Source organism: Zingiber officinale, chromosome 3A, assembly GCF_018446385.1.
Source record: "Zingiber officinale cultivar Zhangliang chromosome 3A, Zo_v1.1, whole genome shotgun sequence".
Lineage (NCBI taxonomy): Eukaryota > Viridiplantae > Streptophyta > Magnoliopsida > Zingiberales > Zingiberaceae > Zingiber > Zingiber officinale.
The window spans coordinates 16022100-16094188 of NC_055990.1; the positions used below are offsets into that span (position 1 = coordinate 16022100).

General features: G+C 38.7%; 2 protein-coding genes and 1 long non-coding RNA gene across 4 annotated transcripts; 1 reads left to right on the forward strand and 2 right to left on the reverse strand.

Moving 5' to 3' along the window:
* Nucleotides 1–15550: 15550 nt before the first annotated feature.
* On the reverse strand, nucleotides 15551–15928 carry LOC122050206 (ice-structuring protein 4-like). Its single transcript, XM_042611135.1, has one exon. It carries the CDS (start codon nucleotides 15926–15928, stop codon nucleotides 15551–15553), a length of 378 nt encoding a protein of 125 aa, XP_042467069.1.
* Nucleotides 15929–19997: 4069 nt separating this feature from the next.
* LOC122050207 (antifreeze protein Maxi-like) lies at nucleotides 19998–20752 on the forward strand. Its single transcript, XM_042611136.1, has 2 exons — nucleotides 19998–20622; nucleotides 20742–20752. The coding sequence occupies exons 1-2, from the start codon at nucleotides 19998–20000 to the stop codon at nucleotides 20750–20752; spliced, it is 636 nt and encodes a 211-aa protein (XP_042467070.1).
* A 7837-nt stretch (nucleotides 20753–28589) lies between these two features.
* LOC122053571 lies at nucleotides 28590–31660 on the reverse strand. Of its 2 annotated transcripts, none has more exons than XR_006132247.1 (3): nucleotides 31307–31660; nucleotides 29177–29320; nucleotides 28590–28865 (listed from the first exon to the last, which is right to left on the reverse strand). It is a non-coding gene; the product is annotated as an uncharacterized LOC122053571 (long non-coding RNA). The 2 variants fall into 2 exon arrangements; XR_006132246.1 differs by lacking the exon at nucleotides 31307–31660 and adding an exon at nucleotides 30497–30822.
* Nucleotides 31661–72089: the final 40429 nt, after the last annotated feature.

A 72089-nucleotide genomic window follows, 5' to 3' on the forward strand; every position in this document is an offset into this window, starting at 1 on the left:
ATTCGAATCACTGAAAGTGTTACACCATTTTCAAAATAAATCTTATGTCAAACACAGTAATATTCTTGCCATTAAAATCTTGGAAACTGAACAAAGCTGAAGGAGAAAAGCAAGAGCATAGCGTACAACAAATTATGCACCTTTAGTAAGTAGTTTACATAGCACATAATAGATGATACAAAGTCGCGAAGTTCCTCATAGCAAGCAGCCACAGTTCAGCAACCACCACCTGTGACACCGGGGGTTGCCTCTTCAAAGGAATCAAGTTTCTTGGCCGTGCCCTTTTCCAGCAAGTAGTGTCTCTCGATTTCTGGCATTGCCAACATGATGGCACGCATCCGGATATTCATTTCATCAACCTTTTCAATCAAAGCATCATTGGTGAACATGCCACTCAAGACACATGTAATTGTCCTCCAGCTTTCCAGTATTGGCAAGACTATGATTAAGGCGGAGGCAATAGAACCCCAGGCGACGACAATGATTGCCCAAAATGTGAAGTAACCCAAGCTGAACTTTCCTACACAAGATAGAAATAATATTGAACAGACAATATACTTACATCAAATAGATTTTTAACACAAATGACAAGTACTTTGTGTTCATTGTAAAGGATCGTCAATAATATTAATGAAACTCAAAACACAAAACTGTATGACTTGAATCAAGGAACTAGCCATTACTAAACATCACCAAAAGGAATTGTATAATAAGAACTAATATTTTCAACAAAAAAAATCCAATTGAATTGAGAAATTTGTTTATATATGGAAGGAAACAATCTGTGCAGTTTAGCATATACCTACATAATACATGTAGCATTTCTAACTAAGGCAGTTAATTTGAGGTGTACCAAATTCCTGCTACATAAACAATCTTACACTGTAACAAAAGATCGAGAGGTACCTACAGAAGAAGAGGTACCATGTTTTTCCTATTTGTTCAAGATGTACCATGTTTTTCCTTTCGATGCTCGTGCTGTCCGCCTGTATTCAGAATATGCCCACATGTAAACATCATGTCACCTATAAACTTGATATGTGAATATTGGTAATAAAAAATGAGACTCACCGTGGTGTGGAGCTGATGTACCAGGATACTCAAAGAGTGGATATCCAGAAGGTGGATAACCAACTGGGGGATATCCGGAAGGTGGATAACCAACTGGAGGATATCCGAAAGGTGGATATCCAGATGCGGGATATCTTGACGGTGGATATCCAGTAGGTGGATGTCCTGGAGGAAAAAATCTGGCAGGCGGTATCCAACAGGTGGTATCCAGCGAGTGGTATCCAGTAAGTGGATATCTTCGCTGCATAAGGGGAAATATAACTATGTGAGAAGTAGAGAGTAGGCAAAGCAATAATAAGCAGATTAGGCAAGACAATAATACTCATGATGTATTGTAATAAACACATAATGTAAATGTCAAACTATCATAATAAAATATGATAGCAGGTGGTATTCATCTTACTTGTTCTTCGTTTAATCTGTTGTCCAAAGCTGAGATAGCAGTCTGAAATTTTGAAGTTGAGGAAGTCACCTGATAATAATCACTAACAAAGTTAGCCTGAGATAGTTGCCTGAATTTATTAATAAATATTTAATTTTGGAATGTTAAAAAATAAGTAAACCTGAGATAGTTGTGTTGGCAAAAGTGATGGAAATTGATCTTCTATATTGGGATCTTCTATACCCTATTAAAAAAATAAAATTATTTAATTCTATATGCTTTTTAAATGTAACATCAACAAAAAAAAATCTAATATTAGTAAGAATGAAACCTGAACAATTGTTGGAGTTTGGTTAGTTTTGCTTGCCCCTTTCTTTTTTCTAGAAATTTGTTCTATGCCTCTTTTCAACCTCTTGCCTGAAACTGTTTTCTTCTTAGGTTTAATTCCTTTGACTGTAAGATCGTTTCCTTCGCCAATTTGATACTCTGTTTCATTCAAATTTCTTGTTGTGTCATCTAGAGATTGAACCAACTGACTAGCTTCTTGGCTAAGATTTGATTGATGCACAATTGATTCATTAACTTGTAATTTTTCATCAACCATCTTACATAAGCTCAACATAGCATTTTTAACAACCATGTGGGTGTCATCCCTTTCTGCTGCTTTGGTAACCAATTGAACAGATAACCCACACAAATCTCTATATCGCATATTGTGAAGAATTTTTGGATCCAAACTATCTTTGTTCACAATTGTATCATTACCTTCAAAGTATCCACCTTTTGCATTTCTTGTCCATCTTTTCAAAATATACTCATTTGGGATCTTCATAATATTTTTCATAGAAAATATTCTCAAAATATGAGAACATAAAATCCCAGCAAATTCATATTTTCTACAGCTACAACTGCACTGAATTTTTTCAGAAGATGAATAGAGTGTAACTATATGATGGTGCTTCTTTTTGTGCGAAGTAACTTTGTATGTTGCATGTGATCCAACAATCTCACAAATTTCTACAATAGAATCATGAGATTTATACCATTCTTTTTCAAAACACTTGAATGCCTCAGGAGTATAAGTATAACTAGCATGTTTTAATATTTTAACCGGATACAATAAACATGGAACACTTGAATTGGATCTAAAATCTGCTTTTAACTCTTCATATCGACGATCCTGAAGCAATCTTTCGAAGTGATTGAAAAACTCTAAAAACTTATGCTGATAAGTGACATACCTTTTCAAAATGCTATTCATGCTCTCACTTCTTTGGGTTGTAGTCATATCCGCACAAAATATTTGTCTTCCATATACTAACGCCCATTTTTCCTTTATGCTAAACAAACGTCTCAACCAATCATTATCTTCAAGTGCATACTTAGTCAACATCAAGTTCCAAGTAGAAAGAAAGTCTTCCTCTTCATCAAAATCATATATACAAGAGGCAAAATCTTTAGCAAACTCTTTGAATTGAGAAAAAACTCCACTCAAATGTATTGCGGCATTTTGATAAATGTGCCAAATGCATAAACGATGATGTGTTTCAGGCCATCTGGAAGCTAAAGCCTTTGCCATTGCAGCATCTTGATCTGTAAGAATAGTTGTTGGTTTTTTCTCAGACATAGCTTTAGTGAAGGTATCAAACAACCATTCAAATGACAAAGTAGTTTCATCATATAATAAAGCTGCACCAAAAATTATGGATTGCTTATGATGATTAACACCCACGAACAATGCAATTGGACGACCTTCATTGTTCTTCTTATAGGTTGTGTCAAAACAAACAACATCTCCAAAATTATCATAATCAGCTCTCATCTTAGCATCAGACCAAAAAATGATCAAATCATCTTCATCAACTTGAATAGCATTAAAAAAATTTGGATCATCACATTGCATTTTCTGCAAATATTCTAGAACACCTCCTGTATCCCCCACTCTCATATTTCTTGTTCTTTTAGATCGCAAGTAGTTCTTATAGTCTTCAGGAATAAACCCTAAATTCTCCCTCCCACCTGCTTGTCTCATCATAAGATCATGAGATGCTTTTGGGGGGATTCCCACCTCACTTGCCATCTCAATTTGTATCGCTGCAGAAGAAGATATGTTCCTATGACATCTGTAGAGATGTGTTTTGTTTGGGCTTGAAAGATAATGATTATGCTCTTTAATGAAGTTCACCACACAAAACTTGTCATTATTTCGACAACTAATCCTCAGTTTAGCATCACAACCAAATCTTGTCTCAGCACGACTTTGCTTAACATAAATATCTCGTTTGTCCTTTCCCCTTTTTCCTTGTGCACTACAACAAAACGTCCTGTCAATTAATCTGCCCGAATTATCATTATGGGTTCTTGTCCTTCGTATGCCAAATCCAACTTGTTTAGCATATTTCAAATAAAAGTCATACGCTTCCTCTTCTGTTTGAAATTTCATACCAATTTTTGGCACCAATTCATCTGTGCTTAATGGGGGGAAAATCTCTGTATCATCTTCATTGCCTTTAAAATTAATCAATTAATGCAAACAAATCAATTAACAATGCACATAGATAATCAAATTATGTAAAAAACGAAGTATATAAAGTTCAATATAACGCACTATGAATCTTATTACCTTCATCAGCCCTTTCTTCTATATTAACTTCATAATCACCACAGCCTTGGTTTGCTTCATAATACTCTTCAATTGACTCATCAAAATTCAACCTACAACAACTCATAGATTCGCCCTGTTAGAGTGTATACTAAAAGCCTAGCTTTTGGTATAAATATTTATCTAGAAATAAGAATCACATTGGTCAAATGTCTACATTTATGATAAATGTAGTTGTTCAATTAATTTATATTGTAGATAACATGGTGTGTGGTGTCACACACAGAGGATCATGTTATCAGTACCTTATAAATTATAAACAGTAGCTCACGACCATAATGGAAAGAAACAAACCATTGGAAGGTCGTAGTGTAATTAGGTATTAGTTTATCTTAACTATATAATTACACTAGTACACTTAGAGTGTATTGAGTAGGACCATTAGAGGTCGTTTCTTTTATACTGACTTGATAAAGAAACAAAGACCTCAGTTATTATGGAAGTGTGTGCTCTTAATCCTAATATAATAACAAGCACATATATTTGATATTTATTTCTTTAATTTATCAATGGGTGAGATTTAGTTCGATGGATCAATAAGCCCGATAAGTTGGGAAATGATATCACTTATAGTGTGTGTTGTTGATTATAGAAGGAAACTGTGTCCTAGTGATCTAGGTTGAGAATGTCCCCAAGAGGAGCTCATAAGGATTGTCATGTTAAACCCTGCAGGTGGACTTAGTCCGACATGACGATGAAGTTGAGTGGTACTACTCTTGGAGCTAGATATTAATTAAGTGAGTTGTCAGTAACTTACTTAATTAGTGGACATTGCTATCTTAAACAGGGAGACTAACACACTCATAATAAGAAGGAGCCCAAAATGTAATTTGGGATTGGTGCGTAGTTCAATAATAGTTCTCTAGTGGAATGAATTATTGATAAAATTAAGTTGTGTGTTCGGGCGAACACGGATGCTTAATTTTATCGGGAGACCAAAACCAATTCCTCCTCTCGGTCCCTATCGTAGCCTCTAGTATATAGAGATTTATACCCACATTCTTACCCATCCAATGGGGCCGGCCAAGCTAGCTTGGAACCCAAGCTAGGGCCGGCCAAGACCAATTGGATGAGCCATGAAGGTGGCCGGCCAAAGCTTGGGTCCCAAGTTTAGGTGGCCGGCCACTAGAATATTAAAAAGGATTTTTATTAAAATTACTTCTTATGTGGATATCATGATTTTAAAAGAGAGTTTAAAAATTAAAATTCCTTTTATAACTTTCTACAAAGATTAAGAGAAGAGATTAATCTCTTTCCTTATTTGTAGTTTAAAAGGATGGTTTTAATTTTTGGTAAAAACTTTCCTTATTTGTAAATCATCTACATGATTAAAAGAGAGTTTAAAATTTGAAATCTTTCCTTATTTGTTGATTAAAGGAGGATTTTAAATTTTAAGAAAACTTTCCTTTTTAAACATGTTCATGATTTAAAAGAGAGTTTAAAAATTAAATATTCTCTTTTATAAGTTTCTACAAAAGATTAAGAAAAGATTTGATATCTTTCCTTATTTGTAGATTGAAAGAGATTTTAATTTTTAGAGATAACTTTCTTTTATCCACATGTTTAAAAGAAAGATTTTAATTTATTAAATTTCCTTTTTATAAACCAATCATGAAGGGATAAAATTATTGGAGAAATTTTTATAAATTTCCGGAAACAAATTAGGAAGTTTTAATTCTTGTTTAATTAAAACTCTCCTTGATTTGAGGAAATAAGTGGCCGGCCATGTATAAGTGAGAAGAAAAATTATTTTAATTAAAATAAAATTTCCCTTTTCATGGCAAAAGAATTAAGGAAGTTTTTATTAAAATTTCCTTATTTGCCAAGACCAAGGATTATAAAAGAGGAGGTAGAGGAGCCTTCATGGGTGAACAACCTCTATTATTTTCTCCCTCTTTTCTTCCTTGGTGTGGCCGGCCTCCTTCCTTTCTCTTCTCTCCATCTTGTGGCCGGACCTCTCTTCCTCCTTGAAGATCAAGTGGTGGCCAGATTTTAGCTTGGAGAAGAAGGAGAGAAAGCTTACATCCCTTGGAGCTTGATTGGTGGAAAAAGATCTTCATCTCTTGGAAGCATAGAGCTTGGCCGAAACTTGAAGAAAGGAGAAGAAGGTGCTTTGGTGGTTTCTCATCTCGGAAGATCGTTGCCCACACAACGTCCGAGGTTAGAAGAGGAATACGGTAGAAGATCAAGAGGTTTTTCTACAAGGTATAACTAGTAATTTTTCTTTCCGCATCATACTAGTTATTTATGGAAATAATACCAAATACAAGAGGCTTACGTTCTAGAATTTCGAATATGTTTTTCGATGTTGTGTTCTTTTGTTTTATTTTTCCTTGTGATTTGATTGTTCTTTTCGGTTAACCTAAAGTTATTTTAGGAAATTAAATATTAGCTTTCCATAAAAGGTTTTGTCTAGTCGGTGGTGGTTGCTCCCATATCCAAGAAGGTCATGTGCCTCGCCACGTCAGTACTGGGAACCAATTATGGAAATTAATATTTAATGGAATTAATAACTTAAGGAGACTTGGGTCGAACGTGTTAAGTTCCGCAGGAGATCCAAGTCAAAACCTAAAAGAACAAATAGATTAAGTTTTGGATCAAACGTGTTAAGTTCCGCAGGCGATCCAAAATTTAATTTAAAAGAACACATGGTAGCTAGGAAAAGGTTCAGACCTTTGTACAAAATTTTTGTACAGTGGAACCTATAGGTTTTCCGAGTAGCAACCAACAATTGGTATCAGAGCTAGGGTTTTGCCTGTGTGTATTTGGTATTTAGTTTAATTATGCACATGTCATACATAATTTAGGCAGGATAATAGTAGGATGTGCTAACTTTGTGGATGCAGGATCCAACTATTATGGCTTTTAGTTATTATGTGTGATTGGACCCTTGGACATGTCAAGGGCATTTATATGTGTGTGCATGATTGTATTAAAATACGGCAGTATTTAGTTTTATTAGGATTTTATTTTGATCTAGATACATGTACATTCCTTTTATGGAATATAGGATCAAAAATGTAAAATTCTATTTATGTCGCGGATCAAATCTTGCAAAGCATGGAACCTTCTAAGGACCAGAGGCGCAGCGGAACTAGGAGCAAGATGGATGCGACAGCTAGACCCGGTGGCGGTGGCCAAATATGGCAGCAGCTTGGGATGACAACACACGGAGGACAATTAGAGATAAAAGCCATAATAGTTGAAAATTAAATTTTCTATTTATTGCTTTTATATTGTGCTGTGTGTGCATGTTAGTTTACAAGTTTAGTAGGCTAGCATAGTTAAAATTCCTCATTTATAAATAACTAAGTGGGAGAGGGATTTTTAAATAAATCCCATGGTCTCCATTACTGGTTTGTAAGTGATGCAAACAATCTTGCGCGTTGGCTCTGAGTGCCTTCCTCCATAACGGATGAGCTTGTTTGTGGATCACTAGAACAGACTTCCATTTTTGGATGACTATAGGAAGTTAATTAAGAGCGTGTGATCTTCCCCAACGGAAGGGGCATAATCTTATTAATGGACTTAGTGTCAAGTAATGGTATACACTTAGATACATCTAATAGTATCCTCCCCATCGGAGTCACTGCTATTATTTGTGTGACCAAATGAAACCAACTATTAATTTGTCATAAAACTAGGTTGACAAGATAATAAAATTAAAGGGTTAAAACCCCTCTTACAAATGATTGATTTTGTATACGTCCACACTAACGTGGCATACAAAATTAACGGTGTTTGAGATAATTTTATTTGTCATAAGGTTACGTTGACAAGATAGTTAATGGGTAAAACCCTCCTCTTACAAATGTTGATTTTGTATACGTCCACACTAACGTGGCATGCAAAATTCACGGTGTTTTGAGGTGTTGGTAAATTTAAATAGTATTGTTAGAGGAATCAATATTATTTTAAATTTAGAGTCTTGACCAAATATTTGATTAAAGATAGACCAACTATTAATTTTATTCGTCATAAAGTAAAGTTGACGAGATAATAAAATTAATGAAATCTCCTCTTCAATTTTGTATACGCAAAATTTATGGAGATTTTAAGGAGTTGATCTTGACCAAATATTTTTGTGATTCTTAGGATGTTTGTCAATCCCTAGTAGTTATACTTTAGGATAGACTTAGTGGTCCAAATTATAATTGATTGTAAATAGGATTTGGACATTAAGGTAGACTGTCTTTTTAGAACTAAGAACAATAGAGGTGTATTTTATTCATTAGTTGATACATGTTTTGTAGAGTTATCTACCAGTACCTGGAGTGTAGATACAAGATGCCATTAATCATGTCTGCAATTCATTGCAGGGTTCCAGGAAACCCGACAACTAAATGAAAGGTAAATCACCGTCCACATGGGCACTACTGTAAAAGTGGTAGCTATTGCAGTGGGAGATGTTTATCCTTTGATAAGAATAAAATATGGATTTTAAGTAATTGTCTTTACGTACCAAGTTTAGAAAGAACCTGATTTCAGTTTCTAAACTATTATAGATATTGTGTCTATTTTGATAACAAAGTTGTTATCAAGAAAAATAGGGAAGTTATCTATTCTGGTATGATGGTTGACAATTTATAATCCAATAACTCCCACGATGCAACAAATGGAAATTAGTAACACTTCTTCTAATTTTAAGAGAAAGCAACCTTCGGAAATGAACCAATTATATCTTTGGCATCTAAAAGCTAGGTTATACTTGAGAAGGATTCATTGGTAACTAATGAACTTTTGGGTTCATTGGTAGTGGAAATATTTCCAACCTGCGAGTCTTACTTGGAAGGAAAATAACCAAGAAGCTTTTAAGTCCAAGGGGTATGGAGTCAAAGATATGTTGAAATCGGTTCATTCTGATTTGTGTGATCCTATGACTATCCAGACAAGAGGTAGTATTGAATATTTTGTCTATTTTATAGACAACTATTGAAGATACAAATAAATTTACTTAATGTACCGCAAGACTAAGTACTTTGATTAGTTCAAAGAGTACAAGGTTGATGCGGAGAAATGTTAAAGTAAAAAGTTACTATGGAAGATCGTAGTGGCAAATACCTCTTGGGAGAATTTAGGAGTCATTTATCAGAAGTAGGGATTCAACCAAACTAACTGCACCTGGTACGCCCCAACAGAATGGTGTAGTAGAAAGAAGGTAAAGGACTCTTATGAAATAATTAGATAGATGATGAGTTATTCAGAAAATTACCAAATTTGTTTTAAGGATAAACTCTGAAAACGAAAGTGAACATAGTACCTTCCAAGTTAGAACTCTCTACTCATATAGAATTGCTGAATAGGTGAAAACCTATTTTGAAGCATATTCGGATTCGGGTAATCCAGCACATATGTTAAAGAGAGACAATGATAAGTTGGATAGGAGTTCACTTGTTTGTAAGTTATCCTAGATAAACAAAAGTAGGTTTATAGTCTTAAAAATCAGAAGGTCATTGTTAGCATCAATGACTGATTTTTTAGAAAATGACTATATAATGAACCACGTGCTCATAAGTAAAGTTGTTCTTAAGGAAATAATAAAGGACATGTCTAACCTAGTACCAACTGTACAAGATGAGATACCACAAGAAAACTGCAACACGTATCACAAATTGATACACAATTACATAAAAGTGTCTTGTTATAGTGGGAGGGTTGTTATGCAACCTAGATAGGTTCATGTTTTGGGAGAGTTTTTGGACTCGATCCCTGGAGGACATAAACCTGATCTCCGGTCATATGATGAAGCACTTCAAGATAAAGATGCAGCATCTTGGCAAAGAGTAATGAATAAAAGAATTAGAATATATGTATTCTAATAAAATCTGGAAGCTTGTAGAATCACCAAATGGTGTAAAATCCGTTGGGTGTAAAAAGGTCTATAATAGGAAAAGAGGGATAGACAGGAAGGTAGTAACTTTTAAAGCAAGGCTTGATGAAAAAGGAAACTTTTTCACTGGTAGTCATGCTTAAGTCTATCCGGATTTTTTTTTTATTTGGCAAGTGGATGTCAAGACAGCATTCCTTAATGGAAGTCCTGATGAAAGCATCCATATAAAGCAACCAGAAGGGTTCATTGCAAAGGGCTAAGAGCATCTTGTGTGCAAGCTCAATCAGTCTATGGACTGAGGCAAAGCTTCAAGGTCTTGGAACATCCGGTTTATCAAAGTAATCCAGACCTATGGATTTATTGAGTAAACAGATAAGTCTTGTGTATACAAAAAGGTGTGATAGAAGCGTGGTGGTATTTCTTGTACTATACGTAGATAACATTTTTGGTAGTTGGAAACAATATCAAAATGTTGTCAGAAGTAAGGGTATGGTTGTCCAAATAATTCGATATAAAGGACTTGGGAGAATGTATATATTCTTGAGATCAAAGTAATAAGTGATCGCAAGAAAAGAATATTTTACTTATCCCAAGCTTCATATATCAGAAAAATCCTTACTCGTTTTAAGCATGCAAAACTCCAAGAAAGGTTTCTTAACTTTTCAGGATGGAGTAACTTTATCTAAAGATATGTCTCTGTAGACATTAAAGGAGATAAAAGAAATAAAGGCAGTTCTTTATGTTTCGACTGTCGGAAGCCTAATGTATGCTATGCACGAGATCAGAAATCTGTTTTGCCAAGGGCATAGTTAGCAGATATCAAAATAACCCTGGACAAGGACAGTGGATTGCAGTAAAGCATATATTGAAGTACCTTAGAGGCACTAGAGAATATATGCTAGCTTACAAGGCAGTTAGTTTGGTCCTTGTGGGTTGCATGGATTTTGATTTCCAATCGGATAGGGACAATAATAAGTCAACCTCGGGGTTTTGTGTTTACTTTAGGAGGTAAAGTCATAACTATAGAAGAGTGATAAGCATAGGTGTTTTTCTGGACTCCACCATAGAAGTTTAGTATATGGCAAGCCTCTGAGGTAGCCATAAAAGCTGAATGACTCAATAACCTCAAGATAGACTTAGATATGATTTCTGGTTTGTCCAAAGATTATTACAATTTATTGTAATAATATTGGTGCAGTAGCAAACTCGAAGAAATCATAAGTCTATAAAGGCAAACACAATAGAGCGCAAGTACCACCCAATACGAGAAATCGTATAAACGAGGAGAAGTTGTTGCTGCCTAGAATGCATTAGATGATGACCTATAGATCTTTTCACTAAGGTCCTTAAGGCGAGAGCTTTTGATGGACATGTTGAAGGGTTGGGAATCAGATGAATGGCAGCAGATATGGCAGCATAGTCTTTTAGTATAAGTGGGAGATTGTTAGAGTGTATATTAAAAGCCTAGCTTTTGGTATAAATATTTATCTAGAAATAAGAATCACATTGGTCAAATGTCTACATTTATGATAAATGTAGTTGTTCAATTAATTTATATTGTAGATAACATGGTGTGTGGTGTCACACACAGAGGATCATGTTATCAGTACCTTATAAATTATAAACAGTAGCTCACGACCATAATGGAAAGAAACAAACCATTGGAAGGTCGTAGTGTAATTAGGTATTAGTTTATCTTAACTATATAATTACACTAGTACACTTAGAGTGTATTGAGTAGGACCATTAGAGGTCGTTTCTTTTATACTGACTTGATAAAGAAACAAAGACCTCAGTTATTATGGAAGTGTGTGCTCTTAATCCTAATATAATAACAAGCACATATATTTGATATTTATTTCTTTAATTTATCAATGGGTGAGATTTAGTTCGATAAATCAATAAGCCTGATAAGTTGGGAAATGATATCACTTATAGTGTGTGTTGTTGATTATAGAAGGAAATTGTGTCCTAGTGATCTAGGTTGAGAATGTCCCCAAGAGGAGCTCATAAGGATTGTCATGTTAAACCCTGCAGGTGGACTTAGTCCGACATGACGATGAAGTTGAGTGGTACTACTCTTGGAGCTAGATATTAATTAAGTGAGTTGTCAATAACTTACTTAATTAGTGGACATTTGTTATCTTAAACACAGGGAGACTAACACACTCATAATAAGAAGGAGCCCAAAAATGTAATTTGGGATTGGTGCGGTAGTTCAATAATAGTTCTCTAGTGGAATGAATTATTATTGATAAAATTAAGTTGTGTGTTCGGGGCGAACACGGGATGCTTAATTTTATCGGGAGACCAAAACCAATTCCTCCTCTCGGTCCCTATCGTAGCCTCTAGTATATAGAGATTTATACCCACCGCATACCCACCTTCTTACCCATCCAATGGGGCCGGCCAAGCTAGCTTGGAACCCAAGCTAGGGCCGGCCAAGACCAAGTGGATGAGCCATGAAGGTGGCCAAAGCTTGGGTCCCAAGTTTAGGTGGCCGGCCACTAGAATATTAAAAAGGATTTTTTTAAAATTATTTCTTATGTGGATATCATGATTTTAAAAGAGAGTTTAAAAATTAAAAATTTCCTTTTATAACTTTCTACAAAAGATTAAGAGAAGAGATTAATCTCTTTCCTTATTTGTAGTTTAAAAGGATGGTTTTAATTTTTGGTAAAACTTTCCTTATTTGTAAATCATCTACATGATTAAAGAGAGTTTAAAATTTGAAATCTTTCCTTATTTATTGATTAAAGGAGGATTTTAAATTTTAAGAAAACTTTCCTTTTAAACATGTTCATGATTTAAAAGAGAGTTTAAAAATTAAATATTCTCTTTTATAAGTTTCTACAAAAGATTAAGAAAAGATTTGATATCTTTCCTTATTTGTAGATTGAAAGAGATTTTAATTTTTAGAGATAACTTTCTTTTTATCCACATGTTTAAAAGAAAGATTTTAATTTATTAAATTTCCTTTTTATAAACCAATCATGAAGGGATAAAATTATTGGAGAAATTTTTATAAATTTCCGGAAACAAATTAGGAAGTTTTAATTCTTGTTTAATTAAAACTCTCCTTGATTTGAGGAAATAAGTGGCCGGCCATGTATAAGTGAGAAGAAAAATTATTTTAATTAAAATAAAATTTCCCTTTTCATGGCAAAAGAATTAAGGAAGTTTTTATTAAAATTTCCTTATTTGCCAAGACCAAGGATTATAAAAGAGGAGGTAGAGGAGCCTTCATGGGTGAACAACCTCTATTATTTTCTCCCTCTTTTCTTCCTTGGTGTGGCCGGCCTCCTTCCTTTCTCTTCTCTCCATCTTGTGGCCGGACCTCTCTTCCTCCTTGAAGATCAAGTGGTGGTCGGATTTTAGCTTGGAGAAGAAGGAGAGAAAGCTTACATCCCTTGGAGCTTGATTGGTGGAAAAAGATCTTCATCTCTTGGAAGCATAGAGCTTGGCCGAAACTTGAAGAAAGGAGAAGAAGGTGCTTTGGTGGTTTCTCATCTCGGAAGATCGTTGCCCACACAACGTCCGAGGTTAGAAGAGGAATACGGTAGAAGATCAAGAGGTTTTTCTACAAGGTATAACTAGTAATTTTTCTTTCCGCATCATACTAGTTATTTATGGAAATAATACCAAATACAAGAGGCTTACGTTCTAGAATTTCGAATATGTTTTTCGATGTTGTGTTCTTTTGTTTTATTTTTCCTTGTGATTTGATTGTTCTTTTCGGTTAACCTAAAGTTATTTTAGGAAATTAAATATTAGCTTTTCATAAAAGGTTTTGTCTAGTCGGTGGTGGTTGCTCCCATATCCAAGAAGGCCATGTGCCTCGCCACGTCAGTACTGGGAACCAATTATGGAAATTAATATTTAATGGAATTAATAACTTAAGGAGACTTGGGTCGAACATGTTAAGTTCCGCAGGAGATCCAAGTCAAAACCTAAAAGAACAAATAGATTAAGTTTTGGATCAAACGTATTAAGTTCCGCAGGCGATCCAAAATTTAATTTAAAAGAACACATGGTAGCTAGGAAAAGGTTCAGACCTTTGTACAAAATTTTTGTACAGTGGAACCTATAGGTTTTCCGAGTAGCAACCAACACGCCCTCCATGACTTAACAAGAACACCTTTCAGAGGATACTTCTGATCTGTTCTACAATCAGTATTAAGTAATATCAGTTTTATTATTAACAAATAGCAATGAACAACTTTCTAGAAAACTTAACATGTGAAAAAATGTCACAGAAAAATCCTGAAAATGTGCAAGCACTTCAAGCTGATCCAGAACAATGGACCATATACTGTAAAGTGCTGTGCTTTCAGTAATCACAACAGGTTTCATTCACAGAGCGCGAGGCTGCGGCCAATTAGCAAAAAAATTCAAGATTTGAAGCAGTAATTTACCATTAGTTCAACTTAAAATTTTAGGTTCCAGTTTGCATGAGCAAGTAAGATAAACAGAGAAATAATGAGGTTTCCTACTCCAGCATAAGGATCAAGCATGTCCTTAGATACAAAACCAATATCTAGGATTTTAGTAACATGGTTGAGCACAGGATTTTTCTGTGACATTTACAAAATTAGAAATGATAAGGAAGTTATTGAAACATCAATGTAGCCACCCAAATATCAAGGCCAACTAAAATTCATAATTCGTTATGATGCAATCTTTGTTACCTCCGGGCGAAGAGGGCACACGGGGCAGCGGGCGCAGAGGGCGTAGAGGGAATCGGCGGAGAGCTAGGGTTCGCGAGGTCCTGCGGTCGTAGGGAGCTCCGTCTTCGGCTGGAGAAGCGAAGAGAGCTCCGTCGTCGGCTGGAGAAGCGAAGAGAGCTCCGTCGTCGGTCGTCGTCGGCTGGAGAAGAAGCGGAGAGGAGAAGCGGGCTTTTTCGGCGGGCTTTTTCAGCAGACTGATATTACAAAAATATAACATTAGTATTTACTAATTTTTATTAGGATTAATATGGATAATTATTATATGTATTAGAAAAGTTTTAATTTATTATTTTATTTTTTTAAGAAAAAAAGAAAAAAAAATTAAAAAATGTTAATAATTTGAATTCTGATCAGTCAGCATGACCGATCAGCATTCCTGCTGATCGGTCTTGCTGACCGATCAGCATTCTTGCTGATCGGTCAGCAGGAAGCGATATGTGAGAAACGCACGTGCTTAGCGCGTGGATTTTTTGTCGCGTAGGGACGGGCACAGAGGGCGCACGGGAGGCGGGTGCAGAGGATCTGGACTCCTAACAGACGGCACTTGCCTGCCAGCAACACACAGATGGTGCAGGGGATTGCTGACGTGGCGTTGAGGTCGTCAAAGCTGTCGAGCCAACTCAGCAGGCGTTTGCACGGCTGGGTGGTGAGCAAGAACCAACAGCACCCCACATACGAAGGTGAATGGTCGACAACATATGAATCGGGGAAGATGTGGGCCAATCAATTCCAAGATAATTGGAAATCAAGCAGCCATCATGGAGTGGGAGCCCAATTAATAAGTCTATATAGAGAAAGCGACAAACATACCTCAATCCTACGGTCCGATTAACCACGAATGGCGGAAATACCAATGACCGCAGCAGCTGCGGCAGCAGCTATGGTCGCAGGAGCGGTGAGAGAAGCAACAGCGGCGGCGGAGGCTGCGCTGGGGCGGCGACGGCGACAGAAAAGGCGACTGCGGCGGCGGAGGCTGCGGCGGCGATTGCCGCAGGGGCGGTGACGGCAACAGAAAAGGTGACTGCGGCGGCGATTGCCGCAGGGGCGGCGACGGCGACAGAGAAGTCGACTGCGGCGGCAACTGCAGCGGGTGAGGCGTCGACTGCGGCGACTGAGGCGGCGACTGCGGCGAATGCGGCGACTGCAGCGGCGGAGACGGCGAATGCGGCGGCTGCAACGGCTACTGCAGCGTGGCTGCGGCGGAAGCACGCATGGAGCACAACGTCGAGGCACAAGTCCCAGATGAGCACTGGCATGGTAAAAATTTTACTTAATAAAATTTATTTTATATATAAATATATACGAATATATTATAATTATTTTATATTCTTTGTTCGCAGATGAGCACTGTCATGGTAAAAATTTTACTTAATAAAATTTGTTTTATATATCAATATATACGAATATATTGTAATTATTTTATATTCTTTGTTCGCAGTTGTCCATTGGGTTGTCAAATGTATCGTTTGTCTAATACTGGTTGTGAGTATGGCGTTCACAATCCATGGGGCTTCGGGTAATCATTGGCAGAGGGATGGATCAATAGGAGCATGTCTCGGAACATTAGCAACAGTCATTCTGGTAGTATTTGAGTGGATGAAATGGCTGCATAAGGTAAGTTTTAATAATTTTTATAAATATTAATTTTTTATTTCATTAACGTGAAAGCTAATATTTTTTATTGATTATAATTATCCGGTCTTAAACAGAATTGAGCTCTCAAAGTCTTATTCTGCCTCAGGTATTATTCTATCCCTATCTTATATTATTTACATGAATATTTAATTTAAAATATTTTTAAAATATAATATTAGCTTTCAAAATCAATAATCCCTCTAATATTTACCATTATTTATAGAACTATATAAATGAATCAAATATTAAAAAAAAAAAAATCTCTTCCACTGGCTGATTAATTTAACGATGAACTATAAGATGATCCCGTGATTTATTTTTTTTTCCTATAATAAATGAATCAAATATACAATATTTATAATCAAATTTTATCCCACAATGTGGGGTCGGTTATATAGATCATTTTATATAATCATTCAAAATTTTCATTCTTTGTTTCATTCACTACTTTATTAACTTCTTTCTTGACTATTGTTATTTTTTAAGATTTCCTTGTTCTTATAAATATATAATCATTTATAAGCTATTCATTTTTTTCTTATTTTTCTCTTGTATTTTTTCATTCTACTACTAAGATTTTTTACTTAGTGGTACAAATGAATCAAATATATATAAACAAACTTAACATTCAACCCGATAAAAATTTATTTATGTTCATTCAATACATATAAGATATCAAATTAAATAACTTATTAAATTAAATAAACAAACTTAAATAAAAATGTATTCAACTTGATAACGGTCATGAATATAGTTCGTAAATAATAGTTATAAATAGAATTCGTAAATAATATTCATAAATAGAGTTTGTAAATAATATTCATGATCAAAATAAAACTTTTAAAATAAATAAATAAATTTATATTATTGAACTCAATAATCAATTAAATAAATTTAAAATATAAAAATTACATATGATGAAACAAATTAATTGAAAACTTAATAATCTCAATACATTTAAACGAGTCAAATTTAGCTCTAAAATCAAATATAAACTTAACCATCATTAAATTCAACTTGATTCAATTTTTATTTTTCTAGGCATTTACCAAGTCCCAGGTTTAAAAAATTAATAGATGAATTTCTCTTAAGCCCAATGCAACAAAATACATGTTGTTGGATCTTTGAAACAGTTCAAATTATTTTGATAATAATAAGTTTGATTCATTTGATCAAGAAGGTATACTATGAAAAACATTACCCTGCGGCACGTATTCGTACGGATTGGTGTGGTGGATCGATCCACTGATTGATTCAGCATGACTGAATCGATCAGTGGATCGATTTAGTCATGCTAAATGGTCTTCTCGCGTGCTATGAATCGATCCAGCGGAGTTTGGATCGATTCAGCATGGCTGAATCGATCAGTGGATCGATTCAGACCTCGTCTTCACACGGTCGTCTCGCGATCGTAGACGTTTAATTTCCGGCCTTAATCGTGGCCCCAATCGCGATCGAAACCTCCTGGGTTCACCTTCCCCTCTGATTATAGTAAAGTTCAGGGTAGGCGGCCGGAGGCCGCCGACGATAGGAGGGTGCGATGGGCGCGAGAAGACGAGTCAAGCAGGGCTGAATCGATCCACTGATCGATTCAGGTCCGCTGGATCGATTAGTGGATCAATTTAACACAAAATTTGACGCGCGCCGCACCAAATCACACATAACGTGCCGTAGGATACAATTACTCGATATACTATAGCCCTATAATCCTAATATATTTTATATTATTTTAATATAACTTTCATTACCTTTCATTTCTTTATAGTTGTGACTAAGTATTATAGAAATAAAAGTATTACCAAATGCCAAATTATTTTGATAATAATAAATTTGATCCATTTGATCGTCTACTATAGCTCTATAATCCTAATATATTTTATATTATTTTAATATAACTTTCCTTTCCTTATAGTTGTGACCAAGTATTATAGAAATAAAAGAATTACGAATGTTAATGTAAATACATACGATAAGTATAAACAAAAATTTCAGTAGATCTGGACTTCTCAAATTTTGCATAGGACGGGTGGATTTACCTTGATAACGTAAACTTGACTTTACCTTGTTCACCGATAAATCAACTAATTAAATTCATATTTCTATGATGGATTCAATCTCCCAATCTAATTGGGGGCAAATGTCTATGGGAACAAAAAAAATTTAGACGTGACCCAGTTGAAAAAAAGAACAGATAAGAAAAACGTATTTTAAAAAAAAACATATATTCAAGATCAAAATTATCTGATTTCCAGCACAAATAAAAAAAATATATATACTGCAAGATTTTGCAAACATTATAATTACATAAATAAACTTTGTTATACATCAATTTTCTCATAGTGATGAGAAGTACAACTCTAATTGAACTCTAAGATAACAACAAATCTTGATCTTGTTTACAAATTCATACTCAAATACACCCTACATAAATTACAATAAATGAATTTTTATAATTTTAACCATCAAAATTTCAAACTTGACAATATCCTTCAAGATCCAAAACTATTGATAGCTTTATGCTCCTCTATTGTAGCTGAAACTCATCAAACTTAAGATTGTCTCCACGCTCAGACAAGTATTAAAACAGACCACCTACATAAATCATATTTACTCAAACACAAATACTTAAAAACTAACATAAACATTCAGAATTTATTCACATAGTTCTCTGCTTTATTCCAGGCTGCTTCTGTGTCCTCCATGTGAATCCTAACAAAAGGCAGCGGAAAAAATATCAATTTATTAAAATAATTTTGAATTTAAAGAAATACTAAAATTTTGTTATCTAGTAACAATAAGTAAATATATAAATATATAATTTGATTGTGCTATTATAATACAAATGATTAGAGGCTCAATCCATTTGTATGACCCAATATTCATAAAAATCATATTTTAAGTATAATACGGTCGATTCGGTTTACTCAGTTTTTTGGAAGTCAAAATCGTAAACTGAACCGAATAACTTAATTTTAAAAAACTTAAACCGAAACCGGTTGAAATATCGAAAAAACCGAACCAAAAAAACTGAAAATTTTTTATTCGGCCTGTTTTTCCGATTTTAACCAAATTATGCCCACCCCTATATATGAATATATTGTAATTATTTTATATTCTTTGTTAGTAGGTGTCTATTCTATTGTAATATGTGTAGTTTTTATAATACTGATTGCGAGTATGGTGTGGACATACTCTGGGGCTCAGGATGATAAGTGGCAGTGGTATGGGTCAATAGGAGTACTACTCGGAACATTAGTAACAACCATTCTGATATTATTTGAGTGGATGCATCGGATGCGGTCGGTAAGTTTAAGTTAATAATTTTTATAAATATTAATTTTTTATTTCATTAATGTGAAAGCTAATAATTTTTATTGATTATAATTATCCATTCTTAAACCAGAAATGAACTATCAAAGTCTTATGCTGGCTCTAGGTATTATTCTATCCCTATCTTTATATTATTTACATGCATATTTAATTTAAAATATTTTTTAAAATATAATATTATCTTTCAAAATCAATATAATAATCCCTCTAATATTTCCTGTTATTTATAGAACTATATAAATGAATCAAACATTCAAAAAAAAAAAATCTCTTCCACCGTCTAACTAATTTAACGGTCGACTATAAGTTGATCCCATGATTTATTTTCTTCCACCTACGGACCGATTAACCTAGACGAGAATGGTGATATTACCGATGATGATCGGAATACTTGCAATGATGATGGCTCCGGCGGAAGAAGATGGGAGAGATGTTGAGACAAAGGCGGAGAGAAGCATCGCACAAAGAGTGGTTGTTACGACGACAGCAGCGTCTGAGACCGAGAGAAACGCCGAGACCGAGAAAAACGTGGCTGGAAGAAACGCGATGGTGGTTGCGGCAGCAGCTGCGGCGACGGCGATGGCCGCAGGGGCGGTGAGAGAAGCAACAGCGGCAGCGGCGGCTGATAGAGAAGCTGCCACTGTGGTTGCGACGGCGACGGCGGATAGAAAAGCTGCGGCCACAGCAGCGGCAATGGCAGCGACATCGACAGCGACTGAGGCGGCGACTGCGGCGGCTAAGGCGGCGACTGCGGCGGCTGAAGCGGCGACTGCGGCGGCTGAAGCGGCGACTGAGATGACTACGTCGTCTAAGGCGGCGATTGCGGCGGCTGAAGCGGCGACTGCTGCAGCGGCTGAGGCGGCGACGACTGCGGCGGCTGGGGCGGCGACTGTGGCGGCTGAGGCGATGACTACGGCGGCAGCACGCATCACGCCCACGTTGGAGCACAACGTCGAGGCACAAGTCGAAGTTCAGTACTGGCAAGGTAAAAATTTTACTTAATAAAATTTATTTTATATATAAATATATACGAATAGGGGTGGGCATCGCCCGATGTGATCCAGTTTTACTCTATTATGGTTTGTTTTTTCGGTTTCGGTGTAGAAAATCTTTGATCCAAAACCAAACCTTATTATTACGGTTCGGTCCGGTCTTTATTGTAATATGGTCCGGTTTATACGGTCGGTTATCTACGGTTTATATAATGAATTAAATTGATTTTTTGCGACTACAAATATTAGTTTAGAGACAAAGAAAAAATATCAATTTATTAAAATAATTATGAATTTAAAGTTATACTAAAATTTTGTTATCTGGTAACAATAAGTAAATATATAAATATATAATTTGATTGTGCTATTATAATACAAATGATTAGAAGCCCAATCCATTTGTATGACCCAATATTCATAAAAATCATATTTTAAGTATAATACGGTCGGTTCGGTTTACTCAATTTTTTGGGAGTCAAAATCGTAAACTGAACCGAATAACTTAATTTTAAAAAACTTAAACCGAAACCGGTCGAAACATCGAAAAAACCGAATCAAAAAATCTGAAAATTTTCTATTCGGCCTATTTTTCTGATTTTAACTGAATTATGCCCACCCCTATATATGAATATATTGTAATTATTTTATATTCTTTGTTCGCAGGTGTCTATTCTGTTGTAATATGTGTAGTTTTTATAATACTGATTGCGAGTATGGTGTGCACATACTCTGGGGCTCAGGGTGATAAGTGGCAGTGGTATAGGTCAATAGGAGCACTACTCGGAACATTAGCAACAACCATTCTAATAGTATTTGAGTGGATGCATTGGATGCGGTCGGTAAATTTAAGTTAATAATTTTTATAAATATTAATTTTTTATTTCATTAATGTGAAAGCTAATAATTTTTATTGATTATAATTATCCAGTCTTAAACCAGAAATGAAATCTCAAAGTCTTATGCTTGCTCCAGGTATTATTCTATCCCTATCTTTATATTATTTACATGCATATTTAATTTAAAATATTTTTTAAAATAAAATATTATCTTTCAAAATCAATATAGTAATCCCTCTAATATTTTCCGTTATTTATAGAACTATATAAATGAATCAAATATTCAAAAAAAAAAAAATCTCTTCCACCGCGGCAACGACGGTGGCAGCTGCGGCAACGGCGACTGAGGCGGCAACTGCGGTGGCTGAAGCGACGACTCCGGCGGCTAAGGCGGCGACTGCGGCGGCTGAAGCGGCGACTAAGACGACTACGACGTCTAAGGTAGCGACTGCGACGGCTGAAGCGGCAATTGCTGCGGCTGAGGCGGTGACTGCGGCGAGGCACAATTCGAAGTTCAGTACTGGCAAGGTAAAAATTTTACTTAATAAAATTTATTTTATATATAAATATATACGAATAGGGGTGGGCATCGGTCGATTTGATCGGGTTTTACTCTATTACGATTTGATTTTTTCGGTTTCGGTTTAGAAAATCTTTGATCCAAAACCAAATCATATTATTACGGTTCGGTCCGGTTTTTATTGTAATACGGTCCGATTTATACGGTCGGTTATATACGATTTATATAATGAATTAAATTATGGATCTGTATATGGATTTTAGAACCGATTTGTAGTTCTATCTCTGGTTCCAGCAGCAATTTCATTGATCACCCTTTTCTACAATTAGGTCTTCGGCTGTGAGATAACAGGGGAGCAACATATGAAGGTAAGATGTTTATAGAATTGGAGAAGGGGTTGTCAACATGGGATTGAGTTTAATGCTTTGATGAATGTGATGATGTTTATGTAGGGTGTTGGATTTGGAAATCAACAACTCCATCTTGCTCCGACCGTGATCCTTGATAGCGAGCACTTCTTCGGTTGTGAATTAACAGAGAGGTCTCCAATTCGGGTGAGCACTTCTTCGTTAAGCCTTAATCTAATGTGATTATAGCATGTTTAATCTAAGGTAGTTGTGATGGGTTATGGATGAGTAACTAGTTGTGTTGGTTGGATTATCAAATATGTTAGTAGAAATTGTTTACGTGGAAGAATTGTGTATGTTCAATTCATGATGCTTAGTTGTTGATGGAATTAAATTGGATTGGATAAGTTAGATTGTTCATTCATGCCTTTCTTGGATCAGTTTAGGTTGGTTGATAGTTGACACATTGATTATAGATCTTTAGTTTTGTCTTGTATTCTGTATTTATAGTATTCGAGTTGGATGTGATCTTCTGGATTTATTGAAGATGGTTGACACGATCTACAGTTAAAGGCGGGTACCTTGACTTATCATTTTGATATGTCTTGTTGATATGTCTAGTAGGTTATAACCTTTAGTAATAATTATGTTCGTCCTTGTTTCGGTACGTCACTACCGGATACTCGATACATGCTTGTTTGCTCACCTGTTATGCATATTATGCTAGTACCCATATGATTATATATATGTTCAGTGAGGTAGTGACATACTATGCTTGTTATGTTCAGGACCTAGGTTTTTGATATCCTATCTGACCTGTGTACTTTAGATCTTCGTATTTGACCATCGATATTATGATACTCATTTTATGTATATGGATATGGTTATGTTGATCAGTTTATTTCCATGCTTAGTGTCATGCATCATTATTGCATGCTGCGCGATTGTTGGCTCCACTATGGTTGAGCACATCGCCAGTTACATGTACTGCACACACCCCCCACTCATGGGTTAGTGGTATATCAGACAGGTGTGTGGCGGTTCTGCTGTTTGGCTCCGTTGGTCTGAGGACTCAGCGTGGTAGCCGGCAGACAGTTCCGCTCTGTTTGGCTCCGCTGGCATTTAGTGTAGCAGCGTAGTAGCCGGCAGACGGTGGACTCTGTTTGGCTCCGTTGGTCAGGTGACTCAGCGTGGTAGCCGGCAGAGATACCTCCCCGTCATCGTGTACCGGGAGATGAGAGCATTGAGCTCCCCCATTATGATTTGGGGTCACAGGACAGGAGTACTCCGACAGCATCCCGTCCACTCAGTCACTCATCAGGTATAGTGACGGTAGAGTGCACGGTTGTCACAGCCCTACCCACTCGGTCTCACCATTGTGTGTGAGATGACTGACTGGCGTCAGGGGTGACCAGGACGCATCATTGACATCATATGCATTTATGCATTTACTACTTGTGTTTGCTACACTTATATGCTGCATTTGGATGGATGCATATGTTTGACATGCATACAGGATTTATGACACTTCCGGTCTGACGACCTGATTACTCTGATAGGTGGCCCTGGTGAGTACAGTACTCTTCAGCCCTTTTCTATTATGCATTACCTTCTTTTGATTAGGAGACTGTACTCCATAGTTATTACTATTTGTTATAGTTTACTATACATGTCGACTAGGTATCTGCTGAGTTGTTGAACTCACCCCGTGGACACTATCTTTTCAGGTACTAGATTGTTTATGGAGACGCTTGGAGAATTCTGGCTGCCGGTCCCCACATCACATCCGAAGACATGTCTACGTTTTTGTGTATTTTTACTTCGGTATTTATAATTGGTGTAATTAGTGTTGTATTCCGATTTTGTTTCTGGAGATGTTATATTGTTGTGTTGTGTAAGCCTAGTCGGCTAGCAGTTTTAGTTTTGGGTTGTATGTGTTGTCCTTTTCCGCTGTGTTTTTGGTTTTGGTACAGCCGAGTGGGCTGCTTTATTTTTAACTGCGTGGTTGTGTCAGCCAGAGGCTGAATTTGATATTAACTGCGTGGTGTTTGTTTTCTTTTATTGTTATTATTCCAGCCGCATGTGGCTGAGGTATATAGTGCTTGTAGAAAAGTTTCAGATTGTCCGCCGTACAGGGGAGATGTTGTCGAAATTTCTTCGGACAGAGACTCCTCTGGGGCGTGACAATTATGCCCACTCCTATATACGAATATATTGTAATTATTTTATATTCTTTGTTCGCAGGTGTCTATTCTGTTGTAATATGTGTAGTTTTTATAATACTGATTGTGAGTATGGTGTGCACATATTTTGAGGCTCAGGGTGATAAGTGGCAGTGGTATGGGTCAACAGGAGCACTACTCGGAACATTAGCAACAACCATTCTGATAGTATTTGAGTGGATGCATTGGATGCGGTCGGTAAGTTTAAGTTAATAATTTTTATAAATATTAATTTTTTATTTCATTAATGTGAAAGCTAATAGTTTTTATTGATTATAATTATCCAGTCTTAAACAAGAAATGAACTATCAAAGTCTTACGTTGGCTCCAGGTATTATTCTATCCCTATCTTTATATTATTTACATGCATATTTAATTTAAAATATTTTTTAAAATATAATGTTATCTTTCAAAATCAATATAGTAATCCCTCTAATATTTCCCGTTATTTATAGAACTATATAAATGAATCAAATATTCAAAAAAAAAAATCTCTTCCACCGTCTAACTAATTTAACGGTCGGCTATAAGTTGATCCCGTGATTTATTTTCTTTTACTATAATAAATGAATCAAATATACAATAATAACAATCAAATCTTATCTCACAATATGGGGTTGGCTATATGGATCATTTTATGTCATTAAGCTCTATCTTCTACTATATCATCATCTATATTTAAATAAATTTTATCTTATTTTATTATTATTAACTAAGTCTTTTTTTGTTTTCATCTTCCTAGTTTAATATGCATATTTGTCATAGTTTCACATCACCTAACTAAACTATTAATTGGTTGTCTAAGTACATGTTCGTACGTGTCTCTCAGAATTTTTTCTCAATAGATGCAAATTCGACTTTCTCTATAATGCTCTCATTTTTTTTTTGTCTATTCTCGTATGTCCACATATCCACCTTAACATCCTCATCTCTAGAACTCTCATCTTCTACTCATGTGCTCGAGTTATAGTTCAACATTCAGCTTCATATAACAAGCAGGTCTAACTGTGATTTTATAAAAAAAATTGTTAAGTTTTATAGATACTTTATGGTCATATAAAATTTGATGTTCTCCTCCATTTCAATCATCCTGTCTGTATTCTATAAAAGACATCTTTCTCAATTCCTCTATCATTTTACAAAAATGATCCTAAATATCTAAAGCTCTTGGTTCCGAACAACTCGTCATTTCCTTAACAATTGTGTCAGTATGTCTAATATTGCTAAATTTAAATTTCATATGTATTCTATTTTTATTCTACTAAGTTTAAAATTTTTCCCTTCTAGTGTTTTCCGTCAAGATTCTAGTTTAGCATTGACTCTTTCACGTGTTTCATCTATCAAAATAATATCATCTACAAACAACATGCACTACGGTATTATAGTTTGAATGTGTGTAGTGAGTTTATCCATAATTAGTATAAAAAAATAAGAACTCGGAGTTGATTCTTGATGTAACCCTATCTTTATTGAAAATGCTTCAGTTATTTCGCCTGAAGCCTTACTCTAGTTGTTACATCCTCGTACATATCCTTAATTAGTTCAATATATGTTATATTAATGTTTCTTTTTTCTAGAATTCTCCATATAATTTCTCTTGAAACTCTATCATAAGCTTTTTCTAAGTCAATAAATATCATGTGTAGATTTTATTTTTACTCCTGATATTTTTCAATTAATTATCTAAGAACATGTATAGCTTCTATTATCGACCTTCCAAGTATGAATCTAAATTGATTTTCGGTCACCGTAGTCTCTTTCCTTAATCTTTTTTATTACTTTTTTCCAAAGTTTCATAATATGACTCATTAATTTAATACTCCTATAGTTTGTATAATTTTGTATGTCTCCCTTATTCTTATATAAGGGATCTAGAGTACTTATTCTCCATTGATCAAACTTTTTTTTATTTTTAATATTATGTTAAATAATTTTATAAGTCATTCAATACTTTGTTTCCCTAGGCACTTCCATACCTCTATCGGAATATCAGTTGGTCCAACGACTTTTCATTGTGCATCACATTTAAAGCTGGTGCTACTTCTAGAATTTGAATTCTAAAAATTTAAATTTCTATGCTCATTTGACCTACTTAAATTACCTAAGTTAAGTTTGTCACCTAAACCTTTATTAAAAAGTTGATGAAAATATTTCTTCCATCACTCTTTTATTTCTCTATCGTTTATTGTACCTATTACATTTATATTTAATATATTTTATTTGGATAAGATCTCTTATCTTTTTTTCTCACTTTAGCTATTCTATAAATATCTTTTTCCTCTTCTTTGTATCTAATTTTTTATATAATCATTCAAAAATTTCATTCTTTGCTTCATTCACTACTTTATTAACTTCTTTATTGACTATTGTATAGTTTTTAAGTTTTCTTTATTCTTACAAATATATAATCATTTATAAGCTATTCGTTTTTTCCTTCATTTTCTCTTGTACTTTCTCATTCTACCACTAAGATTTCTTACTTAGTGGTACAAATGAATCAAATATATATGAACAAACTTAACATTCAACCTGATAAAAATTTATTTATGTTCATTCAATACATATAAGATATCAAATTAAATAACTTATTAAATTAAATAAACAAACTTAAATAAAAATGTATTCAACTTGATAACAGCAATGAACATAGTTCATAAATAATATTTATAAATAGAATTCGTAAATAATATTCATAAATAGAGTTTTTAAATAATATTCATGAACAAAAGAAATTTTTTAAAATAAATAAATAAAGTTATATTATTAAACTCAATAATCAATTAAAATAATTTTAAAATATAAAAATTACAAATGATGCAACAAATTAATTGAAAACTTAATAATCTCAATACATTTAAACGAGCCAAACTTAGCTCTAAAATCAAATATAAAGTTAACCATCATTTCTATTTATTTTAAATTTGACTTGATTCAATTTCTATTTTTCTAGGCATTTAAAGATCAAGTCTCAAGTTTAAAAAATTAATAGATGAATTTCTCTTAAGCCCAATGCAACAAAATACATGTTGGATCTTTGAAACAGTACAAATTGTTTTGATAATAATAAGTTTGATCCATTTGATCAAGAAGGTATACTATAGCCCTATAATCCTAATATATTTTATATTATTTTAATATAGCTTTCATTGCCTTTCATTTTCTTATAGTTGTGACTAAGTATTATAGAAATAAAAGCATTACCAAATGTCAAATTATTTTGATAATAATAAGTTTGATCCATTTGATCAAGAAGGTCTCTATAGCCCTATAATCCTAATATATTTTATATTATTTTAATATAGCTTTCATTACCTTTCATTTCCTTATAGTTGTGACTAAGTATTATAGAAATAAAAGCATTACCAAATGTCAAATTATTTTGATAATAATAAGTTTGATCCCTTTGATAAAAAGGTTTACTATAGCCCTATAATCCTAATATATTTTATATTATTTTAATATATAACTTTCATTTCCTTATAGTTGTGGCCAAGTATTATAGAAATAAAAGCATTACCAAATGTTCATGTAAATACATAAGTATAGACAAAAATTTCAATAGATCTAATCTGGACTTCTCAAATTTTGTGTGTATATATATATATATATATATGGTGCCAACTTAAAAATAAAAATAAAAAAACACAATACTCAATTCAACTTGACTTGTACTTGTTCACTGATAAATCAACTAATTAAATTCATATTTATATGATGGATTCAATCTCCCAATCTAATTGGGGGCAAATGCCTATGGGGAAAAAAAAATAGACGTAACCCAGTTGAAAAAAAAAATAGATAAGAAAAACGTATTTTAAAAAAAAACTTATATTCAAGATCAAAATTATCTGATTTCCGGCACAAATCAAATAAAATTATACTACAAGATTTTGCAAACATTATAATTACATAAATAAACTTTGTTATACATCAGTTTTCTCATACTAATGAGAAGTATAACTCTTATTGAACTCTAAGATAACAATAAATCTTGATCTTGTTTACAAATTGATACTCAAATACACCCTACCTAAATTACAATAAATGAATTTTTATAATTTTAACCATCAAATTTTCAAACTTAGCAATATCCTTCAAGATCCAAAACTATTGATAGCTTTATGCTCTATTGTAGCTGAAACTCATCAAACTTAAGATTGTCTCCACACAGACAAAGTATTAAAACAGACCACCTACATAAATCATATTTATTCAAAACACAAACACTTAAAAACTAACATAAACATTCAGAATTTATTCACATAGTTCTCTGCTTTATTCCAGGCTGCTTCTGTGTCCTCCATATGAATCCTAACAAAAGGCAGCGGAAACAAGAAACATTAAAAATTGGTTGATGATTGCATTTATTATTCTATCAGAATTCTAATCTACTGAGGATGATATGAAAAAAAAAACAATGGATCATAGGTCTACAATTTGAATAACAAGGAATAATTTCTATTATTCATTAGGAGCCATTAGTAATCATAAGCAGATTCAAAAAGCACCCAATAATCATCATGAACTTGTTAAAAAGTATCGATGTTTCAACTTGCAAAAGAACCATAATTTGATCCCAACATAGTCAGGATCACAGAATAATTGAAAGAAACAAATATTACAGAGAGAATATTGAGGAGCTTGAACTACTTCCTTCGGATCCGTAATGGCTTAGGCAGTCAGTGTGCAGATTTGTTTCACTCGCTAGCTTCAGTTTGGCAGAAATGTCTCTAACCAACTGTGTAATATGTAACCTCGTATTGTTCCTTCCATAATAATATCAAGTAATAAGTGTATAGAAAAATTCCATAGAAGAAATGATTTTGTATGGAGAACGCCAAGCAAACAACCACCACATAAAAGAAATCATTGCAAGCAAAACTAAATGGAAAGCTGATATGATTGAAGCGTAAAAAAATGGCATAAAGGACTAGACAACAATTAGAAGTTTGCAAAAAAAAAAAAACTCAGTAATGAAAATGTAGTTCATCACCATAACCAGGAATTTATGAAAAGAATACAACCTTAAAGCCCCTATCAAAACAAAACCAAGTGAACCACATTTCTCAAAAGAAATTGAAGAGCTTATTCTTTAGCAACACTAGAACATCTAACAAATCTACCGGCATCAAAGAAATTTTTTCAAAGATGGGGGAATATTTAAATTTATAAATTTGATGGCATAAGAACGGTAACCACTATTTAGAGACTAATGGATTTTAGAGACTAGATGAAACTGATAGATATTTATTTTCCTTTTGGCTCCAATTTAGATACATCGGAGGTGGAAAATGAAGACGTTGATTTTGAGTCTGATGATGAGAGAATTATGGATGTAGTTGATGATGCATGTGTAGATGATTTATTTAGTTATGTTTAGTCTAGTCCTCGTTGACTTATTGCCATGTTGAATTGAAACTTTAAATTTTAAACTTAAACTTTTGATATAAGTAGTGATATTACTTTTTATTATTAATATCGTGATGAATTTTATAAATTATCTTGTTAGTTGCATTTTTATATTTATTTGTATCTTATATAAATTATATTATAATGTACGAACTTATTTATGCATAAACATCATAAAAAATGACCATGTAAGAAGCTTTTTATATGTAGAAACATAAAAAAAATTCAACCGCCTAGCCACAGCCTAGACGGCCGAGACGGTAGGCGGTCACTAACCGCCCCACCACTGCCTACCGAGACGGTAGGCGGTCACTAACCGCCCCACCACTGCCTACCGCCTTTTACAACACTGCCCCACAACATGGAAGAATCAAAAATCCTCCACACTGCACTTAAGGAAATGCTCAAGTTCTCGCTCTGGCTATGTTTTCTGATGTTGGCTCAGAGATGAAAGAGTAGATCGTGTAATAGGTACTTAATTATTAGATACTTTCCGATAAGCTAAATTTAGGGGCTACCTCACTTTCATATACCTTGATGGGAAGGTCTACTCCAGTCTAGATCTGGAAATCCCTACTCTGAATCCTCTTCTTGATATCCCATTCACCGCAGCGAAAGATGAATCATTAGTACTCTCACTTAGCGCCTTTGAGGTTCCATGAGGAGCTAACCTCTTTAGTCCGACTCCTCCATTGGCAAGAGCACGACAATACTACCGGAAGCTGCATGCATGACCTCTATCCTTAAGGCAGGATCTCCGCATCACACTATCCTTCACCCTTCATTGCCATTAGTCTCATTTGTTCCCTTCCTCAACTCTCACTACCAGTCCCAAGTTCCCTTCCTCAACTCTCACTACCAGTCCTTCCTCAACTCTCACTACCAGTCCCAAGTTCCCTTCCTCAACTCTCACTACCAGTCCCAAGTTTCGTCAAGCTTTGAAAAAGAACCCTTTCTGTATAGCACATAGGCAATTCCTAGGTCCCTTATAAGTATGACTAGACTCGGCAATGGGCTAAGCTCATAAAAGGAGTAGACCAACAAATAGTCAATTCTCGGTGTTAGACTCGTTGGATCCGAATGTTAGGTGGGTACGATGGCCCTCTCTATTAGAGTAATCATAGGCCAGGTGCATCCTTTGGGGTTACACGAATCAGAGATATAAGCTATACAATATAGAAGGAAGTTAGTCACTGTTGCTCTTCTCAATTTTTGCAGCACTGATCTTTGTTCTAATTTTATTCTATTTTGTTTTTCTTTTCTTTGAGCTGGTTTGCAAGAAGGTAAAGCTTGCAATATAATCCCTACACGATCTTTGCAATCACTAAGAAAGAGCAGAGTACCATGCTACAAGAGAGTAGTAGCTCCAAGGCCCAAGGCAAGGCTGTGATAATAGTTGAGATCATAATCCGAAGCTGCCTTTTATTTCCCAACCAGCAAGTGCAAGGACAGATTCTGGAACCGACCTTCATCAATCGTCGGAGAACAGGGGGAAAGAGCTTCATTGAGTGCGTGAGAGCAAAGCAACAGTGTCAATTCATCCTAACTTCAAAGAGAAATCTTTGCAAATCGCCTAGGCACTCTTTCAAATTCAAAGGACTAGGCCCGCCATTCATCGCGGAGCACCTCTCCTCCCCTTTGCTTCCTAACGAAACTCTTGTACAGGCGATGAAAAATTATAAATCTTGACACCGAACAAGAATCTAAGCTCGGAATAGTTTTTGCTAGGGGCCTCATCACTAGTTCAATTTAATAAGGAATTATCTCAGGTAAAGTGCCCCTTGTCATTTCTTAAACCAAAGAATCAATCACGGACAGTTCATCTGCTCGATAGGGGACTGATCACTTAGTGCTTCCTTCCTTGGCTATATTTGTCTTCCTATTGATGCTAATTCTGCTCATAGTAGCAGCTAGTTATAGTACTGCTCATCGTTGCTAGAGTGATGGCACACTGCTCTCCCTAGTCTACCTTTCTTGACTTCGCTAATGGCACCTATTCAAGGTCTACTTGACTTCGATGATGGGACTCGGGAGACTTCTACGGTTTGCCACTTCGGGTTCTGCTAGTTCCGTCCAATGGGTTCCATGGTTCTGCCCTCTAACACAGTAGACCTCGAAAAGAGCTTTTGTACAAAAAAAATTAGTATGATAGCCATAACTTTCTCTACTCTTCTAATTGCCAATACCTTCCATACTGCCTATACCTTCCCCAATTGTCTTCCTGTACTTGCTTGTCTTCTGTATTTCTTAATCCATATACTATCTGCTCTCTTCGCACACCAACTGGCGCTCTCATACTTCCTTCAGTCTTAGCTTAGCTACTGGAATAGCTCATTTAGTTCCTTCCTTACTTTCCTTTCTACTTAGCAGTGATCCGACTTGAAAGCAAATCTATCCTTCTTTCTCAGTCTCCAATTCATGATCTTGTCTTCGCTCTGATCTGAATATAAGAGGCTATAGAGACTCTTTTTCATGCTTGCTTTCCACTCTTCACCTGAATCGATCTCTATCGCTAGTTATTGAAATTCCGCATCCTCTCTTCCATGAAAGGATAGTTGGTTCTCTTCATATATGATAGGAGGTTCTCTTCCTACTTCCTATATAATTTGAATGTTTGCTTGAACGGTTGAGAGAGAGTGGAACGTCCGGGGAGCCTAACTCAAGAAGGAATTCAATGAAAGAAGAGAGGAGGAAGCATTTATGGGAACTATTGTCCAGTTCGGGAATTCCTCCCTTCACCCTAGTAGAAAGGAAAACAATAGCTTCATGAATCATGCAAGCGAAGAGAAGAGGCAAGAGCTACTGTAGAAGAGTGAACTGCCTCGGATCCTCTTCATGGCACTTAGACAGATATCCAAGCGAGGCAGCTTCCAGCTACGGATAAATAGGACAGATCAAAGAAACTCAAGTGCCTGCCCCGGTGTGGTGCCGAGTCCAAGCACTCCTTGCTATGCCCAGAGTGAAAGGAAAAGGGGAAAAGGATAGGGCTCGCATGTTCAAGACTTCCCACTGATCTCATTCTCTCATCTCCTAATCAAAGCTTCAGATTTTGACTACTGCTTGCTCCTCCACCCAAGATCCCATTATGGTCCGAAGCAGATAAAGCCATGAAGGACTGCATGAGGCTCGCCTTCTAAAGATATAGCAGGACCAGAGAGGAAGGGGCAGTGAACCTAATAGTCACTCTTTTCCTCTCTTCCCGCCTGTCTTGAGTAGGAAGGGACAGTAGAATAAAGAGAATTCCTACCAAGTTAGATAACGGCGGGAGGACATATGACCAGAAAGTCTGGATCTGGTCTACCCTCAACTTGATCCAGCCAGAAAAGCTAGCCTAGTCACGGACCAGCTACACTGAAATCTAACTACTCTTGAAATTCTATGTTCGGTCGAGATTGGACTGACGGCTGCTATTGGACAGAGGCAGCTCATATCTCTTATCACTAGCCCTTAGCAGATCCACGAGTTGCTTGACTTCCCGCTTCCATTGCCTCACTCTCTATTGCTCCTTTCACTCTTGACCGATAGAGAATAGCATTCCTGCTTGTGCTAATTAGTTGGATCAGTATGGTCGGTTGCCCGCCTACCACAATCTTGCTTGCTTTGTTGCTTGCACATCTACCCATACTATATGTATCTTGCATCTATTTCTTGCGTGCGGATCATAATTAGCCTGCCTACCCATTTGAATTACAAACTTCCCACACTTTCCTACTCGCTTTGCTGCTTCTTTGCTTGTGTCCCATGAGATTTGCAAATAGCGAATAGGCACTCGTCCTCTCCTTATTTGCCCAGCTGATGGTAGAGGGAGAGCCTTCCCTATTAGGAGTAGGGGTGAGCAGTCAACCCGTCAAACCGACCAACCCACTTATACCGACCCGAACCGAACCGAAAAAATAAAATCCACCGGATATAGAACCGGATGTAGGGTCATGATTTACATTATCCGATCTAGTAGGGCCGGATAGTTTTTTATCCCAATAACCGAACCAACTCGATCCGCGATCACCCCTAGTTGTAGCAACTACTGCCGATAAGTTGTTACACGTTATAGTAGTTACTACGGATAAGCTGCTACACGTTGTAGTAGCTACTGCCGATAAGTTGTTACACGTTGTAGCAGCTATTGACGATTAACTACTACAACGTGTAATGAGTAATGTCTATTATCATTTTAAAATATTTTATTTTTTATTATTTTATATTTATATTTTATATTTCATTGGATATAGGGTCGGATATCCAAATAACTGACAACCCGTCGGATATTTAATACATAATAACCGCCGGATATAGGGTCGGATGTAGGGTCATGATATTACATTATCCGATCTAGTAGGACCAGATAATTTTTTATCCCAAAAATCGAATCAACCCGATCCACGATGACCCCTAATTAGGAGCCTAATTCCTCTATCTTTTGTAAGTTCAAAACTGGTTGTCTACTCTCCAATTACTTCTCTCTCTTTCCTCGAATTACCTATAGAGAGAGCTCCTCCTTTTGGAGACAGAGAAGATAGGTTCGTAGCCTTCCACAATGTAATATCCTTCTCCCCATATCAAGAGGGCAGTCAATAGGTGTGGTCCCACTCGAACTACCTAGCTAAGGAATGCCCAAGAAGAAAGAGAACAAGGAATGGAGATGAGAGGACCAACGCATAGGAGTGAAAATTCCTAGCAAGTTGGCCAAGTTGGTCAAAGAAAGGTCTCGCGAAGGAGAAGCCTTTGCTTTTTAAGCCTATCGCCTTTAATCAAGAACTAGGCTCTGCACCTACCTTTTAGCTGAGGTTCTGTTCGGTGACACTCTTATTGGCCTTCAAGTCTCTCATCCGAAGCGGTCAAGACAGGCGACTAAGGAGCAATAACACTCGAGCGGCGAGTTACTTCCTCTTTGTAGGTCTCCGCTCTGCTTGAGTTGGAGCAAGGTCATATTCGACTGTGTTGAAGCCTGCCTCCCTATTCTGATCACCACCTAGCCCCTCTTCGCTGAATAAGTCAATCTACAAGAGACCTTCTCAATCTATGTGCTTGTCCTCACTTGCCTTGGCATTGAATCTCACCCTTACTCCATCAACTACCGCTGTCCACATCCGAGTTAGATGGTCTTGGTCTAGTCTTCTGCCTTCTCCGTTACGATTACCTGACCCTCTAGAGCCTAGGAGTAGGAAGCTAAACAGCGGGGTAGTCACCCGGCGAGGATATATTATTTAGGGAACGTTTGACATTGCACAGACCATCCAAGGCCGAGGGACCCTAAACCTTCCTAAAGACCCGCCTTCTAGCCTATGATAGGAAAGAGTTTTACCGATTGGCAAAGCAGGCAGAGGGAAAAGGACAATGTGATTGGTCAAATAAGGAAGCTAGATTTAATCCTTACCAACTTCCAACAATGAAAGGAAAGAGTAGAAAAAAAAGGCATCATCTGGCTTAGCCCATGTAGCAGTACCTATTAGTATAACTTCATATATTGGTTGACCAAAGAGTAGGCTCAATTTATTATCCCCAAAGGCTAAGCGAATCACTTCGTGCATTTTACAATCATGGGAAGCAAAGAGAGGGCCTTGGACGGGACTCTCAAATTGAGCTATTGTACAGTTCCTAATTGAAATAGAATCGACTCAAGAAGAGAAGTCAAGTTCGAAAGAGAGTGACATCGTGTGTTCTACCAACCTTAGGGGCAAGTAGGGTTGTTCTTATTGCTCTATACCAACCCTTAGGGTCAAGCACAGCTATTCTTATTGCTCTAGTCATGCGAGACTTAATCTCATGTAGTAGTTAGACTCGAGTTCTATTAGGGTAGGCGAATCAAAGGCCTTGAACCCTCAGAGATAAGTGTTTCATCAACAACTTTCTCTCCTTGCAGAATCAACAAAGAATGGGTATGATTCTACCTCAAAATAGCAGTGTAGATCGGGAGTTCTCACTCTTTGGAAGAAAACCCTCATGGTTATTGCAATCCAGAGCCCTACAGACAACTCTCACTCCCTATCGTCTCTCTTGCTTAAAGCGCTCGAGGGGCAAGGACAAATTTGTGTCTATTTTGTAATAAATTATTTTTTTTATTATAATATTTTTAATTTTGTTGTCTTTAGATTTGTTGAAATTGAGGTTCCTCGTGAAATTATAAATGATATCAAAGAAATGATTTAAGAAATGTGGCCAACGTGGAAAAAGGTGTCTAATGATATTAAGAATTTACTTTGGAAAAATTTTAAGGTAAGTAATATATTTTAAATCTTAAAAACATAAATCTCATTTTGTATGAATTAATTCACCATTGATATTATTTATAACCATTGATTGTGTATTGGATTTAGTGTAGTTAAGATAAAAATGGGATAATTTTATAGACAGAGAAATGAAAAAGATATGGAATGATAATGCAAGTGAGAGGTTTCATTTGGCTAAGAAAGCAACATTATCATCAGCACAAGAAGATTTAAGAAGGAAACCAAATATATTATATATGATAGATAGGGGGCTTGAATGCATAGAAGCTAATATCTGGAATGACCTAATTAAAAATCATTGGAATAAATAAAATCACAAGATCAAATATGATGTTACTCGTAAGAATAAAATGATAATGATGGATGGATCTATTATCAAACATACCAGGGGTTCAATTTCTTTTGGGGCACACAATGAGAGGATGGTATTTATGTATTTATTTCAATAATTTACACATCTCATTTATCAAAATTTTATATTTAGATTTAAACTCAATGTATCTTATATGATTTGTTATGTGTTGACATATGTTATATATAATTGTAGAAAAAAAATAGGCCTAGAAGTGGATGAATTTGATATTTTTGAACGAATGCATAAAAGGAAGCGAGATATCATAGAGTTTGTGGACAATAAATCAGCCCAAGTTAGTATAAGTTCACATAGTTAATTATTCATTAATTTTTATTATATCATATCAACATCTCACATATTTATTTTTATATTTATTAAACTAATATAAGTTATTGTAATTTGGACATGAATAATATAGAAAGAGATAAAATGTTGATGATCATTCTCCTCATCCTTCATTCAATCTCAAATCATGATGTGATATGGTGGGTGACCAATGTAAGGGGAGGGTGTATGGATTTTGACACAATCAACACTTTAGAAGATCATACAATGGAAGCTTCAATGAAATATGCACCAATGAAAAGAATGAAAAAAGAAATTATTGAAAGCTAAAAAAAATTGAAACTCATTATCATAGAAAATAGGCAGAGAGAAGAAAAACTAATCGAGGAATGTAGAAAGAGAAGAAAAACTTATGGAGGAAAATAGACAAAGAGAAGAAATCCTCAAAGAGATGATTCGTAAGATGATTCAAGAGGTGGGATACTTTATATCTAAGAGGATCTTGATAAGCGAAATAAAGATTAGAATTAGTAAGATAATATGAATAATTGGATGATATGAGTATTTATTATATGATACTTTTGAATGTTTTAAATATTTTTAATTTATTTAAAATGTGTAATTTTTTTGGTAAAATAATATTTGAAATGACATATTTAAAATAAAATTAGGGACGAAATTTATATATTAATTTATAAACATGATTATAAATAGATTTATAAACAGATTAAAATTATATTTTTTTATATAATTTGAGACAAACTAATGACAGATTTAAAACAATATTAGAAAATTTATATATGGATTTATAAAAAAATTGTAAATAAATATATAAATAGATTAAAATTATATTTGTTATATAATTTAAGACAGACTAATAATAGATTTAAAATAAAATTAGAGACATAATTTATATTCCAAAATAAGTTCTTCATGATCTAATTAGAAACAGATTTATAAATGATTTTTCAATCTATTTATGAAATTAGAGACGGAATAGTTCTATCTCAAAATTAGCAACGAGACTTTCAATAACAAAATTTTAAGATGAAGTATTCCGTTTCAAATATATTTTAGTGACGGAAAAATAACTTTCAAAAACGAAATATTTAGTCTTGTAGTGCTTGATCCAACAATGTTTAGATATTTTTTTTATTTGAGATAAGATTCAATATAAGAGGGCCTATCATCATGATTTAATCCAACCATTGTTGTTGAATATTCAATTTTATAAAATATATAAGTAGGAGAATGTAAATTATTATAAAGTTTATAAAATAATTTATGATTTAATCAACATATTTTATATATCATCGATAATTATTTGGATAACTAGTCTTTTTTTTTTTTTTTTTTGATAATTATCAGATAGAGTATATATGATCATCGATAATTATTTGGATAACCACTCACTTTTCCGATAATTATCGGAAAGACTATAAATAATCATTGATAATTATTTGGATAACTACTCACTCTTCGGATAGACTATAAATAATCATTGATAATTATTTGGATAACTACTCACTTTTTGTTTTGTGGATATTTACTCTGATTTGAATTAACATCTTAATCATATTGATCTTAATTCGTTAGACTTATCTTTAAGTTTTGAATGATTAAATTTTTTTAATTTTCAAAGCGACATGGGAAAAAAAATGGGATAATTTGATTATATTACTAACATATTTTCTTTTAACATTACGCACATTTTTTAACTTTAATAAATACTACAATTATAATTAATTAACCATAAAAAAATTCAAATGAGAATAAAAAAAATAATTTCATTAATTTACTTTCTAAATAAAATTAATTTTAATGCGGTACATTTAAAATTGTGGTGACTGTTTTAGTAGTATCTCAATGCTCTTAAAAATCTATTTATTTTTAAAAAAATTATAATTTTAAATTAATATTTAATACTTCACATTTATTTGAATGGTATTTATCTATTTTAAAATTTTGATAATTACTATTATTTACTATTTATATATTATATTTTACAAAATATATGATCTTTTCTTATCAATGATATCTTATTTTAGAAATAGTTAATAGAATTTTTCAAACAATTTAATTTTTAATTGCTTTGATGATAATGTTTTCTTTCAAAAAAAATATATCTCCATCTAACTCTATGTTTATATTGATTAAACTCATAACCCTAGACCTAATTAATTTTTTTTCTCTCCCTATTCTTATTTCTTTCTCTTGCATTGAGTTTGATCGCCTACCATTCCTGAAAGAAAACTCTATATAATGGTGAAGTTGAAACTGCAGACAATGCGATTCTAAAGACTAAAGCAGATGACTCTAGATATGCAAGATATCAACCAAGGTGCCCAATCATGAAGTATTACTCAAGCAATTTGTCAAATATCAAAAACAGCCGTCACAATTATCACGACCATCACAAACTCTGAAAAAGAGTAAGATCCACAACTACTAACTTTAGGTTTTATTTCTCTATCTGTTTCTCTTGATTCACACTTTTAATATGAAATCTATTTGTTTTAAATTTTTAAGCTACATAGTTAAATTAATATTTATGGAATAATTTTAAGTATTTGAATTAAAACATTTATTTAAAAATTATTATATAAAAACATTTATATTTTTTGTCCACTTATCATTATTAATATTATATTATTTAAAAATATGAAATTTATGATCTCCTCTCAGCAATTGATTAATGTATTTTGTAACAGATAATAGTAATTTTAAGTTAATTTATTTCTAATTGAAGACAATGCGATTCTAAAGCACACAAGGGTGGAGGCATCCTTGGGCTAAGGTGGGCTCCAGCCCCACCTTCCTTTTTAGACACGTAATTAATAATTTTGATTTTTTTTAGACATCAGCGCCCTATAAACCCATTAATTGGTCATTTCCATGCGCTGATCAATTTTAAAATATCAAATTGAAAAATAATTTTCTAAATATCAAATTAAAATGATAAATTTATAAAAGTCATTATAAATATATTTATAAGTTAATAAATATATTAATTTTAACTCTTTTTTACCCTAAACATACTCGCAGCATAGTCTCCTTTACTCTCCGCAACAAACGTGGAATTCACTATTCAAAAGTAATCTGATTTTTTATTTCTTATTCAATAAAATAAAATTCTATCGTTGAGAATGAGCTAACGAGCATCAGCCGCTCGAGTGATGGTCAACGAGGAAACGAGCGATGATCGCTCATGAGTCAGGCGTTATCTCACCAAGTGACCAACAATTGCTTTGTGTGTGATTGCCCGTGAAGTAACCGCACGTGAGGCAAACACTGGCTCATCAGATGACGAGCAACTGCTTCACTAGTGGTCGCACACGAGGAGTCACTGCCTTGCCAAGCAATGAGCAACATAAGTCTAGGTTTGTAAATAGAGGTTACGTCTTATACTTTTATTTAACATATATTAATTCTTGATACTTCAACTATTAAGGTTCCTGATTTGTGCACATTTAACTTATTAAAAGTCAATTGTTTGAATTATTTAAATTATATATTTTCAAAATGTAATTTTATAGAATATATTTTTAATCATTCTCTTTTTAATATATATTAAAAAAATTAATACCGATATAATAATTAATGAGTTTGATTTTACAAAAAAAAAAAAAAAATAGCACAATTTTAATAGTATTTTTCTCATGCAATGTATTAAATATTAAATGCTTATACTCCAAATTTTAGGAAAATTAATATTCATGTGCTTTTTTTATTTTTTTATATTTTTAAATTAATTAATTTATTATATCAATTATCATCGACGGTTAACTCCACCTGATACGGTTGGTAATGGAGGGGCCCAAGCGGAAAGGGTGAGAAAGGTCAAGGCCATATGGCGGTCAAAAGTCAAGAGGACGTGGCAGTCAATAGTCAAGCTGACTAGGCAGTCAAAGGCAAGCATATGGGGTAGTCAGGGGTTAGGCAAACTTGTCGATCAAGGGGGCAAAGTAGTTGAAAGACAAAGGGAGACGACAGGCGGAGCACTAGGCACAAGTCAGAAGTAGCAGAGCTGTTCAGAGTCAGCTCGGTCTGCAGGTCTGCGATTCGAAGGCCCAGAGGTGCAAGTCGCGAATCACAAGTCGGAAGTGGCAGAGCTGTTCAGAGTCAGCTCAGTCTGCAGGTCTGCGATTCGAAGGCCCAGAGGTGCAAGTCGTGAATCACAAGTCGGAAGTGGCAGAGCTATTCAGAGTCAGCTCGGTCTGCAGGTCTGCGATTCGAAGGCCCAGAGGTGCCAGTCGCGAATCATAGGTCGGAAGCGGCAGAGCTGTGCAGATTCAGCTCGGTCTGTGGGCCTGCGATTCGAAGGTCCGGGAGCGCAAGTTACAAATCATAGATCAGAAGCGTCAGAGCTGTGCAAAGACAGCCCGATCTACGGGCTTACGGTTGAGGGCCAGCAAGTACTCATGGGTCAGGAGCGGCAGAGTTGGGTAGTGGCAGCCCGACTTACAGGCCTGCGATTCCAAGGTCCGGGAGTGCAAGTCACGACCCATAGGTCGGAAGTAGCAGAGCTGGTCGGAGTCAGCCCGACTGGCGGGTAACGCTTAGAGGCGGGATCTGGTCGAGGGTGCGAGGTAGATGCAGACCGCGATAAACAGGACGAGCTAAGCTGTGCAGGAGTCAGAGGATCACAACTGTCCGTCAAGGATAATCATTGCATACTAGGGAGATGTGCGGAGGCGGAGTTTCCTAAGCGAAAAGATGCTCTCATAACCAATGACAGCCTGACAGATGTCCTTCACTACGAGACAAAACCCCTGTGTAAAGGCAGAGGTTCCTAAACAAGAAGATGCCTTCACGACCAATAGCAGCACGACAGGTGTCGGGGATATACGACAAAGCCCAGCGTCTAACATTTTCTGACAGGATGGCTGGTTCTGGAAGCAAGGCGGGTGCATAAAAAGGAGGAGATTCCTCGTACGCGGGTACGCGCTCTCTCGTCATTCTTTCGACAACTTTTCATTTTGAGTCTCTCTATTTTTTCTGGGGAAAAATGACCTGACTTAAGAGTCAGAGGGCCTGATCCGGGGACTTTTTCCCTGAGTTTTGGTCTCTAACGTAGAGGGAGGATTATCTGAGTATGCGCAGGGTCCTGCAGCAGCGTCAGCCACCCGTGGGAGCCGGATCACCTACGACTTTCTGTCAACAACGAGGCCACCACGACCAGCCTCCGTCCGACTCAGCCTTCGGACGGGATCAAATTTGGCGTCGTCTGTGGGAAACACGAGAGCCTGATCCGAAGCGTGAAGATGGAGGACTCTGGTCGAAGTTCCAGCAGAAGGATTAATGTCACCATGACTGCGGGGGAGTACGAACTCTTCAAGGAGGTCAGGAAGCAAGCCGCCTCTGAAAAACAAGGAACAGTCTCACGACCTCGCCTGGCGCCCGAAGCGTCTAAAGAACCAGCTCCTGCCTCCGACAGGGGCTCAAAGAGGAAGCAGCAGGAAGAACTCCCTCGTACTTCATTCCGAGAGCCTCGCCGCAACTATCATCAGCCTGGACCTCGAGAGCATAGTCCGAAGAAAGAAGAGCCGCAGGCGTCGGTGGCAGAGAGCTCTCTACATCCACCCCGGGATGCAGGAAAGGGAAAAGCTATAGCTTCTGCCAGAGATCTGCTTGAAGATCCAGATGAAAAGGTACCCTTCTCGGCTCAGATCTTGAGGGAAAGCCTGCCAACGGGTTATCGAGCCCCAAACATCGGAGAGTATGATGGAAGCAAGGATCCGGAAGAGCATCTGCGGAAGTTCAAGAATGCGGCTATCTTGTACTAATACAGCGATGCTGTCAAATGCCGAGTATTCCTACACACCCTGTTCGGGAAGGCGCAGAAGTGGTTCGATGGATTGCTCCCAGAGTCCATCAATCACTTCATGGATTTCAAAACGGCCTTCCTACGCCGTTTCGCCAGTAGTCATAAGTATCAAAAAACCGACCACTGTCTTTTTGCTCTCAAGCAGGATTCGACCGAGCCCTTGCGAAGCTACATCAACCGGTTCAGTCAGATGGTCAATGACGTCCCCTCCGCCACCTCAGAAATATTGATGAGCGCCTTCTCCCACGGATTGCGAGAAGGGGAGTTCTTCAGGGACTTCATCAAGAACCCTGCTCGGAGTTTTGACGATCTGGTGGAGAAAGCTTCTTGCTACATCAAGGTGGAGGAAGCTCAGGCCGCTAGGAGGAAGGCTGAAAAGACGGTGGCTCCTGGCAACCGACCTGAAAGGAGAGCACCCCAACCAGCTCAGCCCTTCCAGCGCGTTCAACCCAGGCCTGCCCCTCAACCCGCTCAAGGAGTCAGACCAGCCCCACGAGTAGCTGCCATACGAGCGCCCAGGCCGGGACCAAGGGGAGAACCATATTGCACCTACCATCGGTCCAGGACGCACGATCTCAGCAACTGCTTCCAATTCGCTCGTGATTCCAGGCGAGCCGCTGAGCAGGGCCTACCCCCCGGAGTTAGCGCCCTAAATACAAAGGATGGAGGAGGAACGGGCCGCAGCAGGACGTGCTCGTCAGACCCGGCCCGACCTAGTCGGCCCATCTAACCAAACAGGCCTCGGGGAAGACCGAAGAGATGCCGGAGAATTGGAGGACCGGGGCAACGCTGCTGTGCGAGAGATCGGCATGATTTCAGGAGGGCCCACTGACGGGGACTCAGGCCGAGCCCGTAAGTCACACGTTCGGCGGTTGTATGTGGGAGCCGTGGGATGCAGCCATGAGCAGGCCTCCGGCCCTGTCATTAGCTTTGGGCCACAAGATTTGGAGGGTCTGGAATTGCCCCACGACGACACCCTCATAATCAAGGCCGTATCGCTAACAGCCGAGTGGCTCGGGTCTTTGTGGATACCGGGAGCTCGGTCAACATTTTATTCAGAGCTGCGTTCGAGGAGATGCAGATTGACGCCGCTGAGCTCCAACCCGTAACCACTTCTTTGTATGGGTTCACAGGCAATGAAGTCAAGCCCATGGGTCAGATCAAGCTGGCCATCTCCATGGGCACTGAGCCACTGGTGCGCACCCAGAGGAGTACCTTTATAGTGGTGAATTCGCCTTCCTCCTACAATGCCATCCTGGGAAGGCCAGCTCTGCATGAGTTTCGGGCTGTCGTCTCCACTTTTCACCAAAAGATCAAGTTTCCGGTCGACGAGCAGGTCGGGGAAGTCAAGGGAGAGCAGAAGGTGTTCCGCAGCTGCTACATTGATATGGTCCGGGTGGAGGCGCGCAAGAGCCGGAGGACGCAAGATGGGGGAGTGCACGCTATCCAGGAGGAGCCTCTGCCTATTGCCGAGGAGCCTATCCCTTGGGAAGAAATTCGGCTGCACGCGGACAGAGCAGAGAGCATCACTCGCATTGCCAGTGACTTACCACCGGAGCTTAAGTCGGAGCTGATACAGTGTCTGATCCGCAATAGGGATGTTTTTGCTTGGTCACCGGAAGAGCTGCCCGGGGTCAAACCAGAAGTAGCTGAGCACAATCTGCATATTATACCCGAGGCCAAGCCAGTCAAGCAGAAAAAGAGAAACTTCTCTGCCGACCAGAATAAGATTATCTGAGCTGAAGTGGATCAGCTTAGGAAGGCAGGACATGTTCGAGAGGTGCAATTCCCGTCCTGGTTTTCTAACGTTGTATTGGTGAAGAAGCCCAACAACAAGTGGAGGGTGTGCATAGACTTTCGTGACCTCAACAAAGCCACCCCCAAAGACTATTATCCTCTCCCGCGGATCGATCAGGTGGTGGATTCAACTGTCGGCTGTGAGAGGATATGCATGATGGACGCTTATCAAGGATATCATCAGATACCCTTGGCTAGGGAGGATCAGGAGAAAGTCAGCTTCATAACAATCGATGGTACTTTTTGCTATACGGTCATGCCATTTGGACTCAGGAACGCTGGGGCTACTACCAAAGAATGATGGACAAAGTCTTTCGGAGGCAGATCGGGCAAAACGTAGAGGTGTATGTTGATGACATCCTAATCAAGTCCCCCCTGGCGTCTAGTCTAATAAAAGACGTAGAGGAAACCTGCGGGACTCTAAGGCAGTATGGCGTGAAGCTGAACCCCTTGAAATGCTTGTTCGGAGCCAAAGGAGGGAAGTTTCTGGGCTATCTGGTGACTGAACGAGGGATAGAAGCCAATCCTGAGAAGGTACAAGCACTCCGGAATATGCAGATCCCTCAGAATCTGAAGGAAACGCAGAAGTTGGTTGGTCGGATAACAGCGCTGTCTCGATTCATCTCCAGATCTGCAGATCGAGCCGTGCCCTTCTTCAAAGTGCTCAAGAAAGCGGCCAAGTTCCAGTGGACGGAAGAATGCACACAGGCCTTTGAGGAGCTAAAGCAATACCTGGAGTCTTTGCCATCGTTGTTTAAGCCTGTTGTGGGAGAACCCCTTTGGGTCTACTTGTCAGCCACCCCCGAGGTCGTGGGGGCCGTGCTAGTTAAAGAGCAGGACAATGTACAACGGCCAATGTATTTTTTCAGCCATCTATTGAAGGGGGCCGAGTCTCGGTACACAGCCCTGGAAAAATTGGTTTACGGACTTGTTCTCATGGCTCGACGCCTCCAACCGTATTTTTTGGCACATCCCATCACCGTCCTGACAAATAGTACAATGGGTCGAGCTCTCACCAAGATGGAGGTAGCCGGTCGGCTTATCAAATGGGCAACCGAGCTAGGGGAATATGATATACAGTATAAGCCCCGAACCGCGATCAAAGCACAGGCTCTGGCGGATTTCTTGACAGAAGTTTATCAAGCAGACTCGAAGGAGGTCTGGAAAATTTATGTAGACGGATCAGCTACCCATCGGGGAAGTGGTGTAGGTGCACTTCTAATATCTCCGCAGTGAGACATTATGCAGCTGGCTGTACGGCTAAATTTCAGAGCTACCAACAATGAGGCAGAGTATGAAGCCCTATTAGCAGGTTTGCAAGCAGCTCGGCATGTGGGGGCAAGCCGAGTCATAATATACTCGGATTCGCAGCTAGTAACTCAGCAGGTGACCGGACATTTTGAAGCAAACAACGAAAAGATGCAAGCTTACAAGGAAGCCTATGAGAAGATGAGGAAAGATTTTAAAGAGGTCACAGTCACTAAGATTCCCAGAGCTGAAAATGAAAGAGCGGATGAGTTAGCTAAAATGACCAGCTCCCTGACTACTTGGGTACTTGACAGATCTATAGCGCAGACCTTCCTTATAGCTCAGATCGATCTGCAGAATAACCCGGGAGAAGTAATTGATCACGTGGCACATCAAATTAATTAAAATTGAAACTCATTAAAATTAATACAAGCGTTGTAACAACGAGTCCCAAGTCGTATTTTTTTCCAAGGGTTACTAGCAAAATAAATGTGTAAGTACTCTAGAATTGGTTCAAATTGAATTCATTATATCATCAAGGTCAATTAAACTTTTTCCATTCAACTCACACTTCAAACTAATCTCATCTAATAAGATCAAGAACAGAGACAAGAAAGATCAACCTCATTCAAACATGATTCTACTCCATCCTTTCAAGTACACACAAAACAGAGGTAACATTCATCATCTCAAATTAAGTATCCACAATCAAATTCATTCACAGCACAAACAAATTCGAATCCGAGCATCATTGAAGTTTTTGAATTAAAACTACCCCTAACTTGTGAACTGATACATGGAATTAAAACTAGAATTCAAGCTAAGTTATCAGCTAACTACTGGTTAGAATTGTAGAAGTTCAAAGAAAATTAGGATCTCAATTAGAAATCAGAAATGGGGTTTGCAAAGCAGTAATTAACAAATTCAGAATTGAAAGAAACAAGTTAAACAGAATTTAATTGCAGAAATTAGATCTAGAGTAACAACACTATAACTACTCAGTTCAAATTTGTAGAAACAAGGAATTCGTTAACAAGTTCTTAAGGAAATAAGATGCAGAAACAATAAACTGCAGAATTAAATTCTAAGCCATCTTCTAATCAAATCTACTCTTCTAATGAGTCTTTCCTTGCCGTCACACAAGAAATCTAAATGAAGAAGGAGATTTCGACCACTAACTCAGTACAATCTCATCCAGCACCAAAGAAATCCTTCCCGGAAAAGCTGGTAAAGATTAACACTGCCAAGCTTGAAATTCTGCAGATCTGTATCGAAATTCTCTGGATCGATGCTCCCTGATGGAGGGTAAGCCACTGACACCAAGGAACTCCTCGATGATGGCTGAAACAGAGAGAACAACCAAACAAATCTAAGCTTCGGAGAGGAAATCGCCGGCGTGTGCAGAGGATCAGGACTTGGAAGCTAACGGATGGAAGCTCCAACGCCAATGAGACTCACTGATAAGTAGATCTGGAAGAGGATGGGGAGCTGCGGCCGTCGCGCGAAGAAGACGACGCTACAGTGGAGAAATCGCGAGGAACCGAGCTCAGGCACTGTAGCTTCTCACGCGGGTTTTAAATCACTTCAGTTCTGATCGGACGGCTGAGGATTCTCGGTGCTTGATCAACGGTGGAAAGCATCCCAAATCTGGATCAAAAGGTACTGATCTTCATCTATGGCTGTGATGTGCTTCCTTGTAGCTCGGATGGATCAGATCCTCCACGGATGACTCAGATCTGCTTGATTGAAGATGAACGGTCCAAATAGCTCCAAGATGTGATTGCCTCATTTTGCCCTAGATTTAAGCCCAAATGTGGTCGGATCTGATCGGGTCCATGACCCTTTTGATGCCTACAAAATAATAAACAAATATTAGCACCAAAATACCATGAAAATAGGCTAATTTACAATTAAGTCCAAGATCACATGCAAATTATGAAATGCAATCTAAATGTGAGATTATGCTGTGAATAGTCCAATAAAAACATGCATAATGAATTAAAATAATGTAGCAAAATCATGGTTATCAAATCCCCCACATTTAGCCTTGGACGTCCCGTACAAGTCAATAAAACCTAAAATCATCTCCATACAAATTCCCTAGCAATACCTAGAAGATAGTAAGAAGAATTTAACTAAGGTCATCTTAAAGATCACAAATAATCATGAATACAATTCAAACAATAATCAGTAGGTATGGTAGTTTCAATCCAATTGAAAAATTAAGCAAGTTGCAAACTCACAAGGTATTCACCTATTCTAGCCCTCACACACAAAAATGCATATAAGTGGAGTTCACTCAATGTCACTCACAACATTTCACTACCATAAGCTTGCTTATTTTCTAATTCTCCACCACTATAAACATAGCATACATAAATCAAAAGGATTTTATCAACAAGAATTGAAATAGAAGAAAGAAGAGCAATAAAAGTGAATGAAAATGGCAAAAGAAAAGTATTTAATGAAGAAAATGAGAAAATAAGAGTATTGGAGGAATATACTTGATGAGTTGACCAATTTGATGTATAAAGAGATGAATACTATTTGTTATTACCACTTCAAAGTATCAAGCTAACCTCTCCTTCAATTTGAATCCAAACATAGAATCTTGATACTCTATCTCCAACTTTGATACTCTCTTTAATGTGCCATTTTTTCAAAAATTTTCTTTTTTTTTCTTCACTGTTCTCCACTTCAATTTCAACATTTGGAACTAAAACAATACAATATCACCTTATGGAAAAGAGCTCCCTCCCCCACACTTAAAGTATTGTCCGTCTCGGACAAAGAAACATAACTTGCATCCACTTACTTGATACACTTTTAAACCACTATTTTCTCTATTCCTGCAGAATTTTTTTTCCTCTGTTTATCCTCTTTAATTCTTTCTGTTTCTGTAAATTCTTACAGTTTTATACCCAGCAATAAGCCAACTTGAGATCCCTACACTTAAGTACTGTAGAAATAGAAGCAAAACATACTCCGGATTCCATAATTCTTTGAGTTCTTGCTGGATTTGTTCTCTTAAGTTTCAGCATATCAAATGTCACGTAGAGCTCAATGAATTCACTTGGTTATGAAACCTGTAAACAATTTTGCACACAAATATTGAAATGACTTACAGAAATTGGTCCAACCATCAAATTTCTCCCAGGAATTCAAAAATCTTCACTGGATCAGTTCCTGAATCTGGAAAATTTCAAACTTGAATTACTCGTATCTTCCAAAAAGAAGCAAAACAGTTAGAATTAAAGCATCACTACAGGATTGAAACAGCAACAAGTTTCAGCACTAAACATGTTGTTGTTAGTTCATTGGTTTAATCTCTGCAGAATCATTATTACAGAAATTTCAGTTTGGATTCTTGATTTTGAAAATCAGCAGAATTCAGTTACAATAAGCACAGCTTCCACAACTCTAAGCTGTGAAACAACAAATTCTACTCTACAAGTGCAACCAAAATTTCTGCAATTCTTGTTCTTGTTCTGATTCCAATATCTGAACCATATCAGGATCTCTCTTAAAATTTGCTGCAGCTAATACTCATTTCTTAAATAAGAATGAAGAGTCAAACATGACTATGTCTTGGCTCAGATCTCCTTAATAGCAACATCAACTCATAAATTCAACTTCCAACAGCTTAATTTAGCTGCAATTCCCAAATTTCAGTCTCACAATTCTGTTTAAGCAATTAGAATTCTGTCCAACCTACTTCCCGGAAAAACATGGAATGAAAAGACCACCATATATAACTGAAAATACCATAGCTTCACTATTTTTTCTCACTGTTTTGTAAACTACTCATCGCATTTTGGTACACACTTGATAACAAACTGAAACTGAATTCTGATTTTCCAGTTTCTCACAGATTAGAACCCTGCAACAAATTTGATACGCAACAGTTCCAGTAACTCATGATTCCTTTAACTATCTTATGCACTTCATTGAAAGGAAGATTCAACGTTCATCACAAATTTTAGCTACTCATAATTAACAGTTCAACACTTCTATAGATTTTTAGTTTCTGAGATAAAAATGGCTGTCTGCAATTCATGTCTTCCAAACAGATTCAGAAATCTGTGTTCAAATTCAGACTTGATTTCCTTCTTGTTCTAGCTTAAGTACATCAATAAAATAGCTTACTGCAACTTCACAATTTCAGCAACTTGATACAAAAGAAAACTGGGTTCTATTTCCAGCATTTTCTTGAATTGATTCAGTAAGTTTAAGCTTTGAAGTTCTGATCTAGAGTTTGTAGACATCATGGAAGGAGCATTTGTCACTGAAAATACAAGAATTTTACTGAGTTTCTCAATGATTTGAGAACTTCTTCAAAGAGTTTGGTACAACATTGATGTTCAGTTTTCTGAAAAAAAATTCAAAAATGGTGGACTTAATCTTCAGCTCCAGAAATGCATTTTCATTTCTCGCAGCCTCAAAGTTCCGCACACAAAAGACTTGCTCTTGGTAATTGGTACATACTTCCACAGCTTTGTGATTCAAATTCCAGCAACTAATTTGAGAAATCAGATTCTATGTTTTTTCTTTTCTTCTCTTTTGAGCTCTTCACTGATTAAAAAGCATTATAAGAGCTCAGCAACACACTTTCAGAATTTTCCTTTTAAAAATTCAGCTTCCAATTCTAGAGTATCAAAATTGATAATCCAGGAAATTGCATAAAGGTTATTCAACTTCAGGTTTTCCAAATGAACAACAATAAGTTCAGCTATGAAAATTTCTTGAATTTGATTTGTATTACAAATAGTTCAACAATCAGATTTGGTGTGGAAATGAAACTTAACAATTCTGTACCAACCAGTAGCATTTTCAGGAATCACATTCACTAAATTCTGCACTCCTTCAATTGTATTTCCTAGGTTATAGATAGAACTTTTCCCTTGATTAGCTGGAAAGTTACACTTAACTTTGTATGGTTAAAAACATACCCAGAACTTGGTATCACAGCAACAACCATTTCAACAATCGATCATGTCTGTGGCTGTTCTCACTGCTGCAATTCACTGCATACTACATTTCTGCATATCAAAATTCAATATCAAGTTCTTGCAATTGTTTTTTTTTTCTTTCCAAGCCTTTGATACAATTTGGAATGATTTCATGGACTTGTTTAGCAATCCAAATTTCAGAATTCACAATATGTCTCCTAGAGTTTTGAATGTATCAAGATAGTATCAAGTCTCAAAATCCAAAGCAATTTGAGCTTACTCTTGACATGATAAGGCTCAAGAAATGGATACATTTAGCATAGAACATTAGAGCTATTCATTCACAACCGAATTTTCAGAATTTTGCACCATAAACACCTCCTAAAATCAGCCCTTGCTCAAACATTTTTTTCAAACCTTGATCCATTTCTGGATTTTACAGAATTCATGCACCTCCCCCACACTTAATACTTGTCCATCTAATCAATTTAACTCATCAAAAATTCAACCAAAACTCCCAATGAAATGAATGACAAGCAAGGATTATCAAGAATTAGAATGCTAGGTGAGAATGTTTGAGAAAATTGTGGGAAAAGAGATTAGAATTTATGATGAAATAAAAATGACAATATCCTTCATTTCCATGCACACATATGCTATTGTGATTTTGAAAAGAAACTAAGCAAGTTCTAGAGTTCAATTGTTGTAAGTACATGCCACACAAAAGAAAATATAATAGTGTATAGGCTTAAAGTGGTCCTCTCTAGGTAATATTCATGCAATCATGCCTAATTGATCAAATTGGAATCCACCACCAAATTAACCAATATCATGCAAGAAAAGCATCCAATCATGTTAAATGACCTAAAATTGATGATCAAATTTAAGAAGCTTTTACCATCTTAAAAATATTACTAGAAACTTCCATGGAGGATTTATTAAAAATAAAATGCTATGTACTAAACAAAATTGCAAAATATGAAAGCAAAGTGTGGAAGTAAAATGCAAATGTAAGTATGAAACTAAAGAAAGTCTCATCAAAAAGAATTTATTAACAAAGCATGAATTAAAATGAAAGATTAAGCAAAATTAGAACCAACTCCCCTTTAATTCCGGCGGTCGAAGAAGATTTAGCAACAAAATCCACACCGGGAATGGAGTACTTTTGGTTGCAATTAACTTCTTTTTATTGACCATTTTTCAATTGCAAATTCTCTCTAGAGGTCTGAGGTGGTTCAGTATAAGCATCCACTCCGGAAGCTCGTGTTCTCCTACAACATCAATCAAAGAAAACGTCTCCCACATGCATGTGGGGTAAAAAGAAGATAGGAGAATATTAGTGTGGGTAGAAAATTTAGCAAGAAATGAATCACAACTAATGAAATCAATGAACGGTACCTCTATTAAATTTTCTGTTGAATCACAAATAATACTCACCTTTTCTTCTTGAACGGTACCTCTATTAAATTTTCTGTTGAATCACAAATAATACTCACCTTTTCTTCTTGAATGGTACCTGGAGTGGTGATTGTTACCTCCTCTTCATCAATATATGGCTCAAGCTCTTTTTCTTGTGAATGTTCATCCTCATGTAGTGATTCTTGGGTGCTTGGCTCCATAGCACAAGTCCCTACACTTACATCTTCAACTCTTAGTGATTCTTGAGGTAATGCTTCCAGTAAGCATTCCCCTACACTTAAATCATCTTCAAAAACATGTTCAGAACCTGAATCACTAACAACATCTTCAACAACAATATCAATAGGGTCAGAAATTTGCATAATCACATAATCATCACAAAAAATATTAGAAAAATCATGTGAAGTAATGGGAGTAGGGTCAGGCCTGACAGAATCGCTACTTTCCATCTCTCCACTGGAATTTTGTGCTTGCAACTGATGAATAGATGATGCAATTTGATCTAACTGATTTTGTATATTCTGTATCCTTGAGAATTGCTGCTCTTGATGCTCACTCATTTGTTGCATAATCTCCTTGAGTTTCCATGTTGATTCATCCATCCGGGGATTGTTTTGTTGAAAAGATTGTGGGGTAAAATTTGTTGAAACTTCTTGGAACCCATATGAACTCTGGTAGGTTGGAAATGGCTCAACAAATTGTCCTTGTGCATTTTCATACCTGAAACATGAAGTATCCACCCAATTAGCATTAAAACCATTAGAAAATGACTCATACCTATTTTGTTGATCCATGTTTGGGTACAATTGATACTCAGACTGAAAACACTGATAACCCTCCATTCCACCTCCAAAATTTTGAAAATATGGATTCATGCTAAAAAAATCTCCTGTTCTTCACTACAACACTCAAAAATCAAGATTAGAAGACTCAAAAGCATAAAGTTCAATCACATGAAATTATGACCAGTAAAAGCACTTAAAAATTCAAGAACAAATCAACATGAAAATACAAAAAGAAATAAGCAATCAAATCAACCAACATGCTAACAAAATAAAATCAATCAAATCCAAAATAAACAAACATTGCTAGTTAATTCCCCGGCAACGGCGCCAAAATTTGGTGTTAACCTTTTTGCATGTCACGTGGCACATCAAATTAATTAAAATTGAAACTCATTAAAATTAATACAAGCGTTGTAGCAACGAGTCCCAAGTCATATTTTTTTCCAAGGGTTACTAGCAAAATAAATGTGTAAGTACTCTAGAATTGGTTCAAATTGAATTCATTATATCATCAAGGTCAATTAAACTTTTTCCATTCAACTCACACTTCAAACTAATTTCATCTAATAAGATCAAGAACAGAGACAAGAAAGATCAACCTCATTCAAACATGATTCTACTCCATCCTTTCAAGTACATACAAAACAGAGGTAACATTCATCATCTCAAATTAAGTATCCACAATCAAATTAATTCACAGCACAAACAAATTTGGATCCGAGCATCATTGAAGTTTTTGAATTAAAACTACCCCTAACTTGTGAACTGATACATGGAATTAAAACTAGAATTCAAGCTAAGTTATCAGCTAACTACTGGTTAGAATTGTAGAAGTTCAAAGAAAATCAGGATCTCAATTAGAAATCAGAAATGGGGTTTGCAAAGCAGTAATTAACAAATTCAGAATTGAAAGAAACAAGTTAAACAGAATTTAATTGCAGAAATTAGATCTAGAGTAACAACACTATAACTACTTAGTTCAAATTTGTAGAAACAAGGAATTCGTTAACAAGTTCTTAAGGAAACAAGATGCAGAAACAATAAACTGCAGAATTAAATTCTAAGTCATCTTCTAATCAAATCTACTCTTCTAATGAGTCTTTCCTTGCCGTCACACAAGAAATCTAAATGAAGAAGGAGATTTCGACCACTAACTCAGTACAATCTCATCCAGCACCAAAGAAATCCTTCTCGGAAAAGTTGGTAAGGATTAACACTACCAAGCTTGAAATTCTGCAGATCTGTACCGAAATTCTCTGGATCGATGCTCCCTGATGGAGGGCAAGCCACTGACACCAAGGAACTCCTCGATGATGGCTGAAACAGAGAGAACAACCGAACAAATCTAAACTTCAGAGAGGAAATCGCCGACGCGTGCAGAGGATCAGGACTTGGAAGCTAACGGATGGAAGCTCCAACGCCAATGAGACTCACTGATAAGTAGATCTGGAAGAGGATGGGGAGCTGCGGCCGTCGCGCGAAGAAGACGACGCTACAGTGGAGAAATCGCGAGGAACCGAGCTCAGGCACTGTAGCTTCTCACGCGGGTTTTAAATCACTTCAGTTCTGATCGGACGGCTGAGGATTCTCGGTGCTTGATCAACGGTGGAAAGCATCCCAAATCTGGATCAAAAGGTACTGATCCTCATCTATGGCTGTGATGTGCTTCCTTGTAGCTCGGATGGACCAGATCCTCCACGGATGGCTCAGATCTGCTTGATTGAAGATGAACGGTCCAAATAGCTCCAAGATGTGATTGCCTCATTTTGCCCTAGATTTAAGCCCAAATGTGGTCGGATCTGATCAGGTCCATGACCCTTTTGATGCCTACAAAATAATAAACAAATATTAGCACAAAAATACCATGAAAATAGGCTAATTTACAATTAAGTCCAAGATCACATGCAAATTATGAAATGCAATCTAAATGTGAGATTATGCTGTGAATAGTCCAATAAAAACATGCATAATGAATTAAAATAATGTAGCAAAATCATGGTTATCACCAACTCCCTGACTACTTGGGTACTTGACAGATCTATAGCGCAGACCTTCCTTATAGCTCAGATCGATCTGCAGAATAACCTGGGAGAAGTAATTGATTGGAGGGCGCCCATAATGAATTTCCTCCAGCAGGGAATTGTACCCACCAACTTAGAAGAGGCACGTATGCTCAGGAGACAAGCTCATTCTTATGTTATGATTGGAGACCAACTGTACAAAAGACCTTTCTCCAGAGCTCTGCTCAAATGCTTGAATATGGAAGAAGCGGATCAGGCCTTGCGGGAGATACATTTGGGATGCTGTGGTAACCACGCAGGTGGAAGGACGCTGGCCCGAAAAGTGCTATTGGCCGGGTATTTCTGGCCTACCCTGCAGAAGGACGCACAGAAGCTGGTGAACACTTGTCTGTCATGTCAAAGGTACCAGAACCTGACACACCGACCTACAGAGCTGCTGAGAACTTCTATAGTGTCTTGCCCGTTTGACCAGTGGGGTATGGATATCGTAGGACCTTTCCCGATGGCTACGGGACAGAGACGTTTCTTGCTGGTAGCAGTAGATTACTTCTCCAAGTGGGTGGAAGCGGAAGCTCTAGCCAAAATCACTGAAGATGCAGTGATCCAATTCTTATGGAAGAATATCTTTTGCAGATTCGGCCTACCTCACAAATTGGTGTCGGACAATGGCAGACAATTTCAAGGACGCAAAATACAAAATTGGTGCAAGGGGTTCGGCATAACTCAGGCCTTCACTTCGGTGGCTCATCCGCAAAGCAATGGTCAGACAGAGGTGGTCAATCGAGAAATAGTGCGGGGGCTCAAAGTCAAACTGGATCACACGGGAGGCAGTTGGGTAGACGAGCTGCCGAGCATTTTGTGGGCCTATCGTACAACACCCCGAGAAAGTACAGGTCTGACACCTTTCCATTTAGTATATGGCAATAAAGCAGTGGTACCTCTGGAGGTCGGGATACCGTCCGTGAGAAGAATGATGTATGACGAAGGGAACGCAGAGTGACGGCTGGCTGAGCTAGATTTCATCAGTGAAGTCCGTGAACAAACAGCTGTCAGGCTGGAAGCCTATAGATAGAGGATGAGACAGAACTATAACAGAAGGGTGATCCCTCGTTTCTTCGGAGAAGGAGACCTAGTCTGGAAGCAGGTGAAGCCCTTAGGGGAAGTGACAAAGCTGGCGCCACAATGGGACGGACCATACAAAGTTATCAAGAAACTGGCATCGGGGGCCTATTATTTGCAGGATACTCAAGGAAGGAATCTAGACCGACCTTGGAGTGCTAACTACCTACGGCCCTATCAAGTTTGAAGGGTGCCAACTCTATGGGTATAAGCCAGGTCGGCCGAGGGTTCCGGAGACGGTAGGATAGTCAAGCAAAAATTCGAAGATACTCATGTACATGTAAAATATCTCATCAGTTTTAAGCAGTTGAAACAAATCATTTGAAAGGAGCAAAGATCTCATCTGGAAAGCCTTGAATGATCTGCCCTTGATTCAAGAAGTTTGCGGGAGGGATGGAGCTCAAGAAGTCCTGCGCATGCAGTTGTCTGATAACTCCAGCCGCCGTGTATGGTACAGTCGCAGCAAAGCGTGCCCCAGCCTGGGATAAAAATTCAGGAGAGCTCAGATAGGACCTTCGACTTCGCAGGCAACGATCATCCTCTCCTTCTTGATAGACCGCCAGGGCAGTGGATACTCCTGTCAAAGCCGCCCGAGACTGGGATAGTTCCACCCTCAAGGCCTCCAGCTCAGCCCCTTGAGTCTCCAACTGTGCCGCCTGAACCTCCAGTTTATCGTTCTTCTCCTGTAGAAGAGTATCTTTGGACTGCATTTCTTGAGCTTGGTGGGCTAGTTGTTGCTGATACCCCGCCTCAGAGGCAGCTCTTTCCTCCCTCATAGCTTGGAGCTCATCTTTCGCCTGTATCAAGGACCGTTTCTGCCGGTCGGGCTTGAATCTCCGCTCGCAAAGCATAGTTGGCTTGGGCAGGGTCGTTCAGTTGCAGCTCTAATTCGGAGACTCTCTCCCGGAGTTCTTTGCTTTTATGATGGAGGGTGTGGAAGGATTGGTTCAACACCAAAGATTCTGCATGAGTCTGGATGGAAGACATAACCCTCAGGTAAGACAAGCCAATACCCAGTGTAAGGTGAGAAGTACTTACTTTAGCCCAGGACTTTGAGAACCTATCCATCTGGTCTAATGGTGACAAACTACCCATTTGACTCATGCTCTCCGCCCACAAGCTGCCAAGAGAGCCTTTCATCATCAGAAGGCTCGTGGGGGCGTCATGTCGCCGAGTAAGAGCAGCTTCGGAGGGGATAGTGGTCCTGTAATGATGGCGGGTGGAGGAGGAAGGTTGAGAAGGGCCGGCGTCAGCACCAGGAGGAGCAGGAGGTAGCTCGGGAACGGGCTCAGTTGGCACGGGGTCTGGACGATCGCCTGGGCTGTCTTCCTCCGCAGGAGTGGGGGCAGAGCGGAATGCAGCTGGTCTTCCCCTGTAAGGGTTGGGAGAGGCTGCCAGATAAACGAAACCAAAATGAAGAAGGGAGCGGGGTCAGAGTCAGCCACGATGACTGCAGGGGGCAATATGGCAATAAAAGGAACAGGATTAAGCGTTTTATAAAGTCAGACCTGGTCTTCGGCGCCGCCTGTGAAGCAGGGGCTGGTTATCGGAGTCAGAGTCCTCAGAGTGAGGCTGACCCTGTGAAGATGTTGCAGCATCCCTGTCTATGGCGCCCCGACCGGATGAGCTTCGACCTGCGCGATGAAGGGCTGCGCGACCACGTCTGGAGGCCCGGGGGGCTCCTCGGAAGACTCGTCTGGCCAGACGGCCGGCTGGATCACGACCTCGACCTCGGCTCGGGGCAGCAGGTGAAGCAGAAGCGTTGTGTGAGGCGGGGTTGGAAGTAGACTGAGGCGCTGCCCCAGATGAGGTGGGTCCAGAATGAGGGAGTAGCCTCCTCTCCAAGATCACCCGACCGCGCCGCATTATTTCCATATTACTGAGGGGCAAAGGCAGAGCCTCTGATGCGCGGCGCAAAACCTCAGCTGTAGGCGCCAACGCGAAGGATCAGTCTAATAGAAAATAAGCGAAAGGGGGAGCTCAGCACAAACTTACCTAAGGAGTGCGGTGTTTCAGGAGAAGGAGGGTTCAGCCTGAAATAAGAAAGCAGGTCGCCAGATAGCAGTCTTGATAGATTCAGGTCCCAATCCTCCATCTGGGTTGCAACCATACTAAAGTGGAGATCCATATGGAACTCTTCCAATGCCGGGGGTAGAGGCAGAGCAGGTTGCCAGCGCATGGGCCAGTCTGTTTCCTCTGGAAACCGGAGAAAAAAGAATTTTTTCCTCCAATTAGCACTGGGAGGAGGGAGAGGAGAGAAGAAAGCAGTGTGGTTGCGAGTTTGGAAATAAAAAAGACCGTCGTCGTGCCGAGCAAGAGCAAAGAAGAAGTGAAAAAGGGGAGCTGACCAGGAAACCTCACAAACTTCGCAGAGTATTACGAAGCCACATAAAATCTTTATGGAATTGAGAGTTAGCTGACCTAGGGGGATCTTGAAGTAGCGGCACACTCCAGACAAAAAAGGATGTGGGGGTAAATGGAGGCCAGATACAAATTGTTCAGTAAAGAAAGTACAATAACCAGGCGGAGGATCGAAGTACAGGTTCACACCAGTAGGGATGATGGGGTGGAAGCTAGTAGGGATTTCATAAGTGTACCGTAGGTTATCCCAATCCAACTCAGCAAAAGTCGAAGCGTCTGGGAAGTGCTCCGCCAACAAGGAGATCCAAGAAGGAGAAGTCATTGCGAAAGAGATTATCTCAAGTGATAGAAAGAACAAACGAAAAGAAGAGGCTTGGAGAAGAAGAAGGATCGCGGCAAAGTCTCGGAGGAAGTCAGTCGGCAGCAGCGACGTTTGGGTGCTCTGTGGTGGCGGCGAATCATAAGGGAAGGCAAGAGGAAGAAGATACTTATAGGTATGGTGGAGGAAGGATATTTTCATACGTTGACAACGGATGGTGGATACAGGGGCGGAAATAGACAGGGAGCGCTCTGCGATGAGCCTCGAGAATATAACCAGAGGGCATTATAGGAAAGGAAAAGGCTCGAGGCACGAGGCGCCTCATGAGGTACGAAAAAAGAGGAAAGAGAAAAAAGGGGGAAAAGGGGCACGCTCAGTTCAGCCAACTTTTCGCCGAACAAGTGATTGCCTCGTAAGGACAAAGGTGGGCGGAAGCGGCCATTAGAAAGAAGGGTGGATCATATCAGCGAACTTCATGGACATGCGTCAAAGACAAAAAGTAAAAGCTGGCCCTCTCCAGGCTCGGTATAAAAAGCGACTATTGGGAGGAGAGCGACGTAGCAAAGGCAAAATAAACAAGGGCAAGCTAAGTACAACCATCCAAAGTTCAGTAAGACCACGCGAATGAGTACAATCACGGAAGGTTCAGCATCAACACATAAAAGGTGAACATTACAACAAATCGCCAATCATACGACATTCGGGGAAGAGGGCGCAGAATCAACGGAGGCCAGCGGAAGGAGTACGGGGTCGGCCAACACTATGGGGAGAGATGCAGGATCCACAGACGCTTCAGGACCAGCAGCAGGAAGAGCCCGGGCAGAAACATCCATGGGAGCCTGATCGGCCGCAGGGGGAGGAGCCTCCAAGAGGAAAAGTCCCTCATCCGCTTCGAAGGAAGGGAAGGTTTCCTGCGGCAATTCCCTGGTTAGGCGAGCTGCGTCCAAGAAGGTGGCAGGAGGTGCCGAGCGTAGGAAACCTTGCTCAAAGGCCTGTCTGACCCCGCCAGCGGCTCCATGACACAGCAACAAGACCATCCAACGCCCCAGCTTTTGGAGGAAAAAGGAGGATCTGACATAGGCCAGCCTGTAGGCCTTCAGCCGCTCTGATTCGCCAGCTCGGTACACCTCCAAACTGTTCTTGTTCTCGGCAACCTCGGCGCGGGCCACGGATAAATCGCTCTGGCCCTGCGACACTGCTTCCTAGGCCCTCGATAACTCCGCTTGCAAGGATCGGAGAGTGGCTTAGCAAGCCTCCCACTGAGTCCGCATGGTTGCCTCCTGAGCAACGGCAGCACTAGCCAGGGCCTGGCCATCGGCCAACCCCCTCTGCAGGAGCTCCTGACTTTACTGTAGCGAACTCAAATCCGCCGATCGGGAGAACAGCTCTGCCTCTTTGGCTTTCAGCTCAGAAACTGTCGCTTGATGACGATCCGCTTCAGAAGTCAAGGAAGACTCACTTGACTTCAAAGCCGCCTCCAACTGTTGAAGTTTATCGAAGGCGGCGTGGGAAATGGCCCGAGCAGAGGCCGCAGATTCCCCGGCGGCGCGCAGATAAGCATCCAAGCTTCCAAGAGAAGGCTCAGGGGGAGCCGAGGAAGCCGCAGGGGGCTCTAGTTCCCGAAGACGTTCCTTGAGCACCGCATTCTCTCGTTGAAGCTCGGTCGCTCGTTGCACGGCGCTCAGACTCGCGGAGCAGGTCTGCAAGTGGCCGGAAGAAGAGAAAGGGGGTTACAGAAACACACGGATACCAGGAAGAAGAAGAGAAAGAGCTTACCGCTACCAGGGAGCGAGCAATTTGATCAAGCTCCTCCAAAGGGGAACTGCTCTCCCAGAACTGCCGATTGGCTGATTGCCAGGAGATGGCCAAGTCCCCATAAAAGTCGACCCTACCAAAGATAGGCGATAGGTCGGCAGCGGGCACGTAGGCTGGGTCGGTCTCTGAAGGGAGTCTCCAGGAAGCTTCAAAAGCCAGGTCTGCAGAAGGCAGGTTCAGAGGCGGCATGGCCGAGCTCGGAGGCCCGAGAAGAGGAGAGGCGGAGGGAGCCAGCGAGTCCGGGGGCTGATCGCCAGAGGACGAAGGCAGGGCAGGTAATATACTCTGGATTGGCATCGGAGCGGTCAGGTCCAATGGCGGGTCTGCCGCCTCCAGATCAGAGGCCTTCTCCCGGGCCAAGCTTGTCTCCTGGGTTGAGCTCGTATCCGAGGACTTGGTGGGAGAAGAGATGCTCACTACGCGTTGACGACGAGGAGGTGGAGGAGAAGTTGCGGTAACTGGGGCCGTTCTCTTGCCCTTGCGCGTAAGGCGCAGCTTCATAGTAGGAGGGAGCGAAGGCACTTGCCCTATTGGCGACGGCTCAGGTGCGGGTTGATCAGAGGGCTGGGTATGACTGAGTCTGCAGGGCTGGGGGCTGGTGGCTCAATAAGCGTCGAGGCAGCTACCGTCTCTGAGATTTGGTGTCCCGAAGGCTGTGGACCGGCGGAAATAGCGGGGTCAGAGGATAGGCCTTGTGTTAGCTCCTCATTCAGAGCTTGCAGAACGGCCACCGAGGGTGTCTCCTGACTGGCGAAGGAACGGAGGATGACAGCCACTACAAAAATACGAAGAAAAAGCACCTCAGTTAGCGAAGAGCGGTATACAAAAAAAATAACAACTTACCAAAAGGAGCTCCGATTTCTGTGGAGATAGGACTAAGACCAAAAGCGTGCAGAATGCCTTCTAGCATCAGCACAGACAGGCGAACAACAACACCTCTCAGCTTGTTCGCAGTCGCGGAGCAGACAGGTTCATGGGCATGCGAAGGGAAGTCCGAAGCGAGGAGGGGATGCCATTGGGAAGGCCCGGCTAAGGGGACGGGGGGCTTGAGGAAGAAAAAGCAAGACCTCCAGCCTTTATTGGAAGAAGGTAGGTCATCAAAAAACTTATGGCCCGGCTTGGCTTGAACATTGAATACCCCCGCCTCGGCTCGCCGAAAGGAATAGAAGTGATAGAATAGTCTAGCAGTCAAGGGAATTTGATAAATGCGACACAAGATGATGGTTCCGCAGACCGCTCGGAATACATTGGGGGCAAACTGAGAGATACCAATACCGCAATACTGACTCAACTCGGAGAAAAAAGGATGCAAAGGAAAGCGAAGACCGCCTAAGATTTGATCCCTAAAAACAGTGATAAACCCTTCGGGAGGAGAAGAAGGATGTTTATCTGGTGAGGGAAGACGAAACTCATATGCGGCGCCTAGCCCCAAGTTGGATTGCAGTGCAGACAGGTCGTGATGGTCTAAATCAGAGATGTAACGTGAATACCAGAAGAGTTCCTTACCATCCATGATTATGAGGAGCAAGCAGGCAAGGGGGATGAAGACAAGAGGGGTCACAGGTTGGTCGCAAGCAGGAGAACGAGGAGTTGCACTGCCAGAAACGGCCGCGAACGAAGGGAGGAGGATAGCGAAGCGTCGAAGTAAGGAAAGCAGACTGCCTTTAGGGTTTATAAAGCCCATTCATTCCTAGGAAACATCGAGGGTCGAGCCGAGTATCTTTTAGGGTAACGCGCCCCAGCGCCGTCTGATGGGAAATAAGCGCCGAAGGGTGCAAAAAGGGGTCAGAGGCTGGCGTCAGGAGGCATGCGCAGTAAAGGCGTCGGACAGGTGTCATCGCGAGAAGAAACACATTAAAGATCGACAAGGCAAGGTAATCATGAAAGGGCGTGGCCTCAAAAAAGAAGCATTCTTCGTGAAGGGCTCAAGGCTAGGCGGGAAATTTCATGAAGCCGCGGAATCAAGGCAATTCAAAAGGGTCGCGAATGAGACAAAGCAGGTCAGCAGAAGTGAATGTCAGATCAGAGGAGCATCAAGCGGGCCTGTGGGGGTGTTGCTTGCTCGGACCATCCGGGCAAGTAGCTCTGCGTAGACAACCCCTGATCTGGGCAGCTAACCAGGCGCATTGTGAGAGCTGCGGGGTCATCATAAGCTGCAAGGGCACCGTGGCCCAGGGGTTGAGTAAGGTTTTTATGCTCCCTCCTCTATTCTTAATTCTATACCGTACGTGATGCAATTGTAGGAAGAAACGCGACGCAAATGAGTAAGCCCAAAGCTAGCAATAACGACCAGATTAACTAAAGCAATGAGGTCGGCGTAGGCGGGACGGATGAAGGCGGAGAAGAGCGATGCATCTATGCCTTCGTCGTTTGGAGTATCATTACTAGTCTCAGACCAACGCCATCGCCACCGGTCTTGGACTGGAGAATCATTACTGGTCTCAGACCGGCGCCATCGCCACCGGTCTCGGACCGGAGTATCATTACTGGTCTCAGACCAGCGCCATCGCCACCGGTCTCGGACCGGAGTATCATTACTGGTCTCAGACCAACGCCATCGCCACCGGTCTCGGACCGGAGTATCATTACTGGCCTCAGACCAGCGCCATCGCCACCGGTCGCGAACCGGAGTAGCTCCAGACTCTCGCCCCAGTGCGAGTTATAAGTGAGCTCTGTTCTCACGCCCAACGACCTTTCAGGTCGGCTCCCATGCGAGAATTAAAAGTGAGCCTTGTGCTCACGCCCAACGACCTTTTAGGTCGGTAGTCCCAGACTCTCGCCCCAGTGCGAATTATAAGTGAGCTCTATTCTCACACCCAACGACCTCTCAGGTCAGCTCCCATGCGAGAATTAAAAGTGAGCCTTGTGCTTACGCCCAACGACCTTTTAGGTCGGTAGTCCCAGACTCTCGCCCCAGTGCGGGTTATAAGTGAGCTCTGTTCTCACGCCCAACGACCTTTCAAGTCGGCTCCCATGCGAGAATTAAAAGTGAGCCTTGTGCTCACGCCCAACGACCTTTTAGGTCGGTAGTCCCAGACTCTCGCCCCAGTGCGAGTTATAAGTGAGCTCTGTTCTCACGCCCAACGACCTTTCAGGTCGGCTCCCATGCGAGAATTTAAAGTGAGCCTTGTGCTCACGCCCAACGACCTTTTAGGTCGGTAGTCCCAGACTCTCGCCCCAGTGCGAGTTATAAGTGAGCTCTGTTCTCACGCCCAACGACCTTTCAGGTCGGTTCCCATGCGAGAATTAAAAGTGAGCCTTGTGCTCACGCCCAACGACCTTTTAGGTCGGTAGTCCCAGACTCTCGCCCCAGTGTGAGTTATAAGTGAGCTCTGTTCTCACGCCCAACGACCTTTCAGGTCGGGTCCCATGCGAGAATTAAAAGTGAGCCTTGTGCCCACGCCCAACGACCTTTTAGGTCGGTAGCTCCAGACTCTTGCCCCAGTGTGAGTTATAAGTGAGCTCTGTTCTCACGCCCAACGACCTTTCAGGTTGGCTCCCATGCAAGAATCGAAAGTGAGCCCTGTCCTCACGCCCAACGATCTTTCAGGTCGGCCCCCACGCGAGAATCAAAAATCAACTCCCCTGCGAAAATCATAAGTGAGCTCGGCGCCCACACCTGACTACCTTTCAGAGGGATATGCCTCACATTGAGCGGAGCGTTTTCAAATAATCAGGTCAACTACATCTAGCTTTATTTTACGCAAATTGCAAATATGCAGCAAATACGCAAGGCACGGGATGCGGGAGGCCATCTACCCTACTCCTAAAGCGTCAATATTAACTGCGAAATCAGGTTTGGCACGCTCATTACAGTTTTAAGTCTCAAACACTATATCGGTTTTATTATCCAAAATTCATACATGAAAAGGAATCATGAGGCAACTCTTGGCTCTTACATACGGGCCAGTTTCTAAAAATGCTTGCTAGATGAAAATTGAGCAGGAGAGACTATGCCGGAAAAGGACAGATATACAAGTACAGCAGCACAGTTCAATAAGCAGGCGATACAGCCAAGGCTATAAGAGGGAGCGTTTTGCGGCAAAGGATCCACTGAGACAACTATGGCCCGAACTAGTTTAACTCGGGGAAAGGATTGGTCATGGAGAATGAGCACTGCCGTGTGAAGAAATGTCTGGGGACTCAGGAGCCCCTGGGGCGTTCAAGGCTCGAGCCAGCTGCGCGTGTAGGGAGTTGATGACTGTTTGCTGCCGGGCGATCGTGTCTTGCTTGTCGTCGAGATACGCATGGAGGAGAGACAACTCCGTTTCATGCTCTTGTTTCAAGCGTTCCTGGAGGCTGATTTGGCGTTGCAGGCTAGCCCGGCATTCTTCTTTCCTCGCCTTCTCAGAATGCACGCAAGACTTCGCGACACGATACAGGGCTTCCATGGAGTGCAGGGCAGCTAGCTGACGAGCTCAATCCTTGGATGCGCGCTCCAGCTCACGTTCTTTCTCGGCCAGTTGTAAAGTGAGCTGATCTATCCGCGTTTGGGAAGGTGGTTGATCAACCTCCTCAGAAAAAGGAGAATGCATCGTGTGGGGAAGAAGCTGGTGTAACGCGGGTTAGCAAAGGAAAGTGGGAAGGCGTGGCAGGAGAAGATAGAATGAAGAAACGACCGTAAGTCTCTTTATAAAGAGGATCGGTGGCCAAGTCAAAGCAACTACGTGGGCACGGTACCCCAAGCGACTGGCAAAGCAATTAAGGAGGCACGGTACCCCAAGCGACTGGCAAAGCAATTAAGGAGGCAGGGTATCCCAGGCGATGCGACACAAAGGTTGATGCGTGAGGCAGGAAGCAAAATGCGCAGAGATATGCTGAGGTAGAGACACAGAGATAGGCTGAGGTCACAGAGATATGCTGAGATCTTAAAGATGTGCTGAGGTCTAGTCAGTCAGACTTTCGTCCTCCTTCGACTAGACTTGTGAGGGAGGCTTGTGATACGGTTGGTAATGGAGGGGCCCAAGCGGAAAGGGTGCGAAAGGTCAAGGTCATATGGCGGTCAAAAGTCAAGAGGACGTGGTAGTCAATAGTCAAGCTGACTAGGCAGTCAAAGGCAAGCATATGGGGTAGTCAGGGGTCAGGCAGACTTGTCGATCAAGGGGGCAAAGTAGTTGAAAGACAAAGGGAGACGACAGGCGGAGCACTGGGCACAAGTCGAAAGTAGCAGAGATGTTCAGAGTCAGCTCCGTCTGCAGGTCTGCGATTCGAAGGCCCAGAGGTGCAAGTCGCGAATCACAAGTCGGAAGTGGCAGAGCTGTTCAGAGTCAGCTCGGTCTGCAGGTCTGCGATTCGAATGCCCAGAGGTGCAAGTCGTGAATCACAAGTCGGAAGTGGCAGAGCTGTTCAGAGTCAGCTCGGTCTGCAGGTCTGCGATTCGAAGGCCCAGAGGTGCCAGTCACGAATCATAGGTCGGAAGCGACAGAGCTGTGCAGATTTAGCTCGGTCTGTGGTCCTGCGATTCGAAGGTCCGGGAGCGCAAGTCACAAATCATAGATCGGAAGCGTCAGAGCTGTGCAAAGACAGCCCGATCTACGGGCTTACGGTCGAGGGCCAGCAAGTACTCATGGGTCAAGAGCGGCAGAGCTGGGTAGTGGCAGCCCGACTTACAGGCCTGCGATTCGAAGGTCCGGGAGTGCAAGTCAAGACCCACAGGTCGGAAGCAGCAGAGTTGGTCGGAGTCAGCCCGACTGGCGGGTAACGCTTAGAGGCGGGATCTGGTCGAGGGTGCGAGGTAAATGCAGACCGCGATAAACAGGATGAGCTAAGTTGTGCAGGAGTCGGAGGATCACAACTGTCCGTCAAGGGTAATCATTGCATACCAGGGAGATGTGCGGAGGCGGAGTTTCCTAAGCGAAAAGATGCTCTCATAACCAATGACAGCCTGACAGATGTCCTTCACTACGAGACAAAACCCCTGTGTAAAGGCGGAGGTTCCTAAACAAGAAGATGCCTTCACGACCAATAGCAACACGACAGGTGTCAAGGATATACGACAAAGCCCAGCGTCTAACGTTTTCTGACAGGATGGCAGGTTCTGGAAGAAAAGCGGGTGCATAAAAAGGAGGAGATTCCTCGTACGCGGGTACGCGCTCTCTCGTCATTCTTTCGACAACTTTTCATTTTGAGTCTCTCTGTTTTTTCTAGGGAAAAAGGACCTGACTTGAGCGTCGGAGGGCCTGATCCGGGGAATTTTTCCCTGGGTTTCGGTATCTAATGTAGAGGGAGGATTGTCTGAGTGTGCGCAGGGTCCTGCAGCAGCGTCAACCACCCGTGGGAGCCGGATCACCTACGACTTTCCATCAACAACGAGGCCACCACGACCAACCTCCGTCCGACTCAGCCTTCGGACGGGATCACCACCTAAATTTGAATTTTGGCTATACCCCCGAAAGCAAGCAGATGACTCTACAACTGATATCAACCAAGGTGCACAATCATGAAGTATTACTCAAGCAATTTGTCAAAAATCAAAAACAGCCGCCACAATGATCACGACCATCACAACCATCACAAACTCTGAAATAGAGTAAGATCCACAACTACTACTAACTTTAGGTTTTATTCTCCATCTGTTTCTCTTGATTCACACTTTTAATATGAAATCTATTTGTTTTAAATTTTTAAGCTACATAATTAAATTAATATCTATTGAATGATTTTAAGTATTTGAATTAAAGCATTTATTTACAAATTATTATATAAAAACATTTATATTTTTTGTCCAGTTATCATTATTAATATTATATTATTTAAAAATATGAAATTTATGATCTCCGCTCAGCAATTGATTAATGTATTTTGTAATAGATAATAGTAATTTTAAGTTAATTTATTTCTAACTAGCGGTTAGATAAAAGTTTTTCAAATAAAATTAACAACATATTTACACATTTGAAATCTAATTTAATAACACACACAAAGGACAAATTATATTTTAGTCCTATAAGTTGTACTTTTGTCAATTTTGATTGTTGTCTACATATTCACATTCTTAGTATATTATTTTACATTATTTTTCAATTTCAACCTTTTTTTTCAGAATTCGAATTGATTATCGGTAGTTGTCTAACTGACATAGAAAATGAATTTGAATATTTTTTTATTTTTGATGGACAAATCGCCTACATGGCAAAAATTTTAAATCTAACTAGACATTAAATAAATAAGGAACACCAAATTAAAGTCATGATTTATTTGAATTAGTTGAATTTATTTAATTTTGATGTATTGTTATTTAGGTTTGTTAATTTCTGTAACAAAAGATTAAAGGACCATGCGCGTACATATTATTTCAATCAATTCAATTAGATTTAATGAATTTTATTTTATTTTATTCTAATTTATCCTTATTTAGACTTTATTTTCATATTTGGTTAATTATTAGTAATAGTATACAAAATTATAATACATTAGGGTGACAAAAGGTGAATACACTCGTCCCAGTACCTCTGCCAATCCATTCCAGGGCCAACATAGAGGAGGTAAATCACGACGGCTACTAGTCTTTGAATAGTGACTAGCACATAAGAGATGTATTTATCTTGACTTTACCGAGACTCGAATCCCAGGCCTTATGATAACAACACCTTATATATTAATCATTAGACCCATCCGAGGAGACATTATTTCTTTTACCTCAGGTTCATATTCACGTAACTACCCTTTGCTGAAAACTCTCATTGTGTCGCTCTTATCAGTACTTATTGGCTTGTGCATGGGTGCAACGTTTAGTGCCCCCTCGGATGGATCTAATGGTTAGCACATGAGGTATTGTCATAATGAGGTCTGGGGTTTGAATCTCGGCAAAGCCGAGGTAAATACCTTCCTTATGTGCTAGTCACTATTCCAAAGGTTAGTAATCATCCATAATTTACTTTCTTCATATTGACCTTGGGACAGATTGGTGGGGGCGCTGGGACGAGTATATTCACTTTTTACCATAAGGTGCAGCGTTTAGTAAGGAAAAGTATTGGAGAATCTACGGACCTTTATGCTTAGGATTAATTGCCCTTACATCACATCTGCACTATTTGCTTCAAGGGTTGTACGGATGCTTGTGATCTTCCGATCCTCTTCCCAAATAAAATAGGTACCAAATCACTATTTATTTTTTGCTTTTATATTATTATTTCAGAGGATATATAGTGTTAATGTACTCACCTACTTTAATTTATAAAAATCATGTAATTTTTAATTATAGGCCTATTTTTAATTATATATAGTGTTAGGTTACTTTACTCATTTTACCTACCAAATCCTCTGACAGCGATAGTAGTTTATTTATTTAAATCATTGTATCTTAAGTTTGATTCACTTTAGCTAAGTTATGTTATACATTGAGATAAATATGCTCACCATACCTTTTTGTTATAACTAATTCATTATATGTCAGAATTGCACTCTTTTATTTATTTATTTATTGTTTTATTTTGATAATTTAAGTATTTCGACTTAATTATGAACATAGATGATCTTTTTTCCTTATTTACCTACCACCTAAATTTGAATTAGAATTAGAATTACAATTTATACACATTCAAAAATTAACCTATAAGATATTCGTCTGATTGAAATTTAAATTTATTATAAAACTACACATTCAAGGGGCATAATGTAAGAAATATATAGGCATGCATGAAATTTGAAGGAGGAGAGATCTTTGATGAAAAGACCTAAAATTTGTATGGATTCTTATCAAATAAATACGAAAATAGTAACAATATGCTGATAAAGTCTAGTTATCCTATTATAATCTTTAAAGTATAATTTTATTTTTGATAAAGATATATAGGAGAAATAAAGTGATTGTTTACAGGGTGATCTAAGAAATCATTAATTTATCCGTGTTTTTAAGATTTACTTGAATTTTCTAATTTAATGTGAGATAATGATATACATCACTTATTCTATCTGAACAAGGATGGAGGTAACGAGTTTTAAGTTAAAATTAATGAGTGAAGTGAGTTTTTACACCTTTTCTGTTATGCTGGACCAATCACTACAAATCAAATAAAATAAAGTAAAAAAATACCTAATTGTCATACCTAAATGAATAAAGTGTTTACCTGTTGAACTTTTAAAGAGATCAAATTAAAGTTCTATATTTTGTTATTCACTTCTATTTTATTTTTAAGTGAAGAAGCATATACGGAATCTTCTTTTTTTACTCTTTTGATTTTTGATTTTCTTTTTTGAATTGTCATTTAATTGATTTCTACTTGTTTTCGACTTCTCAGTTGTGTGAATTAGCTGAGTCATTTTTTATTTGGTAAAATAAGATTAAAAGTTTTTAGATTAGTTCATTAAATGTAAATAGAAAACTTAGATGGTATTATCCTATTCCTAGATTTTATCTATATTTAAATAAATATTTGTAGAGTTTTTTTAGTCAAATTTTTAAATAAATAGGCACATATACTAAATCTTTCCCTTTCTTTTACTTTATTAATTTATCTGATCTTAGTGTTTTTTAATCAAATTAAAATGATTTAGTATCTCAATTTTCATGTTCTTCATGGCTTATAATAATCATCTCCTCTAACATTCTTTGCCTTTTGAACATCTTTGGTTGATATTCTTGACCAAAAAAAACTTCAAAATTAGGTTTGTAATTGCCTTCCTCTTGAACAAATATTAACTTATAAGTTTTATTTTGTTTATTTAGTCAGATAATTAGCTTAGTATGATATTGTTAAAATGCATTGTGTGAAGATTTAATTATTCTTATTCTTATTGATTTTGCATCACAGGAAATAAAGGAGCATGATAATAAAATCGAAGAATCAATGACAAACATTTTGTTTGAACTACAAAACACAAAATTTGTGGTAACAGAATGAATTCATGTTTCTAATTTTTATGCTCTCTCATGATTTAAGTATTTTTGACTATGTAATTTTTTGTTTTGGAAATCTATCACTTTTACTAATTTTTTTTTGTTTTTTTAATCCAAACGTAATTTTTCATGCATTATGATTTTATATTTACAAAATCTCTTATTAGCTACTTTTAAGAAAAACTTTATGTATTTATACAAGAATAACAGAGCAACCACGACAAATTTGTTTTTAATGAAAAATGATCTAATTATTCTTTAGAATTAGAAGGAAAAATTAATAGGCTAAAAGAGGGACGTAAAAGGAGACAAAAGAACGATACAGAATTTACTTGATTCCCAACCTTCCTTATAATTAGTAGATCTAAGGTATGCACCTAGCGTTGTTGGATTACGAGGTTATAAATAAAATTTCATATTAAAAATATATGAGAAAGATCATGAATTTATAAGGAAAAGATATCTTCATTGGTATAATACCTCTTAGGTAGAATCCAAAAATAAAATCATAAAGATATAGACCCAAAGTAGATAATATCATGTTATTGTGGAGATATCTAAATTTCTTTTAGTCCCAACAATTGATATCAGAACCCGAACTATCAAAAGAATTAACCGTCGATTGTGCATAAGAGACATAATTCAATCGCAAGAGGGCCAGACACTATATAAGAAGTCCTACTTGCGACTAGGCAAGGAAGTCCTAATAAGTTAGGTGGACCGAGGGATCGAATGTCAGAGAGTCTTAGTTCTTCATTTGAGGGGGGATTGCTGTGTTGCAAACAAAATCTCACATTAAAAACACATAAAAAAAATCATAAGTTTATAAAGTTAAGATATCTCCATTTGTATGAGGCCGTTTAGGTAAAATCCAAAAATAAAATCATGAGGGCTTAGGCCTAAAATCGATAATATCATGTCATTGTGGAGAACTCTTCTAGAAGTGGAGAAATCTCTTACAAGTTTTAGTAAGGCAATCACAAACAAAATAATATGAATAGAAATAATAAAAAAAAAACATGACAAGCAAATCCAATCGGTTCTGAAGCACTAAGTGTCACAACACTCTTCATGGTGCTTCCCGAATCACGTTAGCTAAACTTGAGCACCCAATCCGTTCCAAAGAACTAAGTGTTGCAACACTCCTCTTGGTTCTTCCCGAATCACGTTAGTTGAACTTGAACACTTTTTCAACAATAGAACACAGAATATTGATTGTGGTTGTTGCTAGAAGACGTTTCCTCGACTCTCCTTTTATAGGACTTGATTGGCACTCCTTTGGTCGACTGGAGCTTCGTTGACTTACCTACAAACTCAATCCTTTTCGAGCTAAGTTTTTGACCTGGTCAACTGGAACATTCTCGGTCGCTCGAAGCTCAGTTAGAATTTACCCAAGGACTGAGTCACACAAACCCGATCACGTCCACTTCCAGTCGACCGGACTTTTGGTCCATCATACTACCTTCTAGTCAATTGGATCATGAGACCCCGACCAGTTCCTAACTGGTCCAACCCGAGCCTTCGTCTAGCTGTTGTTTCCTACAAAATAAACAAGCAAACAATAAGCAAAATAAGAAAACCTAGTACTTGGTTTATTTAACCTACTAGGTTCATTTACTTGGAGTTCACTTCTCTAAGTTTTCTCTATCTGCCAAATGTTCAGCTCCTAGCTATCCGACCTTGAACTTAACATAGTTCCCAACTAGGTTTTCCACTACCTAGCTCCGCTAGGACTTCTATTGTCTAGTTCTCAATTAGGAC

What these genes read in the sequence shown, in the direction of transcription:
- LOC122050207 (XM_042611136.1), top strand. Translation starts at nt 19,998, where the DNA reads ATGGTGATATTACCGATGATGATCGGAATACTTGCAATGATGATGGCT.
- LOC122050206 (XM_042611135.1), bottom strand. Translation starts at nt 15,928, where the DNA reads ATGCCAGTGCTCATCTGGGACTTGTGCCTCGACGTTGTGCTCCATGCG.